Source organism: Petromyzon marinus, chromosome 2 (assembly GCF_048934315.1).
Source record: "Petromyzon marinus isolate PM22_M1 ecotype Great Lakes invasive population chromosome 2, UKy_Petmar_22M1.pri1.0, whole genome shotgun sequence".
Classification (NCBI taxonomy): Eukaryota; Metazoa; Chordata; class Hyperoartia; order Petromyzontiformes; family Petromyzontidae; genus Petromyzon; species Petromyzon marinus.
The window spans coordinates 10,704,816-10,765,763 of record NC_133668.1 but is presented as its reverse complement, the minus strand read 5'-3'; the positions used below and the strand labels follow the sequence as shown (position 1 = coordinate 10,765,763).

The following is a 60,948-nucleotide window of genomic DNA, read 5'->3' as shown; positions in this document are numbered from 1 at the left end:
TGATCATATTATCTAGAATGTACCCATCAACATTTGATATTGGATTCAGCACAGTATTCAAATGTTGTTAGTTTTTTTTATATATTGTATGTACACAAACTTGCCCCTATGGGTTTCTATGTTGCTTGATAGGATGGCATAGACTTTTTATATCATAGATGGCTTCGCAGTATATACTAACAAAAGAGACCAAAGCTGTATTTTTTCCATTTGGGAGGCAGTCAGACTGTATTCCACAGACCTGTTATAGAAAATACTCATAGGGTAATATTAAAAAAATCTACTTTCCTTGGAACAAAATAACATTGTGGTCACAGCAATAGAGAAGATGAATCAGTAAATGGAACAATCACAATTTAACTGTGTTAAGCATCTGGATGTGACCACATCCCATGATGTTGCACAAATAGTGGGAGTGCCTACATTTAAGGAAGAGAGGAGGCTTTTTTCCCCCTACTCTATCGAAATTCCTTGATTGCTCGAGTGATATGTTACAATTATATATTTTTTTAAATATTTACATTTATTGGTTGAGCTGCTGGTTCATGATATTTATTGTATGCATATAATTGAGAAACATTTATTTACAGTGCATATGGGTATAAGCTGTCTGAATAATACTTTTTTTTCCTTCTGGAAATGGAAAACTTGACATTTTTGCCAGATAGCTTATTAAAGCAGCTGTCAAAATCTGCATTTTTGGGGGTTTACATTGGTAGGCATAATTGTTTAGATTTTTACATTTTCAAATATTCCTTGCTGTTGTTTTTACAAAGACTGGATTGTTTTACTTTTAATTTCACAAAAATGTCCTTTTAGCTAAGCCAAAACCTACTAATATTGAGACATTTTTGTTCAAATAGCAGTGTATTTAAATGAAATGTGTATTCTTTGGGTACCGAATATTATATCAATAAGACATATGGGTCAAGCTACAGACAAAGCCATTGTCCGGTGGTTAAGCAGCTAAACTTGCGACTGGATCTCATGATCAGCCCCAAAGACCATTCGCACAACTTCAGTCTCTTACAAAGGCAGTAAAAACCTTGTATGTTGAGCTATTTACGTTCATGCCCCGGAGCACGCCGACTATAATGTAATATGCACCGCATAAGTATCTCCCCTGTCCATATCGCACAGCATGTGGTATGAAAAGCTTGGAGGCAAGGCAATGAAGCAATTAATGTTGTCAGTCAGTACTGTCTGAATTGCTTAGCATCAGCGCAACTGCAGTTGGGCTCTCAGGTGGGAATACCTCAATAGCGACTCAATTGGTTTTGACTTCACTCGCACTCGAGGCACATCCCGATCCTGTTTCGCACTACGCTGAGTGTAAACACACACCACGTGTCCCAGAATGGCAGCATGAATTAAATGACACGTAATTATGGGATAATTTATTTTTCTCACATTAAAGCAATGAACTCCTCCGCGGTGTGGCTTCATTGGCACGATTCTGACCAAATAACCCAGAATGAGGCAGCCACGTAGAGTGGGGGGGGTGAAGGACTCGCCGGAAATGTGCGCGATCCACAACTCGCACAAAGCCTAAGCAGAGCCCCATGCCTGTGACCGAATTACGCATCATAATTATCATCACACACGCATGCACGCAATATACCGATCATACGAAAATGTCACTGCATGAATAAACATGCCATCACGGTGTTTGAATATATAATTTATTGACGACATATATTAATGCAGATTTATTGTAAAAAAATATTTTCACAGGTGATGAGCTTGAAACATTATTTTTCTCTGAAGATTTGAATGTCCCACTCATATAGTTATATACAGCTTAATAAATAAGCACAGGACTGAATATTTTATTATTACAGCAGCACATGCACCAATTCGACCACCTTTTTAAATTCATGTTTTTATCACATGTAATTACAAAATGCAATGTTTTTTTAACAACACTCATTGCATACAAACGAATGATCTCTCAGACAGATGTGTAACATGGAGGCATTGTAATGCTGAGTGCCATTAACGGAGAGTTAAATAGAAGCACACGTGACATTAATTATACAAACTCATTTCCACGCTACCTTGAAAACGCAAAAGCATTCACGTCGGTTCCCTAAAAGTGACCATAACTGAGGACAGCTTTGATGGACTGAGAGAGAAATGCAATAATAACGTCAAGTTCCGTCTGGCAGCATCAGTTCCGAGTGGTCATATTGAAGAAGACCTGTACAACAGCATGGTGGCTCGTAGACATGAAATTCAAAGTCACTCTCATGCACAAAATGTCTTTGAGAAAGACATTACAATCCTGACAAATGTGAACGTTTCCTATATGCACAACGGCATTTCCACTGCAAGTGAAATGTTTCATTTATTTTTTTAAACGAGAGTATATCGTAAACTGCTCCCAGGTGCAAATGACATGCCACAAGGTAACTGTTGAATTCTGTAGTACAGCGTACATATGGGACAATCCAGTAAAACAAACGTTATGGGATTTGTGTTGTCTATACATACATTTTCATTGGTTCATCCTTTTAATGAAGGGGGAAATGCCGTGTGATACATTGTGTGCAGGCATATATGTTGGAACTTCAAATACAACTTAAATCATTAGAGTAGCCCTTGCATCATCCTCTGCAGAAGGGCCATTACCAAAAAACATTGATATTCGATATAGGTGCCACAGTGGTGAGATGTTAACTACCTTGCCTCAAATGAAGGAGGGCGTGGGTTCGATTCCGATCCTCACACCTGTATATTTTGAGTTTTCATGTTCTCCTCGTGGTCACATAGATTTTCCTCGGGTTTTCCCTCCACTTATGAAAACATGCGCTTACAGTATTTGGCTGCGATAATTTTCCACATAAGGCCACTTCGTTAAGCTATCATTTGGGGCAAGGTTGTTTCTGAAAACGAGCATTTTAGCTCAGTGGGTCTTACCTCGTAAAATCAAAAATTGTTTAGGTTATTTCTCTACGATAAGGTCGTGCTAACAATGACAGCACTGATTTTTTTGTATCTGTACGTATATATATACTATAAGCGGTTATTCTTCAAATATGCAATGTATTAACTATAAACTGGAAGGCTCTTGGTACTTTTTTAATGAAGCCTCTTTGGCGATATTTCTCATCCACAGGTATTGTGAGGTGGCCCTTCGAACACCACCCCTCACTCCGCTTCTTGCCTTTATCCTGCGCCAGGCTCTTGACGAGGAAACTCACCCAAGGTACTCTGACCTCTCAGGGTCGAGCGAACACAGGGAAAGGGGCGGCACCTAGTCACACGAGCCGAGCAGCATGAAACCAACACCACCAACAGGAAATTAACAAGCCTCCGTGTCCCGCGAGACTCTCCTCCTGAGAGCAGGCCGGCCAGTCGCCCCAGCGTTTCCTTGCGCTGAGAGCTCCTTAGGGGGTCGGCTTAGAGAGCTGACCTCGTAGCGCTTCAATGTGAGCCGCAGCTCACCCGAAACCAGCGCCACCGCGAGCAGCGCAGCGTTCCCACACCTCGCTCTTGGTTGTGCGCTTGCAGCAGCAGCAGCAGCGACGTTGGTGATTTATTCGCAAAGAGTTCATTTTCATGACACCGATATAGGTGGTTTGCATGCGTATACGCACGCAGTTGTGTCAATAATTAATCTGCAAAACTATGGATTTAATTCTGTTAACACAACGATGACAGCACAGTTAACTCTGCGTATTATTAAGCTTCCAGCGTAATAATTCAATGAAAATAAGGGGCACCTGTTGTTTCGACGCGAGTTCTCACCTGCTCACATAAAGGAAATAACAAATGCGAACCGATTTAACTCGATTTGTTTGTTGGTTATTTCCATTTACAATCTCCGCTGCCTTCCCATCGCGAAGGCTCATGGCACCTGCTCCCCATAAGAAAGATCCCACAGGGCCGGCTATCGCGGAGGTCTCCTCTGCTGAGGTGAGGCCTCCGCAAATCAACTCTCATCCTTACCCCCTCTACCTCTCCACCGGTCCCCTTTTATCCCCTGCCAACTCTACTCCGAAGATCTGAGGCTGTTTATTTCCAACTCAAATTCACCACAGCATTCCGAATGGAGCTATTTAAGTTAAGAGCCAATCTTCAGGAATGTGCCGTCTCATTTCCATGAGAGGGACCACTGGATATAGAAGAGTAATGTGCAGTGAATGTGACCTAGCTTCAGTTACAAGCATAGAGCACACAAAGACCATTGTTCCAGCTTTAACCCTTCTGTTCCATACAATTCCTATCAACAATTGTTGCTGTTGTTATTGCTGTTGTTGTGTTTAAGCACGTGTGTATTCTGATAGTTCCCAATGTGACTTGCATTTAAAGCTTAAAAGGAACACAAGAGATGTTTTAGGTTTTTTTTTACAAATATATGTACGGCATTAATTTAAATAACACTTCTTTATAAACATAGTTAATAGCGGCTTTAAGGTTTGGGGAGGAATAGGATATTTCGCAATTAGAAATGAGACACGTGCAGGTAGACTTCACATACCCAGGTTTATATGCCTCTCTCCAAAGTGACTGAGGCCATTGTGCAGGTAAGAATGAATTAGTAATGTTTAACTTCATGGTAAAATCCCGGGTCACTGCATCTCAACTGGGCTTTATTAATTTTGTTACTTATTATCCAATTTAAACTTCCTATTTGATTGCATTATTAACCTTTCTTTAAAGCATTGCATGTAATCCAATGCTGTACACACAACATGCAAAACTTAAATATACACACATATACACTTGTATACAAGTCAACATGCATACACAAAGACCATGAGGTTGTTCTTTGTCAGGAGAAGCGTATTAGCGAGTGCCCACTGCAAACGGCACAGCACATTGTGTCTTTGTCTCCTTCATGCTCATGATTACACTTGGACTAAGCCAGGTCGTTTGCTCAAACTGGACTTAGGTGGCATTTTAATTAAATACCTGAATAATAATTTACAACCCTTTGTCAATCCACTGCTGAATGAAGGCCTGCCGACATTGTGTCAGAGATAGAGGTTCGACATTTGTTTTACTGTGCCGGTCAGTGTGGGTTGGCGATGGTTGTGGACCCAGCACCGGTTCAGATGTCATACCGCACCTCCAATTAGCACGGTTGGCTACGTACGGTGTGAAAGAAGTTAAACATACATACAACTCAGGCTACCGGGTTGCTAGGGCAGTGTACTAACCACAGTGCCACTACCCCCACCAAAACCGCAAACCAAATATCAATTCCCATTTCTAGTGATGTTCATGGCCAAGCATTGAACCACACTTAATGGGATTGAAGTGGCAGGCAGCATTTCATCAACATGCTGCTGTACACTCTACATATACACATTAGACGCCCATACATACGCAGCACTTTTCTGTCATGTGTTTAAGGCAAGTCTTCTCTATGTTTACTGGTTATGTAAATACAATCGAAAAAGTCTAACACAGTGACGCTATAAATTAAAATCAAAGCGTGTATAATGTTAAAGCTTAATGATGATACAACTTTTGTTTGCTGGCACTGCAGTTATGTAAAAACTAAAATATATGTATTTAATCTAGTTTACTCTTACACTATACTGCACTGAGATCCACATTTACATTTTCACTGCGTGTTCTTGTAAAGACAAACAAAACTTTCTGAGCTAATCACAAAGGAAAAACAGACAGCAGTATACGATAACAGGAAGGCGGTTACAGCTGGTGGGGCACATACAAAGGTCCACTTTTCACCGGAGGGAGAAAAAAGGCTTTAATCACAAATCAAGAGGACGTTTCTGGTTGCTCAATGCAGATCGGAGATCCCAGGACGCAGTGTGCACAGCACTGGGCAGGTGACCAGCAAGCAATATTCACAGGGCTCTCAAGAAACCTGAGAAAGCAGAGGCATGGTACACCCATATTAAATACTCGTGGTAAAAGAGAGAATGTCGTGCGAGGGCTTAATCCAGGTAAATGTATTGTTGGGGAGGGGAGACACTGTAGTCTGAACACTGTGCTACGATTCCAAAGGCCTACGTTCGATTCGCAGGCACAGCTAATGTCAGTGGTGAACAATCTCTGAACCGATCTTGAAAAGCAATATACCTGAAAGAGGAACGTTTTCAATCAGTGCATATAACATACTACGATACATCGGTCAGACACTTTTGCATTGACAAATTAAATGGAGAAAACAGCTGAAAGTGTCCAAACACGCATGGAATTTCCACCAAGAGACAAAAAAAGAACACACAGATCACAGAACAAAGACAAATTAGATACATCTAATGTATGTATATGAAAGTGGGGGTTTAAGAGGACTACCTACGAGGGATGATGGACATCGGACAAAACTTGAGTGGAAAGGCAGCCAAAGGAGAGAACGTCTGAGAGGATGGCCACCATAGAGATGGAGTTTTGCAATCAGCTCATGTGCAGGAGGGAGATGGATTGTGTCATTGAAGACTGTGGAGGATGGCAACGGTGAGGGAAGGCCTTAGGCAAGTGGTGTATAGATCGTGGACAATGTTGATGGCGATACCCTCTGTGGAAATGTGAATGGTGTGACCCCCCATTTATTTTAATTGCGATTCATTTCAAATTAATAAAAACAAATCTGGCGGTGGTGTATGAAAAAGCACTTCAGTGAAAAAGATCATAATCGAAAATGAATTTTCGTAGTGGTTTACTTTTCCAGCTTTCCTAAGCTTATGAAGCGAGCGTTCACAAATCTACTAACGTACTCCAGATGGGTGTCATGCACTCAATGGAGTACAGTTAACAATACAGCCTACTCCAATAAACAGACACAGCTGTTGGTGATTTTATACCGGTGATTAACCTCCTGCGAGAAAATTACAAAATATTCCTCTAATTAGAGCCGCGAACACCACAAGCATTCGTTATCTATGCGGCGAAAATACTGTAGATTTTTTGCAAGTAATCGCTTAGCTTTATTTGGGAAAATGCATGATGGAAAAAATAAACATGTCTGTACATAGTGGCCAAATAAAGTGAGAGAGCTTAATATGCTTAGCACAATTGTACAAAGAATAAAAAAAAACATCTCCCGCTTTCACATCAGTAATGCTGGTGTACAAATTCAGCAGCCTACGCAAAATATTTTTCCTGGCAAACTGAAATGCCAACAGATTACACGGCAGTGTTTGGCTGACAGTTGTCTATTAATTTTCTTTTTTAAATTGCTTCTCCAGAGAAGGACCTTACAACAACAAGTTCACCACGCACTATCCCATAAGTTCAAACACATTAACGGTCCCATTATGTAATTGTGTTCCCTTCATAGTCGCATTTCAGAAAACATTTACCTGCAGGTACGTACCTTTGTCCCGATAGCCCCGAGAGCACAGTCCCGAAGGAGGAGGGTCTACGCATTCCACATCACACACCCGCCGCCCTAGTATAATACCTTACAGATGTGTCTTGCTCAGGAGGCAACCGCTGGGATAGCTTAATAGCGTACGTGGAAAAAATGTCACTTCACTTTTTCGAGTCTACAAATATATATACATCTGGAATGCAGGTCCCCAAACCACCCTGTGAAAATATTCGATTTGGTTACAATGACGTGGCTTGGGCTCTTCACACAGATAATTAAAAGCAACTCGTGGAAAAAAAGATATACCAGAGGCTCATTTTCATTTGCACACACACAAACACACCAATATAAGAACATAAACGCGACATGAAATGCTATTAAAGACATTTGAAATATAGTATACATAATTAATAGTATCAATTACATTGCCATTACAAATTTATTATTTGTTAGTTAACTCACATGGGCCAAAAACTATCAATGTGTGTGCATTTGTACACTATAAAGTCGAAAAGTTTAGCTACATGAGTCATCGCTGCAGTGTAGGATACATATATACACACACATTGCCTATATGCAAAGTGTCCCCTTCCAACAGTTTTGTGCTACAGAACCCCACATCATTCACGCTAACCCAGCACAGACACGTCAAAGCCCTGATGGGAATTCAGGGAGAAACAATAGAATTAATTAAGCACTTCAAGAGAACACACGATGTGCGCCACCAATGCATTATTTAGGGTACTAATTGTCTCGTTTGTTTGATTAACAGGGAACGAGCCTGGGTTCGGCCAAACAAGTACAACTACTGCTATAACGAGAGCGCGAGAGAACGCCCCAAGATGTGCACGGACATGCGCAACTGCGTGTACAAATACAGAGCATGCAACTTACGAAACAGTACGGACAATTTATATGTATATTCGACTTTCTTTCGCGCCGTACGTAATCAACCGTGCCAAACGGAGGTGCGAAATCGTTGTCTTTATATGTATCTCATAGTGGCGAGCCCCTATTTGTTACAGGAGCGTCGCGTACAAAGGCGCGCAGTGAAAGTCCGAGCCACGCTCGGCCGCCTTTTTCTCCCCAGTGCCAATGCTCACGCACAGTCGCCAAGATACTCTTGTAAAGCTGAGTTGACCTACGAGATGCCCAGACCCGGTTCAGATACAACTCGCCACCGATAAGTGCACATATAACTCACTTACCGGGAATGGTAACGGCAGTGTCCGAACTACCGCTCGACTGCAACCTGCGTATGTCACGCACAGATACACACATGTCAATGTTTGCAAGGGTGGTCTTCCTCGTTTGTTTAAGGCGACTCGTGGCAATGAGTTATGGTCTATGGCTGGCTGCCACGCAAGCAAAAACTCACAGACGTGGCTGGGAGGAGAGCTCAAGGCTACATTTGTGACACGACCTGGCGAGGAGACATCGTGTGGCAGAATTATCTCACAACAACCGGCGCAGTGAATGCCGATGCAATAAATACATATTACGTATTCTTATTTATAATAAAGTATTACAATTATATTGGTACATATGTACGTTCAAGTTATTTCGCACCGTACATAGCCAACCGTGCTAATCTTACGTATAGATAAAAAATTGTTTCAGTATAACCTATTGGATTTAGAGATATTGTATCTAGTATGTTTTAAAGCGAGCAAACTTTGGAACGGTTCAGACACACAATATCAGTGCATCGGCAACAACGCATACACGAGTTGTTATAGTCTTATATTAATCTGTCAATGTCGCATTAACTTGCGTTGGTCATTTTTTATGAAAGCCCGAGTGCGTAGTGTGTGTGTTTTTGGTGATATTATAATTGTAAAGAATTGTAATAATTTACTGACCCCTCCGCAATCAACAACTGGACACAGACCTCCTTACGCCGTGTCAGTTACAGGGATTGTTTGACCATACTTCACCACACTGGTCAGAGTGGGTTAGTGAAGAGGCGGGGGAGCGAAGGAACGGCACAGACAGATATTCCTCGCCGCTGATGTTATCCATGGCCGGGAATCGAACTCGGGTAGCGGGGATAACAGCGCAGTGCCCTAATCACAGCGCCAACGCCCTGTGATAAAAGCTGAAAGTAATGCTGTTGAGAGATATGTTCCTCAAAGCCCATACATGTAGCGATGCAAATGAGGGAGTAGGAGATATTTAAAGGTCAGAAAATTTTACAATTGTCGAGTTTCTCTATTGCATTGGAATCGATAACGGTCCACGTTCGTAAATAAATTATCGCATGTATGTTGAACTTCTTTAGCACCGTGCTGATCGCAGGTTCGAGGAAAGGAAAACAAAGACAATTCTCAAGAAAGTAGTTTTCAATCACCATGAATATAAAGTAAAACTTAAGCATAAACGTAACCTCAGTTACTGGGATGAAACACGTCCAAGAGAACATATACCGGGAGACGGAGCAATGAAATAATCTCGTGCGGAGATTCTGGGTGGATTATTGCACCGTGGAATCATATTAGGTAGCGACGGCTTGGAGAACCCTTCATCCAGTAGTGGATTGACCATGGCTGATGATAACGATGATTTCGAATGTATAATGCAAACATGTTATTCTGTGGAGCACAGGCAATGGCGTGTTCTTTACTAAGCAGGTAACGCATACATTCGTACATGCAATGCTGTAAAATACGTCTCCATATGAAACTGCAGAATATAAACACGTGCTGACGCAACACGTGTTATATGTAATTCGTATGAAGCCTACATAATACTGTGTGTGCGTCATTCCCGAAGCCTCGCTTACTTTTTGGAACAGCCAAGACGCATCTGTGTCGAGTTAGCAAATCTGTAAGTCACCTCTTGCTCACTTGAGATCGGGTGAGAGTTTGTAAATTAGTTGCAAATTTAAACCGACTTCTCCAGTAAAACACTGCCACCATCACCACTCAACACGTGTGTGCAATGTATGTATGTTGAACTTCTTTCGCACCCTACGTATCCAACCGTGCTAATCGGAGGTGCGGGGGAAGGACAACAAACTAAACACACAAAAAAGAGTTCTAAAGAAATTAGTGTTAAATCTAGATTTTAAAATGCATAGCTTCAATGGGGTCCTATTATCGGAGTGAAGAGCGTTCCAGACGGCCGCAGAAGTGCATTTGAAAGCGCGTGATGCAGTGACCGTCTGTATTAAGGATAGGATATCTACCTACGTGGCCACTAGTCCGTCGCTTGTTTTTGGTTTCTAAGGCAAGGAGGGGAAACGCGTCCGAAAGAGGATGACCACCGCGACAATGGAGGAATTCAATCGAATATTGCGCCAGTGCGAGTGGATTTTGTGACATCGCAGGATCGTCAGAGAGGTGTCGGCGACTTGGGGAGGCCTTGGTCCAGCTGTGGATTGACAGTGGCTTATGATGATGATGATGAAGAAATTCGAGTTCTTTAAGCCGCAGCACTGATCCGAGTGTGACAATTAGGCAAGCGGCTTGCTCTGAGCCTAAGTTAGTTTTGTTTAAATGTACATACTATACTGTATTGCCTATCACAATTAAATTTCAATTTGCACATATGTAGGTAAATGGCTGCTCCATGTGATACATTAAATCATTAATGGAGCTGTTCAATAGAAAGAGAAAATAATATTAATAATATATGTATGTAGGACGTATTTCGCACCGTACGTAACCAATTGTGTTAATCAGTGGTGCGGGCGAAGGACAAACTAAAGACAAAAAGCAGTGACGCGGGGTCCCGTGTTGGATTGGGGATTGTGCAAGGCGATGGAGATGCAGTGAATCAAAATTATAGTTGACTATGAACGTAGACAAGTCCATATTCATTGGTCAGCAAATCGAGTAAACATCAACGGCTTGATCCAATTTGTATCATTGTCCGTATTATTTTGGACTTCAACCACGTGGTTTGTTCGGGCGATGACATTTCACAGCACCTGCAATCGCAGCAGATTCGGTAGGCTTAGAGGTGACACCTGAACACAATAACCTGATCTGATTATACGTGTTTTAAGTCCAAGTGAATTAGTGTAGGATGGAGCGATTAGAAAATTGGAGATGTCTGTCAGAGGGATACTAATTAGGTGGGGAGCGGAAGTGCATCGGTTATCGCGCTGTGCTACGAACCCGGCGACCCAGTTCAATTCCCGCTTACAGCCAACATCGGTGACGAATATCTGAGCTGGTCCTGGGCCTCCCCTAGGTCGACTCAGCCTCAAATGAGTACCTAGTGCGGTTGGTAAACATGGCTACTGGGAAGACAACGGCGGTCGGTCGTGGTGCTGGCCACCCACCACATGTATACGTTCCGGCCTTCATAGGTGTTCGCTAACAGCACTTTCCCCAACAGTCTGTTTAGGCTATACACGGGATCTTTGTCTTTGTTATTACCTAGAGGCAATTATTCAAGGCGGGACCGTCATCTCAACAATGGAAAAAAATGCAGACGAGAGAAAGTCGCAGTGTCTTTTCGTGAGCTTAGTCATGGAAAGCAACACCCCAATGTGAATAAATGCAGCTTTTAATCAGCATTACCCGCTATAACATACGGCCCAGAGGTGGGAATTGACAAAGAACTCGGAACAAACGGCGAGTTGAGTGCGTAGAATTGTACTGAGACATTAAGAGGAATACGTTATTTAGAGCGCATGCGCAAATAGAGAGAGACGTAATGTTGACTTAAGTGAGCTTGGGCAAAATAGGTCGCGAGAAGGAAAGATAACTCGCTCGAGAGGACGTCAAATGTGGAGATGCAGCAATGAAATTCGCTGTGTGTAAGAGCCAGATAGATGTTGTTTTTGCATTTGCGAGACCCTCGTGAGAAATGACCACGGCTTGAGTGGGCCTTTTATTCAGAAGTGAATAGACTGTGGCTACGCTACACATAATGACGGCGCATATAATCGAGTTTTATTGCGCATATCAACCCAGTCGCAGCAGCAGCCGCCTGTGGACTGGAACACGATAGCTCTCAGCCCACTCTAATAATGTCACGAACAATAAAGAGGCTTCAGATAAGAGCGTTACGTTTTAATGAAACTGTTTAAAGCTGTGTGAGCATTTGATTGATATGTCTTTATTGGTTTGCATGTTTACACCCTGCCGGGGCATTGCCGCTCCTTTATGCATTGCGTGTGGCCAAGTTGTATATTAAGCACAGCACATATTCAATACTATACGTAAACGTAGTGGCTGGTGACTTCCGACAATACTATGCATTTATATTCTTAGTTCTTTCGGTAAAGTCACGTTGAAGGGAAACAATAAAATAATAAAATATATAGAACAATATATATATAAAACAATATATTTTATTATTTTATTGTTTCCCTTCAACCAGACTTTACCGAAAGAACTAAGGATATGAATTACTGCAGTCACGAAAGCTTTAAATCAAAATTTAAAATACTATGCATTGTTCAGATTTAAAACTCCTTAATTATTAGTCCATAATAACACCGACTTAAAAGTAAAGCAAATATATAGGTACTGTTTCAGGTAATGGCCCTTCTTCATAGCACATTAATATTTATAAATGAGCTTTTGTGCTAAGAGCCATTGCGCAAAACGTCGGATTTGCAATTATTTAATGCAGCTATAGACAAATGTGTTGAATTTTGTTATTGATATTGTTCTTGTACACCACTGCCAACACAGCATCACCAAATAATTGCTACATTATTCGGCATTGCACACACAGACGATTACGACTGATCTGAATTTTAATTGTGTTCTTAAAGAACGAGGAATCTTTTAACTAGAAAAATAAATCAACTTTGTTTTTTTTTATCTGGGACCTAAATATCATGGCCCAATAATGTATTAAAGCACTCAAAGAGTAATTTCAGCTTCAATTTCTACATTGCCCTTAAGTCTCATGTTTCGAAATTAAATTATCCAAATCACCAGTGAACAAAGTAGTTTGCCTCCCATTAAGTGTAACGTTTACTCCAATAGTAAGCGACAAAAGGCCGCAGCTACCAGTTACTTGCAAATAATATTGGGGCCATGATAGGCAGAGGTGTTTCGAAGTGTGCAAGCGTGCTTGACATATGCCAGAAACAGGCAGCAGAATCTGCAGGAGTTGTGAGCCCTAGGAAATGTCACCAAGGCCTACCAAACCCAGCAGGAGCAGTGTGGCCCAGGAGGAAACGCTGATGCAGCATCGAGTCGCTTGCACAAATGAATCACAATACCTTGCCGATCTCAAGGAGCATAAATCATCACGTGAACTCCGGTCACTCCCAAGCAGCGGCTTTTGGCTCGCCATCGAACTAACACAGTCACTGCATCGCGCGCTTTCTGATGCGCTTCTGCAGCCGTCTGTAACGTTCTTCCTTCCAATATTAGAAGCCACTGGAGCTATGCACTTTTAAATTTAGATTGAAAACTCATTTCTTTCTAACTGATTTTTGTGTTTAGGTTGTTGTCCTTCCCCCACACCTGCGATTAGCATGGTTAGCTACGTATGGTGCGAAATAAGTTCAACATACATACATAATGTACACAAAATGATGGAAGATACTGAAAACTAATTTGGATGAAAATTGGAGCCATCCACCCTCACATCCTTCATTGTTCATCACGTGTTTCCAAATGAATGTGCAGTACAGATCTCCAATGTGCTTTCGAGTTGTACCCCGTGTTGTTCGGCGTGATGTCTGACATTTTGCTGCATGTCCTGGTTGCCGAAGATGAGCCCAAAGTCCAGGCATATGGAGTGAAACGTCGGACATCGTGCCGAACAACATGCGGGACTACAATATAAAAAGGGAGATGTACAACAGCACGATCGCGAACACTTCCACAGTGGTATTAAATTTCGGGATTTAATATCAACCATTACCGTATTATGATGGATACCAAACATGCAAAGAATATTTCTGCGGCGTCAATTGGTATAAATGAATATCATAATACATATTTGCCATCTTGTAAATGTTGAATTGTGAAATTATATTTCCTGTCAGCTACTGTTATGAATGCCATGAGGCATAGGCCTATATATACACATACGTGCAAGATTAATATTTAAATAAAGGCTGACTAAACGTAAGTACCCACTGGTAGATCGGTGTTTGACAGTCACCAATAAATAGAACAGAGGTTACTTCAATCTTGATTTGAAGCTTTCGTGACTGCAGGAATCCATACTCTTTGGTTCTTTCGGTGAAGTCACGTAGGTAGACAATATAATAGATCACGACGTTTCGATCGCCACACAAGCAATCGTCTCTCCCACCTGAAGACGATTGCTTGTGTGGCGATCAAAACGTCGTGATCTATTGTTTTCTACCTACGTGACTTTACCGAAAGAACCAAAGAGTACGTAGGTTACTTGTTTTACAACTGCTAACAGGTAAAATGGATGTGAACTTCTCCACTCAATTATAGAACACAACCTCATTATGGGTCCCCATGGAGCATTATGCTTGGGTAAGAGCAAGTATAAAGGCAACTCTTTCAATATATCCACACACACGCTATATTAAAAAAAACACCGATGACACCCGTAAACCACTACCACGTGCATGTTGTATTGGGAAAAACAGGTCAATTTATTAAATTACAAAGTAGGAGCCAAGACTATTGCTGTAGGCAAGTATAAAGTTTAATATTTAAAATAGCTATACATGCGAATATACAAGGAGGCTTCGGGGACGGCAGTGAGCGCCGCGAAGCCACGGATTAAGGCAGCAGTGAGTGAGCGAGCCCACGTGGCCAAGGCTACGGCTGCTAGAGCCCTACTTGGACCGAGGTTAAAAAGCGTTAAGGCAGATTAAACAATAAATACTTCACAGCTTTAAAAATACAAGGAAACTTCCTACAAGATTACCGTCATTCGTGAACAAGTGAAGTGTGATTTTTTTTGTTTGAACTAATAAAAAAGGCACATAATACAACCACAGGTTTGAGGTGAGCGTTGGTGATTCACTGCAGAAAATGCGAATATCGTAACACCAGGCACATTCAATTGTGGCATAGTGCGGCACTAAACATGCCGTGAAGACACCCCCAACATCCCCCCCCACCACCAACCCCAGTGTCGGGATTTAAGCAGTGTTCGTGATTTAATTTATACCAACACTATGCGTTGGCTGACGTGATTTTTGTTTAAAGGTAAACTTAACAAAATAGGCCATCTTATAATAATAATAGTGAAGAGTTAATCATGTACGCCTTTGTACACTATGCACAAGTCCGATGAAGATTCCTCTGCGCTCATTATTGGGGCACGAACTCGCATCTCACACGGTCCAAAATCTCAGACCGTGGTCTCTCCCTGAGGCTTGCTGCTCAGTCTGCTGTAGAAGTTGCGCCACGACTGCAGGGTTTTGCCCGACCAGATCCAGAATCCCGACGTGATGCCCACGATGAGCGTCATCAGGTACTTGATCATGAACACGGTGAAGTCGGGCCGCATGTTCTGGTAGTGTCCATACGGGCACTGGATGGCGAAGCTCTTGCACGTGTGTGCGATCCACGTCTTCTCCCACTGCGCGCGGAACGCCTGCTCGTAGAAGTAGCACGCGATGACGATGGTGGCGGGCACCGTGTAGAGCACGCTGAAGATGCCGATCCTCACCATGAGCCGCTCCAGCTTCTCCGTCTTGGTGCCGTCGTGCTTCATGATGGTGCGGATGCGGAAGAGCGACACGAACCCGGCCAGCAGGAACGAGGTGCCGATGAAGAGGTAGACGAAGAGCGGCGCCAGCACGAAACCGCGCAGCGCGTCGATGCTGTTGATGCCCACGAAGCAGACGCCCGTGAGGACGTCCCCATCCACGTGGCCCATGGCCAGGATGGTGATGGTCTTCACGGCTGGCACGGCCCACGCCGCCAGGTGGAAGTACTGCGAGTTGGCCTCGATCGCCTCGTGGCCCCACTTCATGCCGGCGGCCAGGAACCACGTGAGCGAGAGGATGACCCACCAGATGGAGCTGGCCATGCTGAAGAAGTAGAGCATCATGAAGAGGATGGTGCAGCCCTCCTTCTTTGTGCCCTGCACCACGGTCCGGTAGCCGTCCTCCGCGAACTTCTCGTTGCACACAATCTTGTCCTCCATGAAGAAGCCCACGATGTAGGCTATGGACACCACGGCGTAGCAGCCCGACAGGAAAATGATGGGCCTCTCCGGGTAGCGGAACCTTTGCATGTCCACCAGGTAGGTGAGCACGGTGAAGAGCGTCGAGGCGCAGCACAGGATGGACCAGACGCCCACCCACATGCGCGCGAACCACAGCTCCTCCGAGTCAAAGTACATGAGGCCATTGGGCTTGCTGGGCTCGCACGGGGATCCGCAGTGCTTCTCGCCCAGGAAGTGGTAATTGACGTAGGGGGGTACCATGAGGGCTCGGGGGCACGACATGAGCGGGTAGTGTGCGCCGTGACCTCCCGCTCCTCCGCCCGCGGGGCCCCCGGGCCGGTAGGGCGGCGGGTTCGGCGTGGACGCGTCTCCCCCGTGTGCCGGGGGCGGGTGCGGTGGAGCCGCGTTGTTGGAGCCGCCCGTCTCGTCCGTCTGGTTCTGCCCCACGCAGATGCTGTCCGAGCCCTGCACGGGGAAGTTCTCGCAGCGCAGCCGCTCGGGCCACTGGAAGCCGAACTTGTTCATGAGCGCCTCGCAGCCCTGGCGGGCCCTCTCGCACAGCGAGCGGCAAGGCGGGATGGCCTCTTCCAGCACGGTGCACACGGGCGCGTACATGGAGCACAGGAAGAACTTTAGGTCGGGCGAGCACTGCACCTTGACGAGCGGGTAGAACTGGTGCACCTCCAGCCCCGCGTCCTCCTGGTTGGTGTGGCCCAGCAGGTTGGGCATAATGGTCTGGTTGTAGGCGATGTCCGTGCACAGCGGGATGGAGATGGGCTGGCAGAAGCCGTGGTCCGGTACGGAAATGCCCTTCTCGCCGTGGTGCTGAGCCGACACAGGCAGCGAGGAGCCCAGTAGGAGGAGTAGCAGCGGCAGCGGCAGCAGCAGCAGCATCACAGATTTCCGCGCCATCTCTCCACCACCACCGCCACCTCGCCCCAACGTCATGGAAAACGTTTGTCTTTCACCACCGCCGCGCTCGCTGCCTCGATCACCGGCAGCGCGCGTCCCGGGCGGATAAAGTTTCCGCGCCGCGCTGTTGCTACTTTCCTGAGCCTCGCGGAGAGACCACGCACCGTGCGCTCTCGCCGCGCGCCGCCGCGTCCGCGCTTAAATACGGAGCGAGGCGGGAGCGCAAGCGCGGCGATTCCCGGGCGCCGACGGATCCGGCGGCGCGCGCACTTCTCTCCCGAACCAGCCGCTCGCCGCCACCACCACCCCCCCTTCCCTTCCCTTTGTGCCGCGCCTGTCACGGGAGAGACAGAGAGCGCTAGCAGCAGCAGCAGTTTCAAGGCGCGCCCAACGCGTGCTTAAATGGCGATGCGGAGAATGGGGCGAGGAGGCGAGGGCGCCTTGAAAAGCGATATCTCCCGGTGCACTCGGCCAATCGGGGAGAACGAGCTTAATTCATCCCAAATTCTCGGCGCTCGGAGCGCGAAGGGATTGGAGCTCGCCGCGGCTGCCACGGGCGGCGCTAATCGTGCCCCGCCTTCCATTACCGCCGCTCAGATAAAGCGGCCCGACTTCAAAGCGTCCCTTTGTGCGCCCTGATACGTCGTGTTAAAACCATTGTTTATTCCAAACACCGGCCATCGGCGGTAATTACTCCCGAGAAGACTTACAGTTAGGCCTGTGCTTCAAACGCACACTGGCTGAAAGTTGTGATTTTGTGCGCGCGTGTTTGTGCAATGCATACGTACGGCCTTAGTAGGTGCTCGCTAAGAGCACTTGCCTCAACAGTTTTTTTAAAGGCTATACGGGGGATCTTTGTGTTTTAATGCATACGTGCACAACGACAATGCGAGCGCTCGGTGGAGATAACTTATTCTGACTGCGGGACACGTCTTATAATCATCTCACATTCCATAAGTGTTTCACTTCGCGACACGTTTTAAATGATGCCGTTGCAATGAGCAAGCGGGGACAGTCAAAATCCTGGCAACGCTGGATGTGTTGCATGTTTGTTTAATGAGGTATCAGCCGTAGTTTGCAAATAATGCGTCTGAATACGACTTTATGGAGCAGCAGCGTCTCTCTGCGCTTCGCCCGTGGAGAGTCAGTAAACGACTCCGCACTTCTCGTCGGTTATTTAAAGTTTGGCCGATGTTGTCTTGACGCTCAGTAACAGTCGCAGGCAGGGAGTTGGAGTTCGCGAAACTGCGGGGAGAGGTTTAAACTCCACGGGGGAGGCGAGTGGCAGCGGCGGTAGTGTCTCACGATTTTTTGCGCCCTCGTTTGCGAGGGCGCTGCCACTATATAACAGCGGGGCGCGCGACGCTTTTATGAAGTGCGCTCCGCAGTAAAATCTGAAACTTGTTGTTGAAAGTAGTCGGGTGGCTAGAAATGTGACCCACGAGCTCAGCGTCGCGATTATTTGGGTGCCATACATTTCCACGTGATAAGCCACTTTGTTGTGGCCAGGTCGCTTCGAAAAAAAGAAGATAATAGCTCGTTGGGCTTTACCTGCTGAAATAAAAAGAATATTTAGATCTAGATTGAATGTAGATTTGTTTGTATTGTTTTGTAATGATTGTCTTACCTTTCCTACACTTTGCACTCCTATCATGTTTTTGCATTGTTGTTGTAACGTACTGACCCGCCCCGACTTGACATATATGAAAAATAGCTTTAAAGCTCATCGGATTCCTCCGGTATACATTTATATTCTAGTTCTGCATCGAAAGGTTCGCCGTTCCCTCCTCCTCCTCTCCCGTGCCCGCCCTTTTCACACAGCCTCGATGACGATGCCTCGCACGAGTGCGCGAACCGCGCGCCCGCGCGTCGCGTTCCGCTGACGAGGCTCTAATTTAAATCCCGACACAGGGCCCTGGGAAGTCTCCATTGTTGTTGTGATAGCTGTTTTGATAGCTGTTGTGATAGCTGCTGCTACGAAACCCAAAACATAAACACGGCCCGCGGGTGCGCTGGCCAAGCAGCGCCGCGCAGATTGCCGAGGAGTCGAGGAGGTTGAGAAGCGACGAGGAGACGCGGCGGCGCACGTGGTGGGTTCATCAACCACCGAACGTGGAGTAAATGCTAAACCCCCCGCTATGTGCCGCAGGTGACGCGTCGGCTCATTACCAACATGGGATTTTGTCATAAATGTTCTGAGTTTAGAAGACAAAACCACACCGTAATTATCTTTCTAAATATGAAATGCGCGGTCACTTTCTTACAACACGTGTGTTCATTTGTATATAATCTCAGCCATTGAAATAATCCATACCACGCTTATGCATAGTTTAAATGTTCTGTAATCGTTTTTTTGTATGTTTTATTATGTTGCCTTGGTACTGTCTCTTTACGCTCAAGCGCCGTGACATATCACAAGCGGCTCACTTCACATACAGATTTCGCGACACAGTGTTGCAGTATGCTCGCTATTCGTGCGGATAGCGTGCGGGTGACAGACGATAGCTCACACAGGGAGGGCACACGGAGCGGCGACAGCTGCTAGCGACGGATGGGAACGGGGTACGGGGGCGGGCGGGGCGAGGTGGGGGTCTTGGCAGGATCATCACATCCCCAGGGTCCGGGCGGGCACTGCACAACTCACCACCCCTCACCTCATCCTGTTCCTCCTCCCTGTGTCACGTCCACACGGCCAAATGCCTGCCAAAAGGCTGGCCGTGAGGAGGAATGGGCGCGTGGGTGGCCGAGCTGTGAGCTTACACAAACTTCCCCGAGGAAGCGCCTAATGGGAGCACAGCTGATGGCAGCGCGTTCCATCCTGCGTTCCTCCTCCCGCGCGTCCCGCTCCCCTCGCGGGCGTGCGTAATTGCGCGACGCGCTGCGTAATCATTTGTAGCGATATCGCCTCGATACGGGCACGCGGTTTTAACTGCGCGCAGTGTGCGCAATTGTTTACAGTGCATACCTCCTGATGATTATTTTAGATTTGAATAAACAATGCAAACTACGCGGCATTTATGCCCCACTAAATAGCGGGAGGTTGACCAAGAAAAATGGTTGGGCAGCGCTAATATTAAGCGGTGTAAATATTGATCATTTTCCCCCCGCACAAATTAAACATTCCGGCTAAACGCACGCACAATGCGCCGCTAGCTGGGTGGGGGTTCTGCGAGAAGCGGGGACATCACGGGGGGCTGTGGGTTTGTGGTTCTGACTCTCCAGAGGGGCGCACATTAATGGAAGTATCGATTGAAATCAGAGTAGATCAAGATTGAAAGCCATACCATCCACATCACATTTCTTACTGCCCCCCCACCCATCCCCGTACCCGTGTGTTTTTGTGTTTCTGTATTTATTGTGTGTTTTTTTGTCTCTGTGCGTGGAGCGGCAGTGCATTGGATCGTGAATTGCGATCCAATTTTTTGCTAAGTTCGATTTCCAGCCACGGCTAACATCACTGGAAAGTGATATATTAACTGGTTTTGGGACTCCACGAGGTCGACTTCTCGCTAGAATAAGTGCCATGTTGCAATATTTCCTCATTAGCACTGGGGAGACCAAGGCGATATGTTAACTACCTCGCCTGGTATACAGGAGGCCGTGGGTTCGATCCCGATCCTGACGTATGCTGTATATTTGGATCTTGACTTAAAGCTTTCGTGACTGCAGGAATTCATGTTCTTTGGGTCTTAAGGTAAAGTCACGTAGATACGTTCAAATTAATAAAAATAAATAAACACAAAACAAAAACCACGACGTTTCTATCACAACACAAGCGTTCGTCATCAGAAGGAAAAAAGAGGGGGGAAGCTGCTGAGGCAGGCTGTTTTAAAGGTTTAAAGTGGATGTAGCCCAAGGGTCATAAACGAAGTGAGCGGGGCTAGTGATGTTAATGAGAAATGAGCATGTTAATGTAAGATCGCAGAGCCACCACCACGTCGAGGTCGGCGCGCAGAGGTGGCTATGTTGGTGTGAAAAAAAATTAACCTGTTAATGTAAAATCGGAGAGCCGAAGCCACGGGGAAAATAAAAACTAACATTGGAAGGTGGCAGGATGGGAACATCATCATGATTTATGACGTCCTTCCAATGATTGCCGTGAGGAAGTGTACAAACTCAGTAAACATAGCCACCTCCGCACCCTCACCGTGGAGGCCCCTCTCCAATCTTACATGAACATCGTAATTTCTCACATTAACATCACTAGCCCCGCCCACTTCGTTGATGACCCTTGGGCTGCACCCTTTAAAAACCTTTACAACAGCCTACCTCAGCAGCTTTCCCTCTCTTTTTCCTCCTGATGACGACCACTTGTGTTAAATTTCGATTTGAAGCTTTCGTGACTGCAAGGATTCATCTTCGTTGGTTCTTTCGGTGAAGTCACGTAGAATGAGAATACAATAATAAATTGATAAAATAAAATAACACAATATTATTCTCACGACGTTTCGGCCACAACACAAGCAGCCGTCCTCAGGTGAAGAACCAGAGCTGTTGGAAAGACAGCGCTGTCTTTCCAACAGCTCTGGTTCTTCACCTGCTTGTGTTGTGGCCGAAACGTCGTGAGAATATTATTGTGTTATTTTATTTTATCAATTTATTATTTTATTCTCATTCTACGTGACTTTACCGAAAGAACCAAAGAAGACCGCTTGTGTTGTGATAGAAACGTCGTGGTTTTTGTTTTTTGTTTCTTTTATTTTTATTAATTTGAACCTATCTACGTGACATTATTGAGAGACCCAAAGAATAAGTATATTTGGAGTTTGCATGTTTTCCCCCGTGGTCACGTGGTTTTTTTGCCGGGTCCTCCGGTTTTTCCCTCCACATTTAGAAACATTGGTTTATACTATTTGGCTGCTATAAGATGTCACGTGATAAGCCACTTCGTTGAGCTATCATTTGTGGCCAGGTCGCTTCTGAAAAAAACTATATTGCTCAGTGGGCCTTACGTGATAAAATAAACAATTTATTAGTTTATTTTAGTTTTATTTACACCATCCCTCGCGTGGGCCGTATTGATCTGAATCTGTTCTCGCGAGCAGCACTTGCTCAAATCGTATGGAAGGCCAATTAAATGAATACGCGTAGGGCAGACAGGAATGTGAAGGCTCATGAGAACCACGCGTCGGGACAGCGGTGATTCCATATGACGCGTAACCGTTTTCAGCTCGTAGGCCACCCGAGCCCACTGCGTCCCAGCAGCACTCTGTCACTGCTGTCCTTAAATGTCAAGAAGCTCACTCTAGTCCATTTTAATAGAAAGTATAGTGAATGGTGACGCATTGTTTATCTGCAAATTGAATTCGAATTGTAATATCGGAGCATCGGGCTATGTTTTTTTGTTATGCTTAGAACTTGGTTAACCCCGTGCGATTTCATACAAAAACATACGTATCCATCATTGCCCGTTGGTCTAATTTAATTATGCTATAGCCTTCCGACCTTTTTTCGGCTGCATTGAGAACACATTTGCTAAGCTATATCATGTTTGTACGAGTTAAAGCTTGCACACACACATATTTTACGCATGTACAGTATATTACATGAAGATATATCGACACGACATGAAGAGGTCTTTATCCACCAGTGCAGGATTGGTAAATGGTTGTACATGTATTGCGATGTAGCATAATAATGACAATATTTTCAACAAAATACATTATTGAAGTGTAGTTGTGCCAAAATCCCGTAAATGCTAATATGACATCCTTTCCAACATTCCACTGCACAGGTAATCGTTAGGCCTACGACTGTGTAGTGATTATCGTGTTAATTGCTGCGTGGTAAGGATTAAAGTACTTTCCATTGAGTTGCAAATATGGATTTGCTTCTCTTTGCGAACCACAATCACAGTTAAATAACAACAAAACAACTCATTCAAAACATTTAACACATGATTTATAAAGTAAATATAAGCTTGCTGGTCTTGATGTTATCACGGATAAGGTACATTATTTGTATTATTATAAATAACCATATATATTGCGACACGCAAGGTCGTGTCTTGTTTTTTTGTGAGTGATTTATATTCAACATTGCGTTTTACACGCTAATTTGCCCCGTTTCTTGCGTCAATGTAAAAGCCTTGTTTAAACAGAACACGCGACTTCATTACGCAGTTGTGAGACAAATTGTAAACGTGTTTGGCGGTAAACATTTCCGACCGCGTGTGGTAACCTTTTCAATCAGCTGCTAGCGTGCGAGCGCGCATACTGCACACAGATAAATATTCCCCCATATAGCCATCATAGACTGTCGAGGGGCAAGTGCTATTAGCGAGAACCTATTAAGACCGGCACATTGCACGACTGGGTGATTGTGGTGGTCAATGGTACGGTCAGCCACATTTGTCTCCACCAAGGTTGATGTTTACAGCACCTGGTACTCATTTATGGCTGAGTCGACCTCGGGAATGCATACAACCGGTTGAGATATTCGCCACTGATGTAAGCACAGAAACAAAGATCCCCCGTATAGTCTCCACATGCTGTTGGGGCAATTGCTTTTAGTGACCATCTATGAAGGCCAGCACGGCACACGAGGGGGTGGGAGGACAGGACTACGCCCAACCGCATTTGTCTCCCCAATGGCGATGTTTACACACCGCACCAGGTACTCATGGCTCTAGGATTTGGTGTTACATGTTATTTATGTAGTTTATTGTAAAAATTCGGTCACAATCCCTATGATCGCTGTTACGTTGCAATTATGGCTTTATTTTTTGGTGATTTCGAAAACGATTTTTGGTTTGGACATATTTATTTTGTTGTAGTACGGAGTTAGACTGGTTGTTGTTGTTTGACTTGCATCCCACTGGGATTTTTTGCACACAGCGTTGGTGTACGGTGCTTTTTTCAGGAATATTTTGCTGTTTTTTTTTCATGGATATTCTGTTTGCACAGTCACATAGTCACTTTAAGATGTTTTTCTTGTTCGTGTTTTTGTTTTTTTTGTTTGTTGTGGTTGCACCCGATTCAAGAGCCGAATGGCTCACAGGGATATACCAAAATAAAAAAAATAAAAAAAATCTGAGACTGAGTCGACCTAGGGGAAGCCCAGGTCCGGCGCACACGCATATGCGTTTAGCATCTGAACGCACTTACACGTGTACGCAATCCAATGACAAGTGTGCACACGCCTCTCCATGCGCAGTGTGCGTCGCTCTTAACACAGGCAAGGTGGTGGTGGCGTACGCACCGGAGGCAAGCGTTGGTGGATCACAACGAGACTCATGAGACTCCCAGACTCGCTGGCCTGCATGCTAGGTGGCAATACGATAAGATAGCAGTGCATAAAGTGGGTTGGTTAACACATCTTGCGAATCGCTCTCTGGCACATCAGCGAGGTGCCTCTTATGAGTCAACAGATCATAATGTGAGTTGGGGAGCTACCCCCGGGCATGCGTTGGTTTTCTCCAGGCACTCCCATTTCTTCCCACTCGCAAATGAACGAGCGAACTACACACCAAGCAGAACCCCTCTGCACAAGAGTCCTACGACTCAGTGGTGATTACAAAGGCAATGGGGACTGTGATGAACGCGTGCATAAGCACCACGGATACACGAGGGATTGCACGCAAGCGCCCGCAAGACTTTCGGTGGCAGACCCGAGTGGGGGGTGGGGTTAGTACTCACACAAAGACAAAGATCAGTCGTATAGCCTTAACATACTGTTAGGGCAAGTGCGGTTGGCGAGCACCTATGAAGGTCGGCACTGCACACGAGGGGGTGGGTGGCCAACACCACGCCCGGCTGCCTTTGTCTCCCCAGTGGCGATGTTTTATCACACCGCACCAGGTACTCATGTGAGGCTGAGTCGACCTAGGAGAGGCCCGGGACCGGTTCAGATAATCGCTACTGGGTGTTGGTCGTGAGCGGGTATCGAACTCGGGTCGCCGGGTTCATAGCGCAGCGCGCTAACAGCTCCACTAACCACTGCCCACAACTACCGCTCCTCACACACCCTGACGCACACTCGCATATCTCAGGCGCACAGCACGAATATCGGGGGCGTCGTGAACATCACACTGTTCACAAGCCCACCCGTGAACGCACTCCAGGCAAAAACACCCATGCATTACCAGGCAACCATGTGGTATTGAACACATTACAGTATTAACCTACTAGGTACATTGGCAGCTACTTCCTGTAATGTAAATATACTTACAGCTATTATTAATACTGCAAAATGGGATGATGGTTTAATAAGTACTATAGCTTGATTTATTGTCTATAAAATGCGATGTGTGGTATTGTGTTTGCGTAGTCATAATAGGAATAAATTAACAAAACTTTTAGCAAATTGGAGAAGTTTTTCATCAAGTAGTATCTTTTAAGATTTCCCAGGACAGGACAACTATGATTGTCTTTGTTCAGTTGGAGTAGTGCAATAAAGTGTTTCTATCAAATCAAAAGACTCACAAAGACGTGCTTAGTTTCAGGGTCCATGCGGAGGAAGAATGTAGAGATTGTGCCATTTCATACTGCCCTCATTGTGAATGAGCCATTCACCCGGCAATTCAAGATTTCATTACAGAAATAATAGAGAGGAGGCAGGTTTCGAGTATTATTATCAAAATCTACGAGGCTGAAGGGCCAAAGGTTGATGAAATCAACTCAAGCAGAACATGAATTAATTTCCAAAGGATTTTTTTGTGGATAATCTGTGACCCCTTGCCCGGCCACTCGGAGCCACGCATGTATCGTGGCTCTGCAGCATGCTGATCTCGACAAATGTTAATTGATTTAGAAAAAGTTGTTTTGTAATGAAGATTTCTTTTTTTTTGAAGTCCCTTAAACTCAAACTAATTAAACTGCACATGATAATTATCATTTAATTTATGAAGGCTCTGAATGTGGGTTCACGCAATTTACGATCAGTCAGTCACTTGATACTGGGAGGCTGAAGTGCATGTTCTGGAAAAAGCTGAGCTCTGCCAAACAAGAACACACAACACACTCACGGCAGCCGTACACAACACAATAGCTGTTGTTGGCGCGTACAAAGTACAGAGAGAATCCAGCTATAAAAAGGGCTACTGTCGAGTTGAACAAAGGAAATGTTAGAATCAAACTCGTGTTCAGTACCACACTGAATAATCGAAAGCTGGGTTGTTATGTGCTTTGAGCACTTTACAAAGGACTGGTATAAGATTGTGTAGTTGTAAATTCAATTAATGGTCAATTCAGCCCATCATCACTTTGAGGTCAATCAAAATGAGTCCCACTTTGGAAAATCACAAGGGGTTGGAGAGAATGGCTCCCGTCATAGGAATGTGTACATTTCATCACTGGCTCAGGGTTATTCTTGCGAATGAGCATCACAACACAACCCTTTGAGGCTGGAGAAGCTTCGGATGTTTACATCTTATTTTGACAGCTTGCAGAGTCACTCTAATGAGTAGTCTTGTCCGATGACAATAACCTTCAAGTGCAAGTTTGTTGTGACATATTTACTCTACTGTGTGGACTTATTAAAAAAAACACACGCTATTTATTACTTCTGTTCCTGAATTCCGTGACATCAAACTATACCATGAGCATCGAATACCATGAACATCGATTGAAACCAGATTATGTATTCAAAAAATGCACGTGTCAAAAAAGGTAGCATTTAATGAAGTCTTAGCTTGGTAGGATCCCTACCCTCCAGCAACAGGTCAAACAATTTACAAACATAAACATGGAAAAAGGTTACATTTAATTATTGTTTAAGAGAAGTGAAAGAGTGTGCAAAAACAAATCATCAATTTCGCTGGCAGGCCTGGTTTTGGAATGAACCATTCATCACAAATTCCTGCCACAGCACCCGTGGCTACAGCATAGTGTTGGCACCAAAGTGTGCACTCTTCTTCTGTCAGCACATGATGAAGATGCAATGCAACGTAAAAGTCCCGCTGCCTCGTGCGATAAATAAATATTGTGATAACTCTGCCAATCCGTACTCAAAAAGAAAAAAAATAAGTCTGTGTTGACCCTGCCCTGAAGAGGTGTGTCGGCAATGCTGCAGAGGTGCAAGAAAAGCACATGGTCACCAATAGTGGAATACTGGAATACACAGGTGGCTCTTTGTCACCGGGGCAGACCGCTGCTTACTTTGGCATTCACCTGTCTTACACCACTCCAAACAAGCCACCGCGCGAGACCACCGCATCAATATATCACTGTCGCGCTCACAACGCACTCCTCAGGCCCGCATTCAGGGCTGTGATGTCGCAGCACAAGAGATCCATACTGCGCTAATTGATGCCTTTAAGTGAAGCACATGCCAGTTGGTTTTGAATGGGAAAACCACACGCACGTAGGCGGCACGCACAGGCATGCGTGTAAACGCCCACACTGAAGCAACTCAAGTTAAGGTTCCCAAATAGCCACAGACTGTAGGGACAAGTGCTGTTGGTGAGCACGCAGGCATACATACATATGCACACACGCATGCACATTTTGTGCAATTACATTTCCTATATAAATATGATCCATACTTAGCAACGTTTGTATAGCATACTATGTATTACTCCAAGTACCACGTATTACAGTGTATTGTTTATTGCTTTCATCTGCTTATACACAAACCGTTTTATGCAAAAATAACGTGGTAATATAATCTCAATCGGGTCTTAGCTAATAAAAGCACGATGCTTGCCTATTTAAATCCTAAATGTGATCAAATGCCACACTCCAAAAATATTGGCTTTCCTTTCCCCCACGTCCTCATCGCGCTGTGCTCTGCCTGTCAAATCAGTATTTATTAAAGGCTTCCTGAAAACTCTAAATCGTCAGAACACGTAGGGAACCACGTGCAGGTTTAAATCGCACATCCCTAGCAGCGGTCATTCCGCGGAGACCGGTATCAGTGGCTGCTTGTGCCTTACACAAACATCCCTATGCCGACAGAGAAAGCCTCCAGAAATGTCCCTAGCCCCTTAAAAATAAACAGTGAGCATAAACATTGGGAAAACTTTACCATAACAGCTGAAGGTACGCTGGGACAATACGAGTTTTTCTTGCCCATATAAAAAAAAATTAAGTAAACGCAAACTAGTCTTAAGTTACTAAATGACGCTATGTTTTATTATTTAACATTGTACGGCATAGGGTGCGACTAGCAAATATGTAACCTGCCTTGCGTTTGTGTCAACAGCAAATCGCAGCAAATTAACCCTTAATGAATGGGTGGGAAGTGAGAGATGTCATTAAATGACACAAAGCAAACGGCAGCGGCTGCGCACTGCGTCGCTATGTAATCGTAATGAACTCGGCGGCACAACGGTGGTAATTAGCTTGCTACCGTTAAAGCACTATATTTACATGTGAATTAAGCATAGCACTCCGAGGCATTTACGGCCATCGCTGTCGAATTTATATATTTATTAAAGTCAGCATTCCTGCAGGCACATGCAGGGAAAATCAACAGCTGGGACAGAGGAGGCAGAGGATGGAGAAAGGCGGTGGGAGATGGAGGAGGACAGGGTTTGGGGTTAGGGCAGGGGAGGGAGGAGCGGGTTTGTAAATGAAAGTGGGGGTGGTGGTTGTAAAAGCCTAGAGAGAGATAAAGAACAGAGAATGCGGTTATCTCTGGATTGATAGCAGGAAAAAAAGTTAAAATATATATAAAGTCGTAAAAATATGAGTAGAAAAGTTACGTAGATAAATACAACACAAGTAAAACACGCAAACAAAATCAAGTTGTACAATGACCAATTGAAAACGAGAAAGTAAAACCTTACAATTTTCACACAATTTCACTTCACCGTAAGTACAAGTGTATAATTATATGCGCAATATGCATCATTCATAAGCAGCAACTGCGCTATGTTATATTTTTAGAAAAATATTTTTTTGTACAAATTTGAATGAAGTGCAATTCGATTTGTATTTATGATCACACGCAGTGGCGTTTGTCTCTATATGGGGCTTTAGTTTGACTGCTCAAAGTATAAGGTATAGGGTAGGCACGCAGTGGAATAACAGCATCGGCTTTAAAAGGAAAAGAGGGAACTCAATAAGAAGCTATCCTCAATCACCCTGAAGACTGTTTAGACATTTTCTTTCATATACAACACATTCGTCGTGGGCGTGCAAAGTGCACTTGATTTATTTTATATGTCTGCTTGTTTGTACTGCATATGCTTGTTTTGAAGATTTAATACCGTGTGCATGCACTCTGCACATGCATTGCTGACTGGGGCTCGATAATTAATGCAAGCGGCTCCTCTCCTGACAAAGGGGCGTCCGCGTCTCCTCGCGATGGATGGGAGCCGCTGCCACCCTTGGGGGCGCTCGCTGGAGACGGATGGCTTCATAATCCGCGGCAGAAGCAGTAAACAGAACCCACGGTAGGGCAAAACGCATCTCGCGGTGGCTTATGACGAAACCAGCAGGAGCCCTCACTTTTGCTACTGTTGATGGGTGCCCCTAGCTCAAGTGGACGACTGAAGAAGTTAAATCAGCTGAAAGAAACATCAACTCCTGACTACGGTGGGCTGCCACCTGTGGACTCCGTTTGTGACCATCGCTTACTGGAGGTGCTAGAAGCAGGGTTCAACAATCTGCATCGATGTGAAATGAGACGTGCACACACGTACTTGCAGCGGGAGCCATGTCCCCACAGTGAACATTCTGACACGTTGGTGTTTGATGACTCAATTGTAATGACAAGTTTTCTAGATTTGAAGCTTTCGTGACTGCAAGGATCCATACTCTTTGGTTCTATTCGGTAAAGTCACGTTAAAGTATAAAACAACAAAAAAATAAAAAAGAATTACAAGTTTTGTTTAACTAGTTACGATGTAAATCGATAAGCAGGTTATATTAAACGATTTAACATGTTCTTCTTTAGGCACATGGGTACGTTGCTTTAACTACAACCTGCTCTCATTTGCCTCTTCATTCATCCACTTTGGTCCTGATCCACCTTCAATAATTGTCCTAGGTAGACACTCTGTTGTGTTTTCCAGATGTATGTTGAACTTATTTCGCACCATATGCTCCTCAAAGAGACATCTTCAGTTGTTTAGTTGAACTGCTTGTAGATGACTTTTGTTCTGCTCATATTTATATTGCGATAAAAAATACGTGGACAAGTATGTAAATAAGGATGGAGAGAGAGATGCATGCTTGGAATTACACATAGGCAGGAAGAGGAACACATGGACGTTTCAGTTTTTCAATTTCATTTATTTGGTATAGCCCTGTGAACCATTCGGCTCTTGAATCGGGTGCAACCGCAACAAACAAAAACATGAACAAGAAAACATCTTAAAGTGACTATTTGACTGTGCAAACAGAAAATCCAGGAAAATCCAGGACGTGAGAACAACGGGAAATTAGAGAGAATATCGTCTATTAATAAATGTGCACTTGGGCAGGACAGTTGGCTACGTACGGTGTGAAAGAAGTTAAACATATATGCATTAAAAGAAGGGTTGTTGGCCAGCGGTCGACTTTAACAAAAGAGTGGCAGGCAAAGGAGGAAACAAGCCCAAGTGATGACCACCATAGGGATGGACCAATGAGATTGGAGCCCATGAGAGATGGCTAGAGTTTGGAGATGCATTTATTCAGCAGTGGATAGATCATGGCTAGCACATTGATAAAAATAAACATGAGTGGGTGAATAATTAGGCACGTGAAATGTAATTGAAGTATGGGAAAACATGTACAATGGCCAATAATAGTAATTTGAGCTTATAAAGTGTCTCCTAAAGCACACATATGAACATGAATTACACATACATACATACATGCAGAGAAAAATAAGAAAAAAATAAGAAATCAAAACACTAGTGGGGCATATTTAGCAGTGACACAAATCACCATGTACAATAAATGATGTATCAACATACACAATGTTTATTCAGAGGCACCTATTGCCCATACAATCATAAACAACATTTAAATATATATTTTTTTAAATAAGCAAACAACAAAAACACAACATCCATCAAAATTCAGTTGCAGCCCAGACTGAGCCAGTTGTGGACATTCTTAATTCGTATGGTAGTGGCCAGTCTCCGCCATGAGTCAACCACTGTTGATTTCACAACGCGGTTCATATTTTATCACCACATACGGAAGATTTGTTGACGCGGCTGTCGAGCGACCGGTTGTTTACAATATTTTTACTGCAGGAAATGGGTCGCTTAAGACTTGTGTGGAGAAAAGGGATTGCTTTGTGAGGGTTGTGTTGGCCAAACCAGCCGGCAGTGGCCGATGATGAATGGGAAGGGAAGGTCATGGGGGTTGAGGTAGAAAGGGCCGGGGGTGGAAGATTCGGCCTCGCGCTGCGAGTGAAAGAAGGGGCCGGGACCCTTGCAGCAGGGATGCACAATGCCGCATGAGGAGGCTGAGTTGGGAAGGCTGAGCGGGGCGACCGTGCATGCATATTCAGCAGAGGGGGAGGCACTGACACAAAGGCGGCCATGACAAATGCTCGAGAATGAGAGCCATGTTCATGTACGGATGCTGATTAGAAGCTCTGTGGAACCCAAATGTAAAACCTTATGGGGATGCGTGGACAGGAAGACTTCACGCAGGGATGGACGAACACACAAAGGAAGGACAATGTAGCCATAAAAACTGGTTTGCAGAGAGAAAAATCAGACTGTGAGAGGTGTGGTATTTACAAAAATGTGCAAAGAAAAAAATTATTACAATGTAAAGTCACTTATTCTAACAAACGAATGTGTCAAATTCGCAAAACTTTTCATCAAAGTAAACAAACCAATAAATAGCATAGCAATGCAATATATCGTATGTAAAGTGAACCGTTATATAAAGATATCGCACGTATAGTTCCACAGCATGGCGAAATGAGTAAAACATATATGCATAAAACTCCCAAGAAAGTTAAAATAAGAAAAGAAAAAGCTTGGGAGAATACAATGGCGATGAATAGAAGGACTAAAACAGAAACATATTGTTAAAATCAGAGGGGGTGCAGAGAGTCTGGGGGCTAAGCAGTCAAAATGAGAACAGATGGCCCATAGCTGGTCAAAAAGTGCTCAAAATGTGCATGTGTGCATGATCAAGTGTGAGAATGTACATGTGCAGGAGCAAGCGTGCCTGGCTTGGCCAGTGCAGCCCCTGCTGGGATACCATTGCGGCCATCTTGAAATTTTCACTTATCCAGCCTTCTTGGTTGAAGTCCAGACTGAGCCGCGCTGAAATAATAACAAAGGCAGCATTTTTTTAATGGCAAATGTTATGACGTTCTCACACTGTTTCTAAAATAAAAGCAGCATACTTTCTCAGGGGTGCAGCAAACATCCCAAAGAAAACACAGAAGTCAGTGAAAGAATCCTCTTGCAGAGGCCAAATAAAAAGCATGCCATTCATTCCACATGAAAACGATACTATGGGGCATCGATGCGTGCTACTTGGGAATGTTTTGCATGTGTATTATCATGCGTATTATCATACGAACACAAACACAGCCATGCACAATCAATGCATCCTGCACACTCTTTTTCAAAGAACACTCGCGTTTGATTTTGTTAACATTCATGACGGGTAGAAATTTATAACTATTTAAATAACAAATAACGCATAAGTCAAATACCAAACTTGTCGATTTAATCTGCTCCACTAACTTATTTTTTTTTTGCCTCGCCTAATCCTGCCATAATAACAGGCTGCGAAGCTCAGCTGCTGTTTGTAAATTGTTCCCCTCTTGGCCTGGACAATTGGCGCAAAACACATGAGGATCAGAAGCTCATGGTGGTGTAAAGCCCCTGGATTTGTGAATCACATGCGCGTTTGTCGGCTGCCACTCGATCACGCTCGCAGCATAGAGCCGCCGCGCTTACAGCGCGATTAGCGGTCCCTCTCCATGGAGTGTCAGAAATATCTGCGGCCTTCGCACTCGTTGCTTTGAAACCGTGTGGGGTGCTCTTGAGATAAATAACGCGAGAAGTGATAACCATGCACACGAAGCACAGTTGCAAACGTACGGTGCGAAAGAAGTTCAACATGCATACATTGGAATGACTGTTTTTGTTACTCAATGAGTACGCCTCGTACAATTGGCCTACTGCTTCACCATCGTGGCTTGTCGTTGGAGCACGTACTTCAATAACTTTTAATTTCGTCGTGTTCCGAGAGGCTTAGCTTGGTAGAGCGTCGCAGGAGCATGGAGAGATGGTGGCGTATTTGCGAACGCCTTCATGCGGCAGTAGATAGACCGTGGCCGATGACGATGAATATGCCAAACCATTGACGAATGATTTCCCAGGCACATTGTCGTGCACACAGTCATGGCGTGTCTAGATACAGAGATGTTAGTGACTTGAGGCTAGCACATGACAGCTGATAAAGCTACAAAACACAGAGCTCAGGCAGCGCTGTCATTTACGATAGTTTTGCATAAAAATCACACGTCTGTATATACACTGTGGAAAGCTCTTCGAGCCTTTTGCCGTTGCTGTTTCTTGGCAAATTCAAGTATACACTCCAGCCAGAGAGTTATTTTAAACAAAGTTATCCCCGATGCAGACACTTTATGGAAAAAAAAACTGGAAGACAGTGTGTTAGAGTAAACACTCACAGCTTCCCCCCCCCTTTTTCATACAGTGTGCTGGAAATTAAACCCCAGTCTTGCGTTGTGTTATTAATCAAGCCCAAATGAGCCAGGTTCCTTTGTTTACCTGAACTTCGTGCTGTATCGGGAAACTTTAGAGAGTGGATTCCAGCTGCTCCCCATCTGCCTCCTCGCCGGCCTCAGTGCAACACCCAAACGCTGGACAGGCAATCGAAATACCAGCGAAAGTTGGGTTACAGATTTCCGTTCTGCTGCTGCTTGCTGTGTTAATGGACACACCAGCGGGATGGCAGCCGCTGAGTTCGTGATGAAAGACATTGAGGGTAATGTACACAAAGGCGGGACGATTGAAATACGTTGCCACAGATCGCTCACACATGGACACTTCTCAATCGTGGCTGAGAAAGTGCAGTGAAATGGCCGTTTCGTCAACAGAATAGGACATATTAGTAGCGCTATTGTTGTGAACTTGAATATTATAAACACAGGCAAGACAAAATCATCAGCTAATTATCAATAACATATTTGGCCATGCTCAATCCACTGCTGGATCAGGGCCTTCCCAAGCCACCGCCACCTCTTATGATCGTCAGTATGTATTTAATAAAGTATGATAAAAAAAAAACTAAATCGAAAAGTTATCACATTTTTGTTTTGCAATCTTCTGTAACGCTTAAAAAGAGAGTGTATAAATGGTATCGCCTTTCCGTATATAGCTACTTGAAAACCACCGTGTGGTCCCCCCCCCTCCACCCCAGATAAAATACAAACGTTAGGAGTACACGAAACCAAACTCTGGGATATTCAATATCAATCAAACCTAAGATCAATAGAGGGGAAGAGCCTGTGGAACTGAACGAGAGAGGTGTCTGCACTCTGTGATTTGCACACTCTGACCTCACTCCCCCATCTCTGGAGATGCACGAAGGCAAGGGGGTGGGTGGGGGACACCAAAGAGACCCGGGCACAATTTCTCTGTTATTGCCGAGTGATAGAAAACAGCAGCACACCGGCCTGTGACCTGCTCTGAACAACAATGTCTGTATACAGGTCAGAGCACAAAAAAAGTGGTATCATTACAATAACTGCTGCCTTATACATACCTGTATATATCATCCTGCCTTTTAGCATAACGGATATGTTACATTCGTTCTCTCAAGAAATGGTAATTTTTCTCTTGGCAAGTTTTCACAGGTTACCATTTAATGTAAGTGTGCGTTTGACTGTAAATATACCAAATATAGGATGCTGCTGTGAGGTAATGGTCGGCGCACTGGATTTGTAATCGAGGTCACCGATTCGATTAAATCTCTCTGGCAGCATTTTAAACAAATCGGCAAATTGTCTTCAATTCCACTGCTGCCTCTGTTCAGCCAGCAGTATAAATAGGTCCACCACAATTAGTCCATCGCTTGATCGCAAGTGGTGGGGTAGATTTTGTGTGCTCCCACCTCTTCCAAGATGTCTACTTAGTGTGTAAGAGTAGGATGAATATCCTCTAGAAAGGGACTCTCTAGTGAAGGCCCTTACGCCCAGCAGTAGGCGTGAACAATACATTGCAGGGCTGCACCTTTACCTTCATTACAAGCCAAACTAACCACTGCAATAACCCTTTTACACGCATTCACGTTACTTGAGAAAGTACTCATCACAAGTCACTGAATAATGACGCAAATGCGGAATTTACTTTATGACCAACAAATATGAGATATATGTACGAGCAGGTGAATAACTGGATATTTTTTTGCTTGTCTTGGCAAGTCTTATGTTAGCAGTTGCCAAGCGGTTAAAGACATTAATCGTGTAAACCTATTTATCCGATCCTTTAAGCTATCCTTAACTCCAACATATAATACGGGCAGCTTCACAAATTGCATATAATCTGTGGTGACATTGCAGCTCACAGTGAGCATGGCATTTTCCCAATGAGATGTAAATAATGTTAAGTATGAAGGGATTAAGTTCAGCATAAAGTATTATTATTATTCGGTACACAACTACGTGATACGTTTGCTGGGGTCGGTGGGTGGGTGCGGGGCGGGTGAGTGTGGGGTGGGTGTCTGTGGTGTGGAGTGGGTATGTGTTGGGTGTGTGGGGGTCTCTCTCTGCGAGGGGGAGGGATTCCTGCTGTGAAGCACATGATTGCTCCTAATGGTTGCCAGGCAAAGGTTAAAGGTCATGCAGGACACCAGTATTTGCTCAAGATGGTGGAAATAATCCACAATTGCTCTATTTATATGTTTTATAAAAAAACATATCTCTGTGCTCCATAATACAAAAATATTCCTTTTATTTATTGAAAAGGTTTTTTTTTTTTTTCCTGCAGAATAGTATTGGTGAATGCAACCTTTTATATTTTGACCAGTAACCGCAATAGTAGGCCGCTTGCACTTGTGGAAAAACAGTTCTCCAAAGTATTACGCCAGAACAAGCCGGGTTCTGCCTCATAGAGCCAGCGTCGGGTGCAGCCACCGCTGTTCTCCATGCAGGAGACATGAATGTGAAATCTGCCAGAGTTTGAATTATATGGGGCCAGTGAATCTCTGGACTGCATAGAGGTCAGGACCTGCGCTAGATGGGAATCTGAAGCAGTTCAAGACTGTCTTTTGACCTGTGACCAGGTCTGGCATTCCTATACTTGCACTCCACACGCAAATACATGCACACTGTACACCTACTTACATTACCCACAATGTAACAGCTCATGTTGTCAATGTGCTTACATATATTACCATACTCCCGATTCCCACACACGGACATACAATATTGAATTCACTTCAAAATCGAAACAAATGACATATTGATTGAAACTGGTAAAAAAAAACGGATTCCCAAACTGCAGGGAAATCACACACACGTGCACACACAAGCACAAACACACAAAGACCAAGGCTTACACACTTTTGAGGAAAGTACTCTTAGCATCACTAATGACTATGGCAGCAAACAAAAGGGTGGTATGGCCATCACCACCCACGGTTGGCCAACCATTGTCTCCCCATTGTCGATGAAAACCCATCACACTGGGTACTTACTTAAGGATGAGCAAATCTGCAGGATGCCCTGACCATATCTAGATGCAACTGCAGGTGTTAGATGCAACTCATTGTGTTTGAGCCCAGGAATTTAACCTGGGAATCTAGGATTGCAAGAGCTGTGTGCTAACCATTATAAATCTAGTCTCTCCCACCACCCGACCCAAACACAAACACAAGAGGCTGTAGGGGCAAGTGCTGTGAGCAAGCATATATAAGGGCCAATGTTGTGGTGTGTCCAGAAACATACTGACAACTTTTGTTTCCCCAGTGCTTATGATTACACACCGCACCAATTTGTCATTGAAGGCCGAGTCAGCCGAATTGAGCCTGAGATCCTGTTCATAAAATCACTACATGGTTGAGAATTGAACTCAGGCGACTTGGGTTTGTAGCACAGCATGCTAATCACTATACTAGCCCACCCCCCCGCACTTAAGTACACACACAAGGGACAAACACAAAGATCCCCCTATAGCCATAAACGTTGTTGGGGCAAGTGCTGTTAGGTATGCACGCATACATGCACATGCAGACACACGCACACTTATACACACACTCCATGTGCATGCTTCTCGGGCTTGTACATACCCTGCTGGCGTGGGGTCAGCCGATGACCATGCTGCCCTAGCCTTGCTTCCCCTCTAGACATGCAATTACTCGAGGATTAGTTCCGCTCTGAGAATATTATTAACAACAAATGGCAGCCGCGGGAAAAAAAAACCAACCCCTACGAACATGTGAACGAGGGCAGGAAGCTACGGTTAAGTATGTACACTGCATACAACATTTTAAATAATGTCTTTGCTACGTAATTGCTGCACGTATAAGCAGATTGACTTTAACGAAATGCATAGCATTGCAAGCGGTATGCGTGCAATATACAACCTGAGCATGGGTTAATTTTGTTTTCATAATCACAAATACTAGTACGATTTTTTTTTTACTTTTACAAAATACTTAAATGGACAGGATAAGCACTAAAATGTTCTCAAGCCTAGGTGGCGGTCATGTGAGAGGCTCGTTATCAGAAGGTTGCAAGTTCAAATCCTGTTTGGGGGTTGACTGAGCCCATCATTCCTTTTAAGGGTCAATAAAATGAGTACCACTTGATGGGGAAGCTAATAGTGGTTGTCCTATGGATAGAATCGTCCCTGGCAAAGGAACGTGTAATTTACACCACTGGCCCAAGGCTGTAAACGGAATTTGAGCACCAATGTCCCAAGGCTCATATGAACAGGAAATCACTTTAACTCTTTTAGTAAAATTAACTTTTAGTTTATTTCAACTTTTATTCACAAAATATATAGTGTCAATTATAATTTTACATTACAACTATAATAAGATTGTTATTTTTTATTAGTTAACTATGCTATTCTGTATTTAAAGTCTTTGCAAGGCATTTTACAAATGACGCTGCTGAGCCTGATGTCATAACAAATTATTTTCTCTTTGAAAATTAATAATTAAACGTTCCAACATACCAGTGCCGTTGTAACTTTTTCCTTCAATAATGATTGATATTTGCATGACCCAAGCATCAGCTGCATTTTGCACATTTTCTTTTCATGGACTATAACTGCTTTGAAATTTCCCAGAAGGCCTTTAATGGCGTCCACAAAGGTCTTTTTTATATTTGCAGAATTGTAATTGTAGAACTATTGTACATTTTCAAGTGAAAATGCTAGTAACAGGATTCAATATTAACTTGTCTTGTTCAAATATAATTATCCAACCTTAAGACTAATATTTTGAAGTTTAAGAACAATCTTATACATTGCATTCGCAGATGTATTAGACTTTCCATGCTTTCATACAAAACATACAGCTGTATATTTGTCTAATAATTTCAACATTAACAGCTTAATTCAGGGTCATCATTTCTTGGAATAACTCAAATGGTGCTATAAGCAGTTTAAAACTTTGACGTAATTTATTATTTTAATGGGTGGTTTGTGCGAATTAATTGGAAATCTGGAAATAAAATGTTTATAATATTTATCAAAAAATATACCATACGTAATTTTGCTTCTTGGAGACTTTTTATGTCTAAATGTGTTTTAACTCATAAAAAGTGTTCTGCAAGATTTAGCCTGAAAACATCGCTCTGCTAGCCACTAGCTGGCCAGAGCAAAAGCAAACACAAAGAACAGTCCTTTTATTATGAAGGAGAGGCTAAAGGGTATGGGTCAAGGGGCAAAGGTTGTGACCTGGGGACAAAGGGACGCCCCGGTTACAAAGTGCAGGGCTCTGCTGGGGAATTTCACGGCTTTCTGTCAGATTCTGCGATGTCCCACCCACCGCCGAGTTCCTATCGAAAGCTCAATCCTCTGACCATGCCTCCCACCTTCTCCAATGCTCTGCCTTTCAACCTCATGTGGAGCAATGTGAAAATTATCATCCCACATGCAGTGCCACTAACAAATTGAGCAAAAAGAACGAGTGGTAATCTCCTCGTCTTACTCTGTATGGAGCGGTGGTTTGTTTTCCTATGGCGGCGCTCTCGATATCCGCACAGCAAACACTTGGGCGCAGAAAGAAGTGAACATTCCCTTGTGTATTGAGGTGGCCTACATTTAGCGTAAAGCTGCCGTTTGTATGCAGATGATCTGTTTACACCTGAACCCTATAAGCGGGTTAACTTGCTCTTTGTTTATATGTATTAAAGGAGACGTGAAACATCTTTGTAACTTGGGCCATTTAAATTGTGAAACTCCCAAAATATTTGAACGGGTAAAATTCAATAATTTATGTTCCAAATGTTCACTTTGTTACATCATTCATCCTAATTTTCCACAGCATATTTGACTTTCAACATGATAGCCTTGGAGAATGTTAAGAATATAAATCGTTTGCAACGGTACCTTAAATTCCTTGTGCTAACCCAAGCCACTATTTGAAATGATAATCTCACAAAAGGGGCACAACTCTGAGTTTGTGGAGAACCACGCTGCCCCTGTAAATCCCGCGGTGCATTACTTCTCATCGCCAAATATTGCAGAATGGAAGCAGCAGAGGATCAGCAGTGACAGACGTGGCACGCCACCGCTTTGGGAAGCCCGCTGCGTTCCGATGCTGACATAACAGCACTCATGCAGCCTGCTAAATGGGATGTGATGAATAGGCCCAGATGAAGGATTGGGGCTGGGTCAGTCTGGCCCTGTCTGTATGTATGAGGGCAGTTTTGCTCAAGCCTTTGGTTAAACATTAACGGGCAACCGAGTGAGAGTCGGGGATTCCAGGCTTATTGCAGGAAATCTCGACCATTTCCACCCAACAATTATAGACGAAATGTATATATTGCCATTAGCCTTGAAAGGGTTTCAGATTTTTCTTCCTTGTTTTTATTCTTTCGCAAGGTCCCCTGTGACTTGCAGTCCTTTAAAGTGTCAGCATGAATTCCAAACGGGATTTTTTTGTTCACTCTTCACACGCTTAAAAGTGAATTCTAAACAAATATTCAACACATTTTGTCACGTTTCAGAAAAAAAGTTACTTCGTTTCAATCACTCTGAAATGATGATAGCGGTAGATGGTAAAATTAAAGGTGTGCTATTAATTGCAAAAATAGTCAAATATCTATTCAAGTTTCGAAAGTAACGTATTGCACAGCGTTTACATTCACTGTAGTTTATGGTAATACATTTTAAATGGAGGCTTCTCATCATTTTACATTTTAAAGTTTAAACTGTTGTATAAAGTTGCACAGTAATAGCATCACGTAAGACAAGTGTAAATTCCATATTCTGTATAATGAACACAGTTACTGACACGTCATGACATAAATATATTAAATGTACTTTAATAAATTCAATGCTGTTGAGTTTAGCGAAGTGTACTTCAATAAATGGTAGAATTAAACTTCGTTCTTCAAAAGTATCTACATAAAAAAATAAACAACTACAAAAGCCACAATGACCACATAAACAATTAAGCATGCTCAGATTAAACAAAAACAGATTCCTAAACTTTTGGAAGGAGAACGCTAGCAACTCTTTCAAGCACTCTATCCATATATTTTCCCTGTGTAGGAATACCGACTGATTTTGCTATTATACATTAGTGTTATCCATTTCCTGAAATTCACCAAATGCTGTTTGAAAGACCAGGTTTCTGTCGGTACTTATCCTGTTGAAAGCAAATTGGGTCCTAAGTAGGGAATAACAAACCGCAGCTAATGTAGCAACTGATCCGCGGATGGAGAGGTTAAGGCAAATTGCCTGAATGCCCGGGCGTGAATGCCAGTTTGGCTGGCCAAGGTGGGAAAGGGCTGCTCAGAGAAGGGCAGGGCGGGTCCAGGCGACTAAGATGGAGGCGTGATGGGTCACAAAATAAACACGCTCCACAGAAAGCCTGTGGCCCGACAGTGGCTTTCACGGAAAGCTTCTGAGTGCACGGAAAGTAGAGGAAGGGCTTTGCATCGAATCCCAACGGCAAACAAATAGCGGGAGTCGAATACTGTCTGGGTGAAAGCCCTCCTCATGCGAAGGGGAGCCATGCAGTTTCATAATGATCAAGGAGATTACAGAGACCCTTCGGTAAATATATATATCAGAATCCGTAGATGTATGATATGGAAGTATAGACAACTCAGAGGCTTCTCATCCCCTCTGGTAAACAGTTTTTCAATCAAAAAGAGCAATGCTAAAGAGAAAAATGCGTTTAAAGGTAAGGCAATCCACGGCCTGCTTTACTTATTTCAGTCGCATGATCCATACATAGTTTTTGTGGTAAGATAATAGCTGACGTGCAATGTAAATAAACAATTTGTGTGTCAAGCCATTAGACCTCGTGCGACAAAAAAGTAGCACAACGCTAACCCACATGCCTGCACTGCATTTACAGTCTGTCTAGAGAAAAAAGTGTTTCGAACAAAATGCTAACAATATAACCTTGATGAATTGCGACTGCTGTTTGTGAATGCTTTGCAAAAACAAATAAAGATTTTGCAATGCCAGTAATATTGTTCAGGAAAATACTTTAAATGTATGTGGATAATTAAGCTATGGCACTAAATGTAAAGTCAGCTGCAAGGTCAAACTACTGAGAAGCGACCATTTCTCACGGGCATGTGCGTGATTACGCACAGCTCATTTGTTGCCGTTCTTGAAAGAGACATGTTGTGACTGATGTTCGGGCGCTTACACATACCAGATACTTGCCATGCCATGTATATTTTTCTTAACCTCTTTACAAAGACCAATTTATCATTACACCTGTTATTTTTATTGTCACAGTGGAGAGTTATTAGGCTTGTAAAAAAAACTCACTGTGTCAGCAGGTGAAGATAACATGAGAAATGGCAAGGATGCAAGGGGAGTCAGTGCAACTGCTTTGATGAGTAATTCCCTTTGACAGGCCACAACGTGGCTCCGATTAGGCATAAAGCGGCCGAGATCCCCTGGCGATTATCGGCGCAGGATCAAACAAAAGCCACCAAGATGCTGAGATATGTGGGAGAGTTGACAGCTTTTAAGCACAAATATAGGTGTCATGTACTCTACACTAGGATCGACATGCACTTATTATTTACAAGTAAAAATCAAATATAATTATAACTCTGCTCTGTCTTCACATAAGGATACATGTTTTGGTCCATCAGCCTATTGTCCTTCGCCACACCTCCGATTAGCACGGTTAGCTACGTATGGTGCGAAAAAAGTTCAACATACATACATTACCAGACGAATATTATCAAACAGTATTTGTTTAAGCAAGACAACTCTGGACCAGCTTTGATATTCTGGGTCTCAACAGCAGTCAGACTTGTTAAACAAATGCTGCCAGATTTTTAGCTGTTATTGGCAATATGAGAGCCCATTCAACGCAATAGAAAAGCATGAAGACGATTGCTTGTGTGGCGATCGAAATGTCGTGATCTATTATTTTTCCTACCTACGTGACTTTACCGAAAGAACCAAACAGCATGGATTCCTGCAGTCACGAAAGCTTCAAATCAAGATTTTAAAAAAATCATGAGTTTGTGTGTATTTTTGTTAATAGACTGTAAGTTGTTCTGTCAAGTCAAGATAGAGCAAGCAAATTGCTTGGTTGCTGTGCACCATGCAAAACTTGCATGCACAGCTTTAGCTTAAATTAATGTCAAGTGTTTGGTTAAGCATTAAATCAATTGTAACACCTTTATTGGGTGTTCTGGGAAGATTCATCACAGGAATTTGCTCACATTCAGAGGATTCCTTAAATGAAGTTAAACAGCGAGGGACTGAAGGACTGTCTGTTTATAAGTTTCAGAATTTGTGTCAATAAAATATCGCCACAAGTCTAAATTCTCAATTTAGCCATGTATGAATTATCGCTTGTTTAATTAATGGTGGGGAAGTCTGCTTGTACTCTATGAATAGTCCGCCCTTTCTACCCTTGGCATTCAGATATACAGCATATGTAATTCCAACACACACACACAGAGTGTGTCCTTCACATAAATCTGTCACTTAAAATGTTTACGATGTTAAATAGTGTGTTATTCTATTGCATACATTCTACTTACAAAATGTTTCTTTTTGAGAGTATTACACTAGATGCAGCCATTTTGAACATTTCCACATCAACTCACTGATTTCAAACCAATAATATATCTCACAGCATCATACAGGTGGAGGCAGCTTGGGGAAGCCTTAATCCAACGGTGGATTGATCGTGGATGATGATGAACTACATGTACAGGAGCCACACCTTACATTTCTCCAATTATATGTGTGTTAACGTGTGTGCTATGCGTTCTCACACAGTGGTTCACACAGCGCACGCGCTCACTTTGTGTGCATTCCATTGCCACTGCAGTTGGTTATCGGACTGGACTTTTATATTTGAACATTGTGACTACGCTACTCAATGAGAGTGTTTGTGACCGAGAGCCTCACCCTCTCGTAAAAATCCATCAAGACACGGGCATCCTCGCAGCCATGAAAATGAGCCACGTGAAATATATACCTCCTCAAGCACCGTTAGGGTTCCCTTCTCGCACAGAGGCTGTTTTGTTGAGGACTCCATTACAACGCAACCAAATAATACTGTATAATCAAACCGTTCCTGTGTGCGATTTCGGTACCCGTTACTACTACACCAAGAGACTGAGACGGCAATGGTTCTCTGACCAGCGCACTCCCCTCGCAGTTTGAAGAACATTCCACGGAATCAGCAGTAATACTACTTGCTGTTTTGTTGCGCAGTGGTTGAGCGAGCGGCTCGCAATCAGAAGGTTGCGAGTTAAAACAAAAAATCAAATTCGTGAGTTTACTCAGGCCATCATCCTTCGGGGGTCAATACAATGAGTACGATTTGGTGTGAGAGCTAACGGTGATTTTCCTATGGATAGTCTCACTCCTGTCAAAGGAAAGTGGGATTTCCACGACTGGTTTAGGGCTATATTCTTAGTTCTTTCGGTAAAGTCACGTTGAAGGGAAACAATAAATTAATAAAAAATATATAAAAACAATAAAAAATAAAAAATGGTTTAGGGCTGTAAATAGAAAAAGGCCACCGCCTCCTCAGTGATCACTGGAGTAATGAGTCACCTTTGACTTTTTAGCTTTCCCTATCTCACCTACAAAAAAACGATGACGAATCGCTATTCACTGCCACGACTTAGCCCAAGTATTGTAATATGCGTTTGTCAGTAGAAGACACCTTTGAAAAACCTGTCTCTTGCGATTATGCATCTTAACCACATTCTCCTTGACCCACTCCGCTCAGCACCTGCTCTTTGGTGTGCATGTGCTCTGGGGATGTTTATGCTCTTTGGAGAGCTATTCTCCAGCCAAGGAGAGTCAGGGGCATGGCTCCACACTACTCGGGCCATTCGCTGCAGCACACACACACACACACGACCAGCCCGATTAACTTTTCCCGTCGAGTTATTGTGACGTTTTCTTGGCAAGACGAACCTGGGCCTGGCACGAGCGCGCCGGGATAACCAGCAAAACCGACCTTGGTATACACTTCACGTCTACAAGGCAACCACCAAAAGGTAATGTTCCTGTGATGTCCATTCATGCCGTGTGTATGAAAGCACGCGGCAGACTCTGATTGTTTACACAACCACGTGTCACAGGTGTGGTGTCAGAAGATTGCATAATTGCAAGAACATGGAGTCTAAGACTGAATTAATTGTGGGCTGTGTTTTTCTCTGATAATTGTTGCTGCATGTGCCACATGCATCGATCGCTCCAGTCTCTTGCATCAGAATGATAACAGAGTCGAGAGAAGGCATTCCCCACTATGGCTCTCAGAAATTAAATCCACCTCTTCAAGTTGAGACCTTCGCATCTGTCTCCCTCGCAAAGCGAAGTCGGGAGACTTTCATCCAGCGGTTGATTGACAGACGGCTGTAATTACAATTATATTATTCATTTCGAAGCACTTTGGGGAAAACGCCTGTACGGCTAAACATCACAGATTTACAATGCAGCGCGGGCGTTTAATGAGAATGCAGTCTCTGGAGCGACGAAGCGTGGGAGTGACTGTGACAGGGCCCCGGGTGGCACCTCGTGTGCTGCGTGTCACCCATCCCCGGAGGCCTCAGACAGCAGGATGTTGGTCTGCTTCCCGTCTGCAGCCCCACCTGGCACGTCCCCTGTGCTCCCAGCCACCATCGCCCAAAAAGAAAAAGCACACGATCCCTTCTCGTGTGTCATAGTGAGCAACACAGCACGGATTGTGCTGACTCCGCAAAGGCCAAACAAATCTATACAGGTGAGACGCATACACACACGCGCGTGCGCGTGTTTCTGGACAGAATTCAGACAACAAATTCTGCCAACAATGCATTTTTAAATATATAGTTGAACGCTATTGTAATATCACAATATTTGTACCAACATTTTTTTCGTCATACTCTGCTGGCAGAGGTGCACAAGGACTAATAATAAAAACTCACATTCATAAATAACGATGCCACAAAAGAAAAGAGATTTCTGCCATTTTTTTTCATTTAAATTTGTGAATATGTGCCTGTTCGAAATGTTTAGCATACTTCCCAACATGCAACAAACTTGAAATTTGGCACGTGGGTAGCTTCCAGACAGTACACAATGCAAAGAGTATAAAAATAGACTTTTGTATATATTTTTTTTTGGGGGGGGGGCGCAATAATAGATATATTTTGCACGGCAAGTGAGCGGTGACGTCACATCTGTGATGTCACCCGCATGCGGCAGCATCACGCAGTGTGCTTGCTGACGTCACACATCCCCCACGCCACCGTCCGCGTCGGCCGTGCATTAATCCAAGACAAGAATCCAAGTCTCGGGCGAAGCTAGTAATAGTATATGTTGCATCTAGATTTTAATGATACTAGGTAGATGTATAAATTGGCTGGTAATGTTTTTGTATATTTTAATGTAGATTTATGAGTGCAAAAAAAGGTATTATATTCATGAAATATCCTAAAAATGTACATTGAACTTATTAAAAACATTTTTTAAACACATTAAATAGCTGCCTCTGCCTAATATAATCCATGTATCCATAACTTATGCCCTTACTTAAGAAACATTGCCAAATTGCTGTGCAGTATGCAGTAGGTAATTTGAAAAATAGTGTGCAAATTATGACATAACCACATGCAAATATTTGTAAACTTATAAACCATATCTCTTAAAATGTGTACCATTGCATTAATCATGTAACCAACTACAGTGCTCTATCTGCTGTCTACCTGCATGTGGCCAAACATCCGTGCTATGTAGAACACTAATATAACATCAGATGAGGTTGTTGACCCTGGGTCAGTTTTCTGGTCTTGTGTTTGGTTTCTTGCTCCCTCCACCAGCCGGGTTTAATTGACACAGCAATTAAGGTCAGAGACCTGCTTCCTCATATAGCAGAAAACAAGCTCGAGATAACACAGATCTGCCCAATTACATCTCATTGAAAAGGACACAATTCAGCTCTTATGCTAATATACACAAATGTATATTCATCGCTCAGTGTAATGCAATGAGGAAATGTTTGTCCTTCAAATAAAATCTGAATAAAATATAATTTCTGATATCTTATTCCATCATCACAAGCCATAATATATCCACTGCTGAATGAAGGCTTCTCCAAGGTGTTGCCACCAATCAGTCCCATGATGCAACACAAGCTGATCTCATCGCTCTATCTTCGCAGCGAACATCGTCGTGGGTGTATTCCCTTCTTCATTGGCCTGCCATCAATCCTTCTAGCAAAGTGCCCTGGTCAAGTCCACTTACTTTTCTTAACAACCTATTATGGAATCAATGTCTATAACTTTAATTAATTATCTAACACTTGTGCTACTCTTTCTGTCTCACAATGTAATTTCCAGTATGCATCTTTTCACGCTTATTTGCAATTTTCAGCTTTTGTTCAATTTTATTTGTAAATCTCCATGTTTTGAATCCATGTCACAAAAGCACACTGATTAAAAATATTCTACTTTCGGAATATTGGTATGTAGCTAAACATAATGAAGTGTCGTTTTCTAAAATGATCTACATCTGTATTTCATCGTTTTGCTCAGTATGCTAGGTATGTGTGTACGTTTTGCTCGGTATGTATGTACATATTCTGATTCATTTCCACTAAACTTGTTGTGCATTACTCTTTTGCACGTATGAATCTTGGCCTTTTATTTTACGGCCTTTTGTCAATCCACCACTGGATGACCTAATAATGCTGTGCAAGTTGTGGAGATTATACTTTTTTCATCATACTTCACCACGCTGATCAGTGCAGGTTGTTGAAGAGGGGGTGCTCAAGACCAGTTCAGTTTTCACTCAACCCCCGGTTATCACTCACCACCGGTGTCACCGTGGTTATGAATTAAACTCAGGTCACCGGATTCAAAATGCAATGTGCTAAAATACTACAACCCACTGCTCTCCCATATCTTGAGCCACAGCATGTCAAAATATGAATGTATTATATTTTAACTTTGCCATGAATGTTATTAACGCTCTTTATGCAGCAAATATGTTAAACTAAACATTCAAGCTTGCCAAATGTATGAATAATTTTTTCCCCAAGCGCAGTAATTCAATTCAGAGTATAACATATATTACTTATGTACATATACAAATATCAATTTAATTCATACATATCGCAATCGTTATCAGCTGCATTTGTGTTTGTTGAGAGATTGTCTTGTTGACTGCATTCTCTCCGGGCTGAGTCCCCGCCATGCCGCTAACAGCCTGGCATTAGTCGATCTTGGTAGCGCACAAAGAACCAGGACCCTCTCTCCTGTCAATCTCTTTAGCAAACATCTACCCGGTAATAGGATTATAAAGGGGTATGCAGATTGGAGGGCACAGAAACTAAGACATTCCCCGCAGAATTAGCATGCGTGCATTAGCCGGCTTCTTCAGCCCATCAACGGGTTTTAATCGGCAGCTGTGAAGAAATAATCGCTGCATTGTCCAGGGGGGTCCTTTCAGGCTGGGTGGAGGCGGATGAACACTTAATTAGTTCCATTATCCTCGGACGGGCAGGCTCATGTATATGAATGGCACGAGCCCCTGGCTCGTATCCCAAGAACAGCGCGGCGCTCTGCTCTCCGCCGAGCTGGATGCCTCCGCTGCTAATCCCGTTTCACACGCCTTGGAGAGCGAGTCCTCCGTGCAGCCCTGACACGTCTCCTGCTTCTCAAGTTAAACTCCAGGAGAACTGGCACTTGAGATTACCCACTGACACACATCATGTCAGCATGCAGAAAGCTAAACATTCACTTGGCGAGCAATGTATTTTTTATAATAATAATAAAGTATAAAAAATCATGTAAAAAAACCTCAGTGTACAATTTTCAATATTGTTTGTAGATTGTAGAATTATACGGCCAAATGCTGAGATTAGATTTGTTGCTGATTAATGGCAGATATCACAATAATTAATTACATCAATCTTGCTTCATCGACCTGAGCATACTATAATTGCTGTTCATTCCTGGCGTAAGCTGTAATTTAAATGTTAACTAAATAAACCAGAATGCAGCCCGACAAATTTATGGTAACGCAAAAAATGGTTTACTCGAGGCATTTTCATGAAATTCATTCCATTAAAAATGGGTGTCCTACAGCGCTGAAACATTTTATTTTATGCAGACAAGGCCAAACGCGACAGGGTTAACTTACAAAAGCTACAATGGAGGTGCCAACTGTGTTTCAGGAAGTCTGTGCGGCGAGTCCAGCGCTGGTGGCTGACCCTCCCCCAGCGCGCCGGCGACCCCACCACTGGGCAAGACAAGCCGCGCTGGGCTCCGTGACAGCCGGGGGGAGCTGCTTGGGAGTGAGCGCATGGTGGAGACGCTGTCTCTCAAGCACCCCCCCCCCCCTTTCGCTGGCTCACTCCGAGTCTCCGCCACAACCCCCCTCAACCAACCACCACCAGCACCACCATCGCGGCCGCCCCCCTCCACCTCCTACCCCTCCACCGCCGCCCTCACCCCCGGGCCTGCTGCTCTGCAGGACCCGGCCCTGAATAGCGAGGATTACCGCTCCCCGCTGGGCCCAAGCCGGATTAGCTGCCATGGCCGAAATTGGAGAACCTGTTCTACTAGATGAGGTCTGACTCCAGCAACGGGGACCCTGCAGCTGAAAGGTCCTCAAACAAGAAAGGAAATTAAATCTGGACATGTTTCTCCACCGTTTTGTGCACAATTCTGGAACTCACGCAAACAGCGCGATCCGGGCTTAGCAATAAGACTTGTTTACAAGGTATATTTCAGAATTGTTTGTGGATAGATGTTGAGGCTGTCATTCTTTCGCGTGACAATCATGCTGTATGATTTTGAAAATACTTCTGTTTGATCGTGCTGATCCAATGTGCAATACGTGTCCTATAGACACACGCGAACCTACTTAGAGTCACGTATACACACAGGTACATGCAAACGAGCCTATATACACTCAAATACGGGACGCACAGATTGGGTTGGTGGGGAGCAAAATAATCCTGACGCCTCGGGCTTCACACAAGAGAGCCTCACACAGGGCCAATGGATTGGGGAATATGGGTCCCCGATGTGGCATTTTGCTCTGGGCCTCCAGGTACCTCCTAACCTACAAAAAAAACCCCGTATAACCTGAACAGACTGTTGGAGCAAGTGCTGTTAGTGAACATCTACGAGGGCTGGCACGGCACACGAGGGGGTGGTGGCCAACACCACGGACGGCCGCCTTTGTCTCCCCAGTCGTGATATTTGCACACCACACCAGGTATTCATTTGAGTCGACCTTGGGGAGGACTGTGACCGGTTCAGATAATCGTCACTGGTGTTGGCTGTCAGCGGGAATCAAACTCAGGTGGCCGGGTTTGCAACGCAGCGCGCTAACCGCTGCACTACCGCTCCCCACGAACCCACTCACACAAGTGCCGACAAATGGAAACGGAGTGAAATCATCGTCATGAGAACGCATCCAATTCGATAATATTTTCTTTAATAAAAATCAAATTAAATGTTCCATGCTGTTAGCCATAAAATTAAAGCAACGTCCTGAAAACTGAGATTTAAATTGAGACTCTAAAGGAAACATTTTATTACCTTATAAAACATTCCAGCATGATTTGTATTATTTTGCCTCTGCAACGGTTGAAGTTTCAATTGTAGTTTTAGGCTATACTGTATTTAAAAAACAAACTATTGCTACATGTTCAATTGTACTGTTCTATTTAATAGCTATTTTTGATATATAAAACTATTTTTTGCATGTGGTTATTTATTTATTTATGTCTAGATTTGTCTAAAAAGAAACCCATAATGAACTACAATCATCGGGATGTGATGGCTTCCCAGTCATTACTCTTGAAACGTAACATTCTAAGCATTATCCTCTAAAGAACAACAAACTAATTGTCACATTCGCCCCTTTCCAGCTTCATAAAAACGTGTGAAATTGGGACTTGCTGACACACGAAATAATCACAAGAATTATATTTTATGTACAAAAAAAGAACAAGCACGTATTTTTTTATCTTTTTTGTTACTCAATACACTTCCAAGAACTTATAATACTTGTGATGACTTTTGTTAACACATCCATCCTTTAGGAATAAAACCTTTTTTGCTCTTTAAGAAGTTGATGTTTAAAAGTGACAGTGAAGCTGAGAGGGGAGCATGATGCTGGCCATTGTTTGGCAAGGCTAGGTCTTTGTGGCTGTCACCCTGGCCGAAGCAACAGCCAGTATTGGCTTGAGTGACAACCACAACATTCTATTTGGACAGAAAAGGTAATTTTCAGATGGCTGCTAGAGACAAAATCTTTTTTTTATGCATTTAAGACAAGCAAAAAAATGTGCGCAAATGTTTTTTTAGTTATTATACAAAATGTTCTGTATCTCTGATGTATTTTCGCGCTGTACCGCATGTTGTTTGCCATAAAGTCCGACGTTTCGCTGCACGTCATGGAAGCTTGAGTTCAGTTCTTGAGGTAGCTCCCAGTACGTGGTACAAAACGTGAGACATCTTGTCAAACAAAACGTGGTATAACCCGAAATTGGGACTTGCTGACACACGAAGCAAGCACAACTGTGAATACTTACACAGGAGTAAATGTGTTGCTGGTATAAAATAAATGAGGGACTTAACCATCACATAAACTAAACTTAACATATTATTGGTTCTTTCGGTAAAGTCACGTAGAAGGGAAACAATAAAATAATAAAAATATAAAATAAAAGTCTCACGACGTTTCGACTGCAACACAAGCAATCATCATCAGGTGTGAAAACCACAGCAAGAAAATTTGAAAAAAGCGGCGGTTTTTTTTAACTGTAGCACCACGGAGAGAGATTTGGCAGTTATTCAGATGGACGAGTCCATCTATATTCTTAGCTCTTTCGGTAAAGTCACGTTGAAGGGAAACAACAAAATAATAAAATATATAAAAAACTATAAAAATTATCATGACGTTTCGACCATAACACAAACGGTCGTCATCAGGTGTGTCGGTTTGCATAAATATATGTATTTTAAAACGGTGTATTTATTTATTTTAAAAAACGTCAGCGCCACGCGCAGTGATTTGGCAGTTTATTTAGAAGGACTAGTCCATCTATGTTCTAAAAAAAGGAGGGGGGAGACGAAAAATGAATGCATGCTATCTGAAAGCCACTGTAAGCGGGAACAATCAATTAAGACCTGAAATGGTTTATCAAATCTTTCCAATGATTGCTAAGCCAGAATCCATCTTCTCGGTTGAAATTGTCTCTGTGTTTGTATATGTGGATAGCCTCATGAACGAATCTCTCATGGTAGCCAGATGGCTTACAAAGAACCTCTGTCTTGGAAAAGTCAATGTCATGTGAGCCTACTGAATCATAACAGTGATCTGCCACGGCCGAGGTGTTGGTCCTACCGTGTTTAAGGTCTGCTTTGTGTTCATGAATGCGGTCCGAGACATGGCGTTTGGTTTCTCCAATGTAACTACTACCACAGAGGCAACTTAGTTTGTAGACACCAGGGTACTGTATGTCCGGAATCACATCTTTTACAGACGGAACCAGATCACGGATTTTATGTAATGTGTTGAATCGGACCTGGATCTTGTGTTTGTTCAAGATTTTGGAGATCTTTTTTGTGATCCCCGCAATGTAGGGTAAAGTGATGGTTTTGAAAGGCTCCTCAAGAGGGTCCCTCTTCATGGTTTGAGTGATAGCTTTGCGGATTGTATAGTCGGAGTAACCATTAGCCTTAAGAGCTTGATGTACGTGCTTGAGTTCACTGGCTCTGTGTTCCTGGTCGGATATGCATTGGGCTCTATGGTGCAGAGTCTTGATGAGGGAATTCTTCTGGGATGGATGATGATTGCTTGTGTTGCAGTCGAAACGTCGTGAGAATTTTATTGTTTTATATTTTTATTATCTTATTGTTTCCCTTCTACGTGACATTACTGAAAGAACCAAGAATATGAATCCCTGCAGTCACGAAAGCTTTAAATCAAAATTTAAACTGAACATGTTTTATTTTACCAGGTAAAGCCCACTGAGCTATATAGCTCTTTTTCAGAAGGGACCTGGCCACAAATGACAGCTCAATTAAGTGGCTTATCATGTGGAAATTTATATCAGCCAAATACTCAAAACGCATGTTTCTAAATGTAGGGGGGAAACCCGGAGGACCCTGAGAAAAAATACACATGATCACGGGGAGAACATGCAAACTCCAAATATACAGCCGTCAGGGTTGTGATCGAACCCACGACCTCCTGTATACCAGGCGAGGTAGTTAACATCGCTCGCCACCGCGGCACCCATTCACGAGCTTAAGCAGCAGGCAGCATTGTCTGCACTCAGAGCAAGTTTTATTTAGAATTTAAGAAAGTAAGGGCCCGCCCAATCACAGTGAGAAGGTTTAGAGTTTAAATCCCTGGTTGGGAGTTGACTTAGCCCATTGCACCACTTGTGACATCAATACAATTAGTACAAGGAAATATTCTGAGACTGCGTTGTAGGTAGTGCACAAGCATAAAAAGAGCTTTATCAGTCAATATCTTTGGTCTCTGTTCTCTTAGCAAGGGACATTGCCTGAAATGTCAGCGTATTACTTTTTTAATATATAATAAAGTATCGTTAATGGCAAATATGACGAGTTTTTTTTTATGACCACACTTTGTAGGAAGTAACCTGTGTTCATCTGATCTAAAAGCTCTCCTCTCACATAAATGAGGGCCATTCATTGCACACCGTACAGGGGTACATTTTGACTCTAATTTAAGAAATGGGTATTGAGTACTTAAAAAATGAAAGCAAGCTTACATATATTTTAAACACATTGCAGAATAGGACGAGGCAATGCTTCGAAAGATTACAATCAGTGGCTCTGGGCTGGGATCATTACTGCGGCAGAGAGACCCATGTGAAGCACCTTTGAAGGGCTCTCCCATCGATCGTCCACGCAGAGGGCTGGGTCACCATCAGAACCCTCCACGTCACAAACAGCCCCAACTCCAAACAAACCTTATCTCAGCCTGCTGACCCATCCTAATCATGGCATGACGCCTCTGTGACCTTTCCGTTAATCACTGCCTCAAGGCTGCTCCCGACAAAGGTGCTGCCCACCTGACATGCCATCTCAACGTACCGATGCAAGCTCCTGGATGTTTGTTGGGCTGGCTGAGAAGGCTCGATGACATTTCCCAACACACGAATCCCTCCCCCACTCCCGCCCTCTCCCTTAATGTGGACAGATAATCCTCAATTCTCAGAGCCCCCGCTGTTACTTTTGCAGCGATATTCATAACTTACCCTCTCTTCATAGGTGCACGCTTTTATCCAACAATTATTTTCAAGAGGAGGAAGTGCATTTATTAAGTTTCCCATTTGTATACATTTGTTTGGTTTGGAAACTCACATGCGAGATCTGGATTGCTTTTCGTCGTTAGGTTTATTTTCTTTTTGTTTTAACAAATTGCTTTGCTGAGTCTGCACTGAAAATTACCCAGCAGAGGAAATTACTCATTCCAGCATAGTGGCCGAGTCGACAATTGGTTAAAAAATCTGGTGTTTATTTGTGCAAGAAACATGCACTTCTATCCAGAGTATACATAATAAAAACTTGCCATTAACCCACATTAGCATGTTGGCTGCATCAAATTGTGTATCTGCCTTATTGTATTTTTAAAATATATACTGTATTTATATTTATTTAGTGCCTTCATATTGCTATTCTTACTTTTGGATCATTTTGCATAAATCGCAAAGTAATATTGTTATTAACACAACAGCACAGTGCAAGGGGAACAGCAATACACTTAAAAAGGCAATAATTCTAATACTATGATACAATGAATATGCCACATTTGCATATTTGTATCGCCATATATAAAATAAAAGTATTTTTTACACCTTTTATTGGCCACACGACCTTCTGGGAGTGAATTTTTTCAGCAGCATTGGTTGAATCAAAATACTCAGAAGCGACTTTGACGTTCAGTGCCTCAACAGCATTTAAGTCGTAAGTGAGGCTTTGCTTAAACGAATCCTCGTGAACTGCCAGATGTTAATAGGCACGAACCTACTGTATATAATACACAACACGAAATTATTTTCATCGCTGTGGACAGTATAAGTAACAAAATAAATAAGCAGCCAAATACGCCTGCTAAAAGACATTGAAAAATATAGTAGTAAATATAGTAGAAAATGCACTCCCATAACGCCGTGTGGCCGATGGGATCTGTATTTTTTTTGGTGGCGACACATGGAAAGGAGGCGTATTATCTGCGTATTTATTTTGTAATGTTTTTCAAATGCTTTGGATATATTGGAGATCGTACCATTGTGAGCTAGTTCTTTAATCATACTCGTGTAATTATAATGATTTTAACACCAGCCCCACACGTGATGATGATGATGATGATAATAATAATAATACCGTTTGTTTAAACAGCATACATGACTGCGCCCCCACGCAATGCCCCCACCGTGGTCCGTGACTGTGATGTCATTGTTTGCCTCATTACGCTCATGCCCAGTTGCTCAGAATGAGACCTCAAAGCCATGTTATTTCACCTGGTCAGTGGAAACATCCACGTTTGTCCGTACAAGAAGCAATGAAAACCACCAGTCTGTCTGCCTCATTATAACTTGTGTAACCTCACATTTTTTCACAATGCACATTTCACTCTTAAAAACTGAATCCCAAAGTCATATGCAATATAATACAAGAGTAGTTTTTTTATTACCAAAATAACGACAATAAAATATACAGCGACAAAAAACGATGTATATTACCAGCTGTTATTTAGGCTCCTTAAATTGTAGACGCGCGATTATGAGAAATATTGCATTGGTTTAGTATCGCTTCAGACGACCTCTGATCACCCCAAGCATTAAAGAATAGTTGATTTTACAAAAAAAGAAAGCACCCAACATGAAAGTGTGAAGCAATTGTTCACATATCGTCAGACAGCCAAGATAATGCACGCAATCCATGAATTGTTCTACGGCAAACTTCCATTCGTGATATGGTTTAACAATTAACTTGCTGTGTCCTATTTCTCAATTGAGAGTACAAATATTACAATGTTATAACTACAACATTCCAAATATGCAGTCCCATTGCTGGGATATCAAAGTAATGTGGTTTCACTCAAATATACAGCGTGGGGAAACAAATAATGTATATCGATCACATGGCCTCTGCAGCTGTGTCATCCCGCTGATGTTGAACAAGGCTGCGGCGACTTTTTGCTATCCCTCCTTATTTACCAACATTTGTCCGCGTTCATCAACGTGATGGATGAAGATTCCCAGGCTCTTCCGTCCCTCCCTACCCCAGCGTTCCATTGCGCCTCTCAGTACGAGCCTTAGGAATGTTCACGTTGGGTCCTTAGACACTGCCTTTACAGAATAGTGATCCTTTACAGACACTTCTAGCCAGACAAGATGGGAAGATGCGTCTGGATATGTCTCTGTGTTGCTGTGTAGATGTTCGCACGCTGCGCCATGAACCCGTGAGTGGGAATCGAACTCGGTTCGCCGGGTTTTTAGCACAGCACAACACTACCGCTCTCCGTGCTCGTACACAAACACAAGCCTATGCGTGTCCATACAACTGTGTATAAATAGAGAAACGTGGATTCTCACGCAGAACTATGCAAATGAGACTTGCAAGCAGACCTGCAAATTCACACAGGCGGCATTCAGACATTGTGTTGTTCATGTGGAAACATGAGCAGCAGACCGATATATTAGTTTGGCTACAACAGCTGACCAACAGCCAACAGCACGTGGCTTAAAACCCAGATGCAACCCAACACTGCACGTGCAATTGCCCAGAAGGAAATTCAGGCAACAAACAATGTCTCTGTATCATATTCCGCTTTCATAACTGTGCTGTGATTGTAATGATAATCCAAATTGCGCTTCAGCTAATTACCATCATCGTCAGCCAGGATCAATCCTCTAACTGAATGAAGGCCTCCCCACGCTGCCACTATCTCTCATAATCCGGCGATGTAATAATTCACGCAGAACCTGCACACGAGCTGATTAAATACCGTCCACAAAACGTAGAGCCAAGCTCAGTCGCTGCCTTTCCTCCTGCCTTGTCGTCAAATCAACCCATTATTGTTTTGCACTAACAAGTCCCGATCGTTTAAAGGAAGTGATCTTGCCAATAAGGTCAGGTAAACCGCAGTCTTTATTTTTAAAAAGCCTGACTCTGCTGATGTGACCCATAAGGTTGAAACCCGTTTACTTGCTCAAAAAACTGCTCCTGGTGAACATAAGCTGAGAAACCCAACAGGCTTATGGAATAAAACAGCTTACATTTTTACGTGCAAATGCACGACATAAATCAATTTACTCTCTGAACCGGAATGCTCTCTGTGATAGTGCCTCATTAGCTATTACGTATATGTTTTGTTGAACTTCTTTCGCATTCTGGATCAGCACACTGCATGCATGACCATGAAACATAGCATTGTTAGAACAAATGTGTCCGAGCTGACCGTATTTGTAACGAGACTGAATACTACACTCCTTGTGTTAGTGCCTGAGCCGATCGTACCAGTGGTATAGATCGGTTGGCATGGACCTCGGTGCATTACAAGGGGTGCCCCCTGTCAAATTTTCACCCCCCACCTCCCTCCTCTCCATAGCCCGATGTCAGGGCCCCTCTGGCCTTTGGACTCGGGTGCAGTTGCACTGCCTTCACATACAATAGCTACGCATAATCTGCCTAATCTCTGACTTTCACACCCCATGACTCTAAGTGATGCCATTCTGTTAATTGTGTACAGCAAGTAGAACACTTTATTCTGCCTTTTAAATAATTTTCAAACGCAAAGCAGAATTTACAATGGCATATACACTTGATTTATATACATAAAACAAAGACAAAGATCCCCCATACAGGCTTCCAAAGACTGTTGGGACAAGTACTGTTAGCGAGCACCTTTGAAGGGAGGCACACCAAACAAGGGAGTGGATGGCCAGCACCACGCCCGGCTGCCTTTGTCTCCCTAGTGGCGATGTTTATACATTGCACCACGTACTCTTTTGAGGCTGAGTCTATCTAGCGAAGGCCCAGGACCGGATCTCATGATCGTCACTGGTCTTGGAATCAAACTCGGGACGCCGGGTTTGTAGCGCATTGTGCTCTCGCTACACCACCACTCCCCACACTTTTCACACACGGGCATACACACATGAATATGAACAGACGCGTATTTTTGCATTGACCCATTTTCAATCCTCACTGTCCTTTAAAATACATATCACTGTATCTGTGGAAATTAACATTAGGTTACGTCTATATGGCATTGTATATGCATTTTTACGAGCCAAACAAATTGGAAAATTAGCAATGGAGCAAGATAATAGATCAAGAGTATGTGTAATTGAGTTTACGCATCGGCTCTCATTTTCTCGTGCACGCACATATTTGCACTTATGCCTATCAAAGTTTGCTTGAAGCTCAATCAATGCTTTCAGACTTTGCGGCTTTAACACCCCCCTGCAGAGTGCCTAATGGCATTCTGCCTTCAGATCTCAGCCTTTAGTTCCCACTCTCCCACAGGATTCTGCGTGTGTGTGCGCGTGCATCTGTGATTACGTGTTCTAGTGCGGTGGTAATGAACGAAAGAAGAAAAATCCCCCAAAAACAAAATTGATGAAAACATTGACTTCAGAAAGAAATCTTTCATCTCAGAATTCTGGTAAAGCGTAACCAGTGAAATGAATTTCATATTCAAATTTCACAGACGGCACTATCTTCAAATGTGCGTAGCTATCACATCAGTTCAAGAGAAGCCGCCAGCGGTATTCCAAGTCCTTTTTTTACTGCTAATCACGAGCCCCGACCTCAATGATGGCATAAATGAAGCGGCACTGCTTCTGGCACTTAGATGGTAACTGGCAAAACTCGAGTCTGGACAGTTTTATGTCGGGCACAGATAATGATGAAGCCTAAGTGAAACGACACAATATTTTAAAAAAAACTCAAATGAGTGTTACCGTTCATCCTTGTCATGAACAGCATGATCAACACACCACTGCGGTATGAATCTCTACTCATGTTGTAGCCATTCCTCGTGGTTTTGTAAATACCGCAATCCATCCTGCACAGGAACAAATCTCATCGCTCAATCACCACTACGGTGGCCATCCTCGTCGGCACGTTCCCTCTCTTAGCTCTTCATCTTGACCATCAGCCATCATTCTTTTTAAAAATGTGTCCTGCCCACGCCCACTTACTTTTTTTTTTACTGTTCATTAATTACGTCTCTAATTTTCATTTGTTTTCAAATGTTCGTGTTCCTATTCTGTATCTGTAATTCCTCGCATGTATATCTTATCTCCATGCTTCTTTGCACACTTTTCATCTTTAAGTTATATTCTCTGTGTCGATGTCCATGTTTCTGATCAATATGCTATAGCGGGTCATGTGCAAGGATTAAACATTGTAATCTTCAGGCATTATTCTATGTTGCTTTTCACTATAACATTGCGTTTTTTTATTAATCCAGATTTTCTGTATTTAAGCAGGGGACAGCCCAATGATATGTATCCATCGTTCTTGGTTCTTTCGGTAAAGTCACGTAGAAGGGAAACAATAAAATAATAAAAATACAAAACAATAAAATGTTATTGTTTTATTGTTTCCCTTCTACGTGGTGACTTTACCGAAAGAACCAAGAATATGAATCCCTGCAGTCACGAAAGCTTTAAATCAAAATGTATTCATCGGTCTGATTTCTCACAATGGTGGCAGAGTGCTTCGTGCTTTACGCAACGAACCATGTGACACGAGCTCAATTCCCGGCCATGGCTAACTTCTGTGTTGAGAGCCGTATCTGAACCTTCACTCACCCGCAACTGACCAGCGTGGTGAAGCATGGTCAAACAACCCCCCACGACTGGCACGGAATGAGGAGGCCATCACCCAGCAGTGGATTGACAAAAGGGCCGTTCATTTTTGTATTGGCTATGCCTACTGTGGCCGTGGCGTTTGGACAAATAGTCAGGGGTTATAGGTCAGGTGAGTGGCAGCACTGTCAGGCAACTCCCAGAACCGTGGGGACGACTCAGGGGAAGAATGTGCACCCGAGGGCAGCCTGGCCTGAGACCCCTTTTGCCAGCAACAGCTTGTAATGGGAGACACACCAGGGTTGCCTCTGCCTAGGTTTTAGTGGTAGGCGCAGTACAGCTCTCCGGTGTGTTTTTGGGTCGCACTGTGTGTCGTTCGGCACGGAGTCTGACATTTCACTCCACGTGAAACGAGACATCGGTCGTCGTGCTGAACAATGCGCGGTACAGCCCCAAAACGCATCGTAGAGCTAGACACCAGGTTTCTCTGTGGGAAGTGCTTACCACCTTGCACATGCATATATAGAGAGAAACAAAGACAAAGATCCCTGATGTAGCCTTTAACAGACAGCATGTAGTAGCAATTGTTGTAAGAGAGTACCTGATAACGCTACAACAGCACGTAAAGGGGTGGTGTGGCGATCACCATGCCTGACCACTTTTGTCTCCCAGTGCTGCTGTTTATGCACTGCACCAAGCACTAATTTAAGGCTGAGTCGACCTATGGATAGGCCCAGAACCACTTTATAATTGCACACACTTGGACATGTGCACAAAAGACGTACATACATGCACACAAACCCGTTTCTCTGCATGCGGACATAAACACATGTGAACACACAAAGATTCGCTAAGGCACGCACAAGCACTAATGAGCGCGCAGATTGTCATGCGCAGATATATACAAGAGGCATTCCCTTTTAGGATGTAAGTTTTAAACTTTACTTAAGACAAACACAATGTGCACTTTCCATCATTTTCAACCTTCACCAAAGTATCTGAAGTGCATACGAATATACACTGAAGATAGAAACGATGATGAATTCCAAACATATGCTGCATTAGCCACATCAGCGAGAAAAGACAATGCCCAATGCTTTGGCCATAAATAGCCACAAGGTGCCACATGAGATAAAATATGATGTGGAAAGCGTCTGACTACACCACACTCTGCTAAACAATGAAACATCAGAGCCGAGATTGGCTAAAAACACACCGCGGCTGCTAAAAACGCATCCGTTGTGCCTAACCACTCACACCAACTGTAGTCTACTCTGAGTGCCAATACTTGGAGACCTC

General features: G+C 43.4%; 1 protein-coding gene and 1 long non-coding RNA gene across 3 annotated transcripts; one reads left to right on the top strand and one right to left on the bottom strand.

Moving 5' to 3' along the window:
* Positions 1-14,878: 14,878 nt before the first annotated feature.
* Positions 14,879-17,789, bottom strand: LOC116947712 (frizzled-2-like). Its single transcript, XM_032963734.2, has one exon. It carries the CDS (start codon positions 17,318-17,320, stop codon positions 15,551-15,553), a length of 1,770 nt encoding a protein of 589 aa, XP_032819625.2. The 5' UTR covers positions 17,321-17,789; the 3' UTR covers positions 14,879-15,550.
* A 21,868-nt stretch (positions 17,790-39,657) lies between these two features.
* Positions 39,658-51,965, top strand: LOC142929138 (uncharacterized). Of its 2 annotated transcripts, XR_012945310.1 has the most exons (3): positions 39,658-44,845; positions 45,434-45,570; positions 49,006-51,965. It is a non-coding gene; the product is annotated as an uncharacterized LOC142929138 (long non-coding RNA). The 2 variants fall into 2 exon arrangements; XR_012945309.1 differs by having other exon boundaries at positions 39,658-45,570.
* The last annotated feature ends 8,983 nt before the right edge of the window (positions 51,966-60,948 follow it).

Excerpts from the sequence above, each read along its gene's own strand:
- LOC116947712 (XM_032963734.2), bottom strand. The coding sequence starts at position 17,320 with ATGACGTTGGGGCGAGGTGGCGGTGGTGGTGGAGAGATGGCGCGGAAA.